Source organism: Primulina eburnea, chromosome 16, assembly GCF_022965805.1.
Source record: "Primulina eburnea isolate SZY01 chromosome 16, ASM2296580v1, whole genome shotgun sequence".
Lineage (NCBI taxonomy): Eukaryota > Viridiplantae > Streptophyta > Magnoliopsida > Lamiales > Gesneriaceae > Primulina > Primulina eburnea.
Window position 1 is genome coordinate 20,655,873 of NC_133116.1, and position 72,089 is coordinate 20,727,961.

Consider the following 72,089-nt stretch of genomic DNA (forward strand, 5'->3'; position numbering starts at 1 on the left):
TATTATTATGATAATAAAAAAGTTGCATAAATCCGGAAAACATACGATCAAACATGGCGAACTTTTAAATAAAATTAATGATGAGACCTTTGAAAATTGAAAACCCTCATTTTGAATAAGATTCAAAATTAATATCAAGCCCGAAAAGGAGAATTATAAATTTGTTTATAATTTCCATGTCTTCCATCGACAATGGGTGCATGATGAACGCTACCCGTACTCGGGCTCGGCTCATATTATTGGGGGGCCCTGGGTGCCGGAAAGATGTGACATCCATTGACATGGTGATGTGAACTACGTGGAACTCCCATGATTTTGGCTCATATTATTGTGGAACTCATGGCGAGCGTCCATTAAGGTTCAACATCGATGGGTAATGGTTGACACGTGAAGATGAACGACGTCATATTATTGGGTCCTAATCAAACGTGAGACAAAAGTTTACGTAGAGGGTTGCATTGTGATGCAATTGGAAATTACCTTTAGGAATTGTGATTGGCTGATATTATTCGGGATCATAATTCGCTAATTGGACCTTACGTACCTACTGAGGAAAGGAGTTTCCCGTTTTCACTAGAGGGTAGTGAAAGATGTCAAAACAGTGGGAGTAAACATTTATAAAGTTAAAGTCCATACTTTATATCTTACTAAATATTTTAAAATAGTCATTAACATTATCTGTTTACTTTTCAGTACTAATTGACAATGTCTTCAATTCGCAATCCACTTTCTGCCATACTCGAAAAACACGTATTAACCGGACCTAATTACCTCACTTGGCTAAGACATCTGAAAATCGTCTTGAACTCGAGTCGCCCCCTGATAAGGCTCCGACTGACTGCACTCCTGAGGAATTGCAGACCTACAAGGATTGGTGTGACCATGACTTGAAGGCCAAGTGTTATATGCAGGCTTCTATGAATGATGAGCTGCAGAGGCGTTTTGAGGGTGCAAAGACTGCTGCTGACATTCATTTGCACCTCAAGGAGCTCTTTGGTGAGCAGACTCGGCCTCGTAGGCATGCTACCGTCAAGGAGCTAATCACTTTGCGCATGCGAGATGGGGCCTCGGTCCATGAGCATGGCCTAAAGTTGATTGGGCTCGTGGACAAGCTGGTTGGCATGGATTTGATGTTGCCTTCGGAGTTGACCACCGACGTGTTGCTGTTATCGCTGCCTAGCTCATTTGATCCTTTTGTGGTGAACTTCAACATGAACAAGATGGAGCCGACCCTTGAGGAGTTGGTGAACATGCTTGTGACTTTTGAGTCCACCATCAAGAAAGAGAAGTCGGTTCTTTATGTGGGTTCTTCATCTGGTACGAAGACCGATCCACGTGGGAAGAGAAAGAAGCGTTCTTTCCAACGTCCCAAGAAGAACGTGCCCTTGAAGAGGCAGACTCCGGGTCCCATTGTGGCAGCCACACCAGTGAAGGCTGACAAGACTGTTGACATCTGTCATCACTGCAAGAAGCCTGGACATTGGAGGCGTAACTGCAGGGAATATCTTGCCCAGAAAAGTTCTGGAAACGGTATGTTCTACATTGAAGTAAACATTTCAATTAAATCTACTTCTTGGGTATTGGATACCAGCTGTGGCTCACATCTCTGTAATGATTTGCAGGTGATGGGAAGAAGTAGGAGGCTCAGGGAAGGTGAGACCTTCTTGAGGATGGGCAATGGAGCAAGGGTTGCTGCCAAGGCTGTAGGAGATGTTTACTTGCATTTGAACAATGATTTTAAGTTTGTTTTAAGAGATGTTTTGTTTGTACCAGACTTGGTGAAAAACATTATTTCCATTTCTATGCTTGATAAAGATGGATTTTCTTGTTTATTTAGCAAAGGTGTTTGCAACATTTACAAGAACAAATGTTTACAAGAATGAATGTTTGATTGGTAATGGAGAACTTGAAAACGATCTCTATAACTTAAAATTGAATGATATTCCACTAAACAATGTCCAAGCAATAACAACAACAAACAAGCGCAAACAAGATACTCTAAATTCGGCACAATTATGGCATGCTCGATTAGGACATATTTCCCTAAGAAGGATGAACAAGCTATTGGGAGTGGGCATGTTTGATATGTCTGATATTAATACTCTCACGACTTGTTAATCTTGTCTAAAAGGAAAGATGACCAAAATTCCCTTTAAGGGCCATGTGGAGCGAGCCAAAGGGTTATTGGATTTAATCCATACCGATGTGTGTGGTCCGCTTAGCATCACCACTAAGCATGGACATGCCTACTTCATCACCTTTACCGATGACTTTTCGAGGTATGGGTTTGTGTATTTGATGAAATACAAGTCTGAAGCCTTTGAAAGGTTCAAAGAATTCAGAAGTGAAGTAGAGAAGCAATTGGGACGAAGCATCAAGACACTTCGATCGGATCGAGGTGGTGAATACTTGAGTGCCGAGTTCCAAGATTATCTTAGGGAGAATGAGATTCTCTCGCAATGGACTCCACCCGCTACACCGCAGTTGAATGGTGTTTCGGAGCGTCGTAACCGGACTTTGATGGACATGGTTCGGTCTATGATGGGGTTCACGGAGTTGCCGCCATCCTTTTGGGGATATCCGCTTGAGACAGCGGCAATGTTGTTGAACAATGCCCATACAAAGACAGTTGACAAGACTCCATATGAGATTTGGATGGGTAAGCCACCCAAATATTCTTATCTTAGAATATGGGGGGGGCCCTGCTTATGTGAAGCAGGTAGTGGGAGATAAATTGGATAGTCGATCCATTTTATGTTACTTTGTGGGATATCCAAAGAATTCCGTTGGATATTACTTCTATCATCCCCAAGAAACAAAGGTGTTTGTTTCTAGGAATGCAACCTTTTGGAAAAGGAATTTCTATTGGATAGAAAAAGGGAGATGATAAAACTCGAAGAGGTTCGAGAGACACCCACAGTTATGAAACCCACACCCGAAGAGCCAAGAGAGGAGATACAAGCTCCTAGAAGATCCGAGAGAGTCTCGAGACCACCTATGAGGTATGGTCTGCTTCTTGAAGAGGGTCATGATGAGCCTAACATTGGATGTGATCCAAGGACCTTCAAGGAAGCGTTATCTGATGCTGATTCATCCAAATGGCTTGAAGCTATGGAATCTGAGATGAATTCCATGCATTCGAACCAAGTGTGGAATCTTGTGGATCCACTTGAGGGAATTGTTCCCATAGGGTGTAAATAGATTTACAAGAGGAAACTTGGGGCGGATGGAAAGGTATTGACCTTCAAAGCGCGATTGGAGGCAAAAGGATATACTCAAAGACAAGGAGTTGACTTTGAGGAAACTTTTTCTCCAGTTGCAATGTTCAAGTCTATAAGGATATGGTCAGCCATAGCTGCATGGTATGACTATGAGATATGGCAGATGGATGTCAAGACAACCTTTCTTAATGGGGATATTAAGGAAGAGATTTACATGTCTCAACCCGAAGGGTTTACATCTATCGGAAGTGAGCATATGGTATGCAAACTTCAAAGATCTATTTATGGTCTAAAGCAGGCATCTGGGAGTTGGAACCTTAGATTCGATAGTACAATCAAAGAGTTTGTTTTTACAAAGAATCCTGAGGAACCCTGTGTGTATAAGAAGGTCAGTGGGAGTGCTGTGACATTCCTGGTGCTGTATGTTGATGACATTCTACTCATTGGGAATGATGTAGGAATGTTGCAATCAACTAAGATATCGTTAGCGAGTAAGTTCTCGATGCAGGACTTGGGTGAAGCATCTTTTGTATTGGGAATACAGATCTATAGAGATAGATCAAAGAGATTGCTTGGTCTCACCCAGTCCACATACATTGATACCATCCTGAAGCGGTTCTCGATGGATGAGTCTAAGAGAGGACATCTACCAATGTGTCATGGTGTGTCCCTATCCAAGTCTATGTCTCCCAAGACTGATGCAGAGATAGCGGCGATGACACGCATTCCATATGCATCTACAATTGGTAGCATCATGTATGGGATGATATCTACACGTCCTGACGTGGCTTTCGCACTAAGTGTAGTGAGTAGATATCAATCGAACCCTGGTCTTCCAGATTGGAAAGCTGTGAAAGACATCCTCAAGTATTTGAGGAGAACCGATAAATTGTTCTTGGTCTATGGGGGTGGAGAACTAAAATTGGAAGGCTATACCGACTCTAGCTTCCAAAGCGATATTGATGACTCAAAGTCAACCTCTGGATTCATATTCATGCTCAATGGTGTTGCTGTCTCTTGGAAGAGTTCCAAGCAAGACAGTACAGCGGATTCCACCACTGAGCAGAATATATTGCTGCATCAGCTGCAGCAAAGGAGGCTGTTTGGATAAGGAATTTCGTCCAAGAGTTGGGCGTCATTCCTAATGGAGTTGCTCCTGTCCCGGTGTTTTGTGACAACACGGGAGCCATTGCTCAAGAAAAGGAGCCGAGGTCTCATCAGAAGTCCAAACACGTATTGAGAAAGTACCACATCCTCAGAGAGGTCGTGGAAAGAGGAGATGTCATGATTGACAAAGTCGACTCCGCAGATAATGTTGCTGATCCGCTAACTAAGCCTTTACCTAGACCATTGTTCGAGAAGCATCGCGAATCGATGGGTTTGAAGCATATGGGTAGTTGGCTCTAGTGCAAGTGGGAGATTGTTAGAGTAGGTGCCCGTCGAGCCAAGTGTTGGCCGAGTGTTCACAATGAAACTCTATGTATAAACGATCTTTATTTTAATAATATTTGAAATTATCATTTTGGCACTTCTTTATCTGTATACCTATGCTAGTTGCATAGATAAAGTCCTTGAATATACAAATAGTAGAAAGAATATGATATGCTCATATGATGAGTATCATGAAACTCATATTTGGAATACTGTATATTCTAAACAGTTCCTAGTCGATTCAGCCGCCGCTAAGAAGGATATAGGCCGCTCGAGTTAGAGACTAGTATCTGCGATGTGAGTATCATGTTTCATTGGTAAGGGACATTGTGATGTCCGAGCATGCAGATAGGTGCTCCTGGTAGAATGCATTTAACAATCCTCCATAAAGGAATTTCCAAGTGGTTCTCACTTATCGAGTGGAGAAGTCCTAGTTTATGGTTGTACACCATTAGTTCTTATAACCCGGGACAACATTGAGACTCTATGTGCTAGAATTACACTTTGACTTGTTTACCGACTCTCATGGGGTCACCAGGTGGCAAGGTTGGGTGTTCTGTCGAAACATATAGGAGTCGATGCATTGTAGTCGGGGATTCACCGCTTACCTTCGGGTATGGATATCCTATGTGTTCTCATGTATATGTAGGTTGAAATCTCTGATCAGAGTATGGTGGTAATTATGAAAGGGGTTTCATAGATTACACCATCGATGCAACTACAACATGACACATAGTATCGATTCATTGACAACTCTCGATAAACCAATGGTTGTCGAATCGGTCGGGATATGTGAGTTGAAGGGACCGTACTGTACGCTAACCATAATTGAATGGTTCTTGCAGGCACTATCATTTGATACCTAGGGAATCATGTAAGCGATGCTGCTAGGCGTTTAACGTGATTGGTTGGGTACTATCAGACTTGAGTTCTGACGTTCTTGTTATCAAAGAGTGATAATTAAGAATGGAGCAATTGGGGTATGCTCATATAAGGACATGTTTAGTCCGAATCACATGGAGATGTGAACCCACGGCTAGTTGTATCAATGAACCATTGAGGGCCACACAAGTACTAGCTTTCTAGATCCCGTTGAGAAGTAAAATTTTTCAATGTGTTGAAAGGCTTGTAAATGAGTTTATAAGCATAAATAAAATAGAAGTATGACTTCTATGAGAGAAATGTGACTTTTAATTTGTAAAAGTGTTCCTAGATTAAAAGTTGGCCAAATAAATAATGTATTTGAAAATTGTGATTTTCATAAACATTATTATGGACTAAATTAAATTAACTCAAGTGTTGATTTAATTAAACACTAGTGGGCCTAGTAGAGTCCAAATAATTAAATTAATTCAAGTGTTGAATTAATTAAATCATATTGAGTCTTGTAGAGCCCAATATTAAAATAATTATTCAACTAGTGACTTGAGTAAATTCAAGTAATGTTTAATTAGTCTCAAATATGTTTGAGATAATTAAAATAAGTCCATGGATTTTTAATTGTTAAAAATCAAATAAGACTTGCATGCATGAGAGGTGAAAAGTTGGGAGACAACTTTTACAACATCCAAGGCATGGCATGCCTTTGGAATTCACACATTTTCCCACAACCAAGACAAGTCTTCCCTCATCTTTTTTTGAATGATATGGCCGAAATATTGAGGGATATACTACCTCACTTTTCTCTCAATTTTTTCTTCACTTTTGGTAGAGAAAACAATACACTTCTCAAAGAAAAATGCTCTAATTTTTCTAGTGCAAAATTAGAGTGGTTCTAGCTTGTTGGTGGTGGGCTTAATATTTGAGCAAGGTTGGCTCAAAGAGAAGCTTGAAGATTGTCTTGCCTTTCAAGAGCCAAGTTGTTTACATCTTGGTTGGAGGATGTCACAGCTTTCCGGCACCCAGGGCCCCCCAATAATATGAGCCGAGCCCCGAGCACGGGTAGCGTTCATCATGCACCCATTGTCGTTGGAAGACATGGAAATTATAAACAAATTTATAATTCCCTTTTCGGGCTTGATATTAATTTTGAATCTTATTCAAAATGAGGGTTTTTAATTTTAAAAGGTTTCATCATTAATTTTATTTAAAAGCTCGCCATGTTTGATCGTATGTTTGCCGGATTCATGCAACTTTGTTATTATCATAATAATAACGCACATATTCATTATTTATAACATATCATGCATATATTACAGTAAACAAAACAAGGATGATCAATCGCCCCAAAACTAATGGCCCGTGTGAGCTAAGCATGGGCCTAGGTCCAATCCTAGGGAAATGCAAGGGATGCAAATGCAACTATTACATTAGCCTCCAATATTTACATGTATTCGATCTTCATAATCATCATGGCCACCATCTTCCAATCTTGATCATCCACTATACTAATATTTACAAATAAATATCCATGGCAAATAGGGATACATCTCATGGGGGTGGGAACGGGCCATAAACCAAGCCCACTTTATAAATTGACAATTATTACAATCATTCAACACAAAATATCCTAGCATACACCTAGCAAATTGGGCTTGGGCTTTTGATCATTCTTCATGCATAATATCACATATCATACACTATCAATTAATTATCACAATAATTAATTGATCCAATATTATATATCTTGATCCAATCACTAACCGCCACGATTATAAACTAAATTAACAAAGTATACAAACACCTTTGTCTACTTTCTAATTAATTTATTTATAACCGAATTTCTTGTAAATCACAATTTACTATAAATAATTAAAGTCCAACTTCAATTATTTATTTTATGAGAAAATATTTGCAACTTTTATAAATTTAAACTTAAAGGCCCAAAAAATCATTTTTCACCAAAAAATATTTTGGTCCATTTAAATTTCACAAATATGTTAGCCATCCAATGGCCCAACAACTCAAGGCCCATGACACTTGATATTTCAAAACATCTTTTGAAAACTGTGGGGACCCGGACGCTAATCATCTTCTTAATCATCTTTGGGATTTAACTATCAATTAAGATAAACAGGGTCTAAATTTTTTTCCTTTTTAAAATGCAAGTGTGGAACGTAATTGAATGTAACTAATATACTGAGCAATAATGTACAATAATTATTCTAATTAGTCTAAGGTTCAACTACTAAATGTCAAGTATTAAACCAAGTCTACAATAAGTCCGGAATCACCACTCTAAACTCGTCTTCTCTCCTCATCTTCTTGACCCCGATCTTGTCCCACCTGTTGTTATGCACACATACAAACAAGACAACAGCCGGATACTCCGGTGAGAATAAATCCCAGTATAAATAATGTGTACATGCAGTTAACTGAATTAACATAAAAGAAAGAATTATATCTTATCACATGTAGCATAATCAAACAACATGTATCAATACCAGTCTGTAATAAAACATGAATCGTAATCTACGAAACATAAATCAATACGGATCTGTAAATCAAATTTTAGTCTCAATATCTAAGACTCGACTCATCTCTCATTCTAATCTAGGGATCCTGGTGAATAAGAACGCGTCTCCCACCTACTACCACCAGTCGCAGTGGCGATACGTTCTTATTTCTGGACTTTGGTCTAGCTTTATCGAATAATCTACAATAAGAACAATATCTGTATCTTAAGCATATCGATACACCAAACGTCCAGTGTCTTGGCATATCTACCAAGACTAAGCCTATTCTGACAATGTGCAATGGGTTAGTGACTATACTGTCAAAATCTAACCCCTCTGTCAGTGACTCTCAATCAATAGCTCTCTGCTTTCTACTTCTAATTCAATATAATAAACATAATCATTAAAACACAAAGGTATAAAAAAACAATACCATACAAGTATGTGGTTTAGGGAAACTCGAGTAGAATCTAACTCAAGTCAATCTCCCAGATAACATTGATTTATACCTTTCTCTTCTCGGTCTGATGAAGACGAAGTCTTGTATCGCAATCTATTCATATCCAAATCTGATAATGACAATAGCATAGATACCGTATCAGTATATAATTCGATTCAAAACTTGTTCTGATCAATACTAAAATCAAACACAATCTGATTAATGTCAATGACATAACAATACAATCCCAATCAATACTGAATCTGATTAATATCAATCAACTGATGTTTCGACGGCATAACAAACAGTCTCGATAACCCCGTCAATCTCAATATCACAGATATAATACCAGAATTCATAATCAGTATCATTACAACTCATAATCTGAATAATACTACCAATCTGATATCGAATCTCAATCAAATTTACTCTGAAAGTCATAACAATTGCATAAACAACCTATTCGTCAATCTGACTTCAATTATACAATGTCTACTGTAGCAGAAACATCATATCTGCTTCGTATTCAATTCTGACAATATAATAAATTCGAATCATCTCGAAACGTAATAAAACTTACGTCCAGTTGTAGCCTACGTTGATAGAAACTCAGTACTGTAATCGGTTTCAAAATCAGACGGGCGGATTTCACGTAACTCACGATTCATCGTACGGAACTTGGAGCTTCCCTCGGCTCTTTCTCTCCTTCATTCTGATGGATTTGCATGTAGGTATATATTACACGTTCCTAGGGTAGGAGGCAAGTGACGTCGTGCATGTTCTGCACGTTGCGCGCATATGTGCGCACAAAGTCGCGCATATGCGCCGGTAGTTCGACCAGCATCCTTTGTTGGCTCGCGCATATGCGCCATCTACGTCGCGCATATGCGCCTATCATTCTGGACGTTCCGCGCATGTGCGCGCATTCAAGTCGCGCATGTGCGCTGATAAACATAAAAATTGTACATTAATTAAATGTTTTATAATATAAATATATAGTTTTTGTTTTATTAAATGTTTAAATATTATATGTTTTATAATAAATTGTATAAAATATAAGTTGTTGTGCAATTACAAGTTTTTACTATTTTTTACAGGTTCGATAAAACAAGAATAAACTTATAGTTTCAAATGGGATTAAGATGATTCTTGGACCTGTAGAAAGTTGATGTTAATATCTACAATATTGATGGCAAGCATGAGATAAAAATCTTCTCACAAGTGGGATCAAATTAAGCAACAAATAAAGTTACCAAAGGAGTGGCAGTTTTACCATGCTCTAGTATTTTGACCATATCTCTCAAATTACTTGGTCAAATGGTTTGAAAAAAATACCACAACTAGACAACTCAATTATCCACATGTTTCTTTTTATGTGAAGAAGCAAATTCGGAGAAGAAGATTTTCAAAAGTGATGTGTAATATAATATAATATCTTGGAACACCAATGAAGACTTTTGTGTAAAAAAATAATATTTTATTTGTGGTTGTCTTCCCAAATTTGGCTATAAATAGGGGTGTATTGTAATGTATTGAGATATCCCTCATTCTATGAACAAACCTTTGAGTTCATAATATTTATCTCTATATTTTTTCTTTATTTCTTCATTTAAATATAATTAGCATGTTAATTTCATATTCAAAGTTTAACACTTTGAATAATGAATAGCTAACTTCCTAAAGTTGACATGAAAAGGTGAAACTCTTGGCATGATAATAAGGTTACTAAAAGGTAAGAATCTATGTTTTATATTATTTAATCATTATTTATTGTTTATGTTATATTTATTTCTTTAAGCATTTTTATACCCTACTTATAAGTAGGAGTTTTGATTTATTGTTGCTATATGTTACACTAAATTCTTGGAACCATTTAAATGTTAGTTTGGTATTACCAACCATTTAAAGTGGATGCCTTGATTTATTATATATGAATATATTATAATATTAAATTCTTGGAACCATTTAAATGTTTGTTTGGTTTTACCAACCATTTAAAGTGGGAACCTTGATTTACTATATATAAATATATCATAATATTAATTTTTTGGTACCATTTAAATGTTAGTTTGGTTTGACCAACCATTTAAAGTGGGAACCTTGATTTAGTGTTTACAAATATATATAGCACAATAAATACTTGACCACATTTATAAGTTTTGGTATATATTATATACTTATAAGATAGTAATATATAACATAATATAAATATGATTATTTAATATATTGGAACCATTTTATTAAGTGGATTTCAATATTGTTCGTTAATGTTAACTTTATTAAAATACCAAGAGTGGATCATTTAATCCCAACTACTTAAATTAAAATTTGAACAATTAAAATTTACCCATTAAAGATTCAAACAATTAAAATTAAAAAGAAACAAAAACAAAACAAAACAAAAAGACATTGTAGTGGACTTGTAATTACCTTAGCTTCCCTGTGGATACGATATCGGACTCACCGAATTATACTACTTGTGGACAACCTGCTCTTGGGAGTGCAACAATCAGAGTCGCAACAAGTTTTTGGCGCCGTTGCCGGGGAAATATAATTTAATTTCAAGTCTATTTAATTTCCTTTATAGTTTATTTTTCTTTATTTGAATTTTTATTGCTTTTGTGTGTTTTTATTCTTTTGCATTTGCATTTGCATGAGCATTTGGTCACGTACACTTAGTGGTCGACTCATTCGAAATAACCCTTTATTTTTACAAAACATGGCGGAAGAACCCATCCAAGAAAATGAAGATGAAATTCAATCTCAACATGATCATGATAGACGAAGAACACTTAGAGATCACATGAATCCTACACGTACTAGTGCACCTTCATGTCTAGTTTTTCCCCCTGATGCATCTCATTTCAATTTTAAGCCTGGTATTATCCACCTTTTACCCAATTTTAATGGCTTAGATTCTGAAAATCCATACATGCATTTACGAGAGTTTGAAGAAGTGCAACACATATAATGATCTAAATTGTAGCATGAACACGTTCGACTTAAGCTTTTTCCTTTTTCTTTAAAAGATAAAGCTAAAACTTGGCTACAAAATCTTAGATCGTGATCCATTCGAACTTGGGATGAATTGCAACAACAATTTTTGAAAAAGTTTTTTCCATCGCATAAAACAAATTCTTTCAAAAGGCAAATCATCACTTTCACTCAAAAACAAGGAGAAACTTTTTATCAGTTTTGGGATAGATACAAAGAATTGCTTAATCTTTGTCCACATCATGGTTTTGAAATTTGGAGGGTTGTTTCTCAATTTTATGAAGGCTTAACACCTAAAGATATGCAAATGGTTGAATTTATGTGTAATGGAACATTTGAAGATAAAGATCCAAACGAGGCAATTGAGTATCTCGATTCATTATCTGAAAATGCTCAAAATTGGTACACCATAGGTACAATCGAATTATCAAACAAGATTCAATCTCCTACATCTGGTGGAGGTATGTACACTCTCAAAGATGAACATGATCTTCAAGCTAGATTTACCTCTTTGGCAAGAAAAGTTGAGGCACTTGAATTGAAAAAGAATGGTCAATTAAAATCTGTTCAAGAAATCGTGTGTCACATCTGTGATACAAGTGATCATTTTACAAAAGATTGTCCCACTTTGCCCTCTTTTAAAGAATGTCTCCATGAACAAGCCAATGTTTTGAACAATTTCAAAAGGCCAAATTTTGAACCATTTTTTCAAAATTACAATCCAGGTTGGCGAAATCATCCAAATTTTAGTTGGAGGAATGATAATGCTGCACAATTTCCGCAACCACATTTTCAAAATCAACAAAATTTTCAAAATTTTGCACCTTATGTTCCTCCACCTGAAAGGAATTTGGAAGATTTATTGAATTCTTTCATTGCAAAGCAAGAGTCTATCAATACTCAAACTGCTCAAACCATGACAGATTTGAAAGATACTCTTGCTAAATTTGCATCTGCACTTAATATTCATGAAAAAGGTAAATTTCCTTCGCAATCTCTGCCTAATCCCAAGGATCATCATTCACAAACTGGAATTTCTGGAACTCAACCGATGGATCAGGTAAAATCTGTTATTACCCTTCGAAGTGGTAAGGTTGTGGAAAAATCCATTCTTGAACCTTGTGAAGATGATGATAAATCAACTTCAAAGGGTAAAGAAGTGGAACCCATAACTTGCGAAGAGGAGGTTCAACAGACAGTGTCACCACCATTCCCTCATGCATTGAAAAATACAAAAAAATCAAATTTGAATTCTGATGTATATGATATTTTTAAACAAGTAAAAGTTAATATTCATTTATTAGATGCAATAAAACAGGTACCATCATATGCCAAATTTTTGAAAGACTTGTGCACTGTGAAAAGAAAATTGAATGTGAAAAAGAAAGCATTTTTAGCCGAACAAGTAAGTGCAATCATTCAAAATAATAATACTTTGAAATACAAAGACCCAGGTTGTCCTACTATTTCTTGTATTATTGGAGACCGAAAAATTAAAAAATCATTGCTTGACCTTGGAGCTAGTGTGAATTTACTTCCATATTCAGTTTATCAAGAACTCAATCTAGGCGAGTTAAAACCTACTTCGGTAACACTTTTACTTGCCGATAGATCTGTTAAGGTGCCAAGAGGTACGGTAGAAGACGTATTGATCCAAGTTGATAACTTTGTATATCCTGTCGATTTCATAGTTTTAGATACACAACCTATCGAAGCTTGTAATGCAATTTCTGTAATTCTGGGTCGTCTATTTTTAGCAACTTCTAATGCTCTTATAAATTGCAGGAATGGAATAATGAAGTTGTCATTTGGTAACATGACCTTGGAGCTTAATGTGTTTAATCTTTGTAAGCAACCACATGACAAAGGAGATGAAAGTGAAGATGAAAATCTTATTGAAACTCTTGTGGAAGAAACATTCAAGAAGGGAATAATCGTGACCAATTAGATATTTGTTCAATCGATACTGTTAAAGAAAATATTGAAATTGATCTTGACGATTTTATCAGGTATCACTCGTTACCAGGATCAGAGAAAGAATTTGATGCAAAATATGAAAACAAAGACGAACCACCCATATTGGAGTTAAAACCCTTGCCAGAAGAATTGAAGTATGCATTTCTTGGAGAAGATGAAACATATCCGGTGGTAATTTCTTCCAAACTATCAAGTAATCAAGAAGGTAAATTAGTTGATATGCTTAAAAGACATAAAAATGCAATTGGTTGGACACTAAAAGATCTCAAGGGCATTAATCCACTAATTTGCACTCACAAAATTCACTTAGAAGAAAATGCTAAAACATCTCAACAACCACAAAGGAGATTAAATCCACGCATGAAAGATGTTGTGAAAACTGAAGTTCTCAAACTACTCGATGTTGGGATTATCTACCCTATTTCTGATAGTAAGTGGGTAAGCCCAACACAAGTAGTTCCAAAAAAATCTGGCATCACAGTGATAAAAAATGAAAAAGGTGAATTGTTAACAAGTCGAGTCCCATCTAGTTGGCGGATGTGTATTGATTATAGAAAATAAATGACGCCACTAGAAAAGATCATTTTCCATTACCATTTTTTGGATCAAATTTTAGAAAGAGTAGCAGGTCATCCATACTACTGTTTTCTTGATGGATATTCAGGTTATTATCAAATTCCCATTGCACTCGAAGATCAAGATAAAACTACATTCACATGTCCTTTTGGAACATTTGCATTTAGAAGGATGCCATTTGGATTATGCAATGCCCCAGCAACATTTCAAAGATGTATGCTAAGCATTTTTTGCGACATGGTTGAAAATTGTTTGGAAATTTTCATGGATGATTTAACTGTCTTTGGGAATACATTTGATAATTGTCTTGAAAATTTGGAAAAAGTTTTAAAAAGATGCGAGAAAAAGGTCTTATTTTAAATTGGGAAAAATGTCATTACATGATTACTTCTGGAATTGTTTTGGGACATGTCGTGTCATCTCATGAAATTGAAGTTGATAAAGCAAAATTTGATTTCATTGCCAATTTACCCCCTCCAAAAACCATTAAAGAAATTCCCTCATTTTTGGGACATGCTGGATTTTATAGGAGGTTTATAAAGGACTTTAGTTTAATCTCTATACTCATTTGTAACCTCTTAACAAAAGACACTGCATTTGAGTGGACTCAAGAATGTCAAATGCTTTTATTAAAATCATTCGACATTTAACATCAGCTCCTATCATGCAACCTCCTGACTGGTCTTTACCATTTGAAATCATGTGCGATGCGAATGATTATGCAGTCGGTGCAGTACTGGGTCAAAGAAGAAACGGTAAGCCTTATGTGATATATTATGCAAGTAGAACTTTAAACAATGCTCAAACGAATTACTCCACAACTGAAAAAGAACTACTTGCTGTAATATTTGCATTAGATAAATTTCGTTCTTATTTGATTGGATCAACGACTATTGTGTTTACTGATCATTCTGCTATTAGATATTTGTTGACCAAACAGGATACAAAGCCACGACTGATACGATGGATTTTGTTGCTCCAAGAATTTGACATTGTGATCAAAGATAAAAAAAGGAACCGAGAATGTCGTAGTCGATCATTTATCGAAACTAGTAACATGATCATCTTGTGAAATGACACCAATTAACGATAATTTTCCTGATGAACATTTATTTTCAGTTACTACTACACCTTGGTTTGCTAACATAGTAATTTTCTTGTGACAGGAAAAATGCCACCGCAATGGAGTTCCCAAGATAAAAGAAAATTTTTGAATGAGGTAAAAAACTTTTATTGGGATGATCCGTATCTGTTCAAGTATTGTCCAGATCAAATTTTTCGACGTTGCATACCCGACAATGAGGTAAGTAGTGTCATTAAATTTTGTCATTCAGAAGCATGCGGAGGACATTTTTCTTCAAAGAAAACGGCTGCAAAAATCTTGCAGTGTGGATTTTATTGGCCCACTTTGTTTAAAGACACCCACGAAATCTGCAAGATCTGTGAAAATTGTCAAAAATTGGGTGCAATTTCAAAAAGAAACATGATGCCTTTGAATCCTATCATTGAAATTGAAATATTTGACTGTTGGGGAATTGATTTTATGGGACCTTTTCCACCGTCGTTTGAATACTTGTATATTTTAGTTGCAGTTGATTATATTTCCAAATGGATAGAGGAAATTCCATGTCGAACAAATGATCATAAAATCGTCATCAAATTTTTAAAAGAAAATATTTTTAGTAGATTTGGAATTCCTCGAGCCATGATAAGTGATGGGGGAACTCACTTTGTTAATAAACCATTTGCTTCATTAATGAAAAAATATGGTATTACTCATAAAGTAAATACTCCTTATCATCCTTAAACAAACGGACAAGTTGAATTAGCTAATAGGGAGATAAATCAAATTTTGGAAAAAACTGTTAACTCAAATAGAAAAGATTGGTCTCTGCGACTTAGTGATGCACTTTGGGCATATCGAACAGCTTTTAAAACATCATTGAATATGTCTCCCTATAGGTTGATTTATGGAAAATATTGTCATTTGCCTGTGGAAGTGGAACATAAAGCTTATTGGACGATCAAAACTTTAAATTCAAGCATGGATGATGCCAACAAATTGCGTAAATTGCAACTTAATGAACTTGATGAACTCAGAAATGACGCGTATGAGAATTCAAGGATTTATAAAGCAAAAATCAAGTCATTTCATGATAAAAAAAATTCTTAGAAAATCTTTTGAGATTGGTAAAAAAGTTTTGCTTTATAATTCTCGACTTCACATATTCCCAGGAAAATTACGATCAAGATGGACAGGCCCATATGTTGTAAAGCATGTATATCCTTATGGAGCTGTGGATATTGAAAATTCTAAAAATGGTGATGTTTTTAAAGTGAATGGACAAAGGCTTAAACCATTTTTGGAAAATGAAATCTTTCAAGAAGAGTTTATTTCCCTTTCTGATCCTTAAATTTTTATGTTGCATTTAATTTTGTTTGTTTTTATTTCAGGTTTTCTTAATCTTTTGATTTTCCCGGTTAAATGGAGGATAACGGTACTCCGTGACTCCGTGACTCTCATAGTCGGTTAAATCAGTTTCCCAAAATTGCTGATACAAAAATAAAAAAATAATAATTTCTTTTCTTTTCAAAATGGATGAAATTCTCTCAAAAATTTGTAAATATTATCCCTCTGTTTCTGAAAATGTTCTAAGAAAAATTTATGCAGGAAGGTGTGAAAGATTGAGATTGCTAATGCAAAAAGGAATTCCAGAAGATATTCGCCTTGTAATAGAAGCTAAGGTCCGATTAGGAGGAGAAGTTCCACAATCATTGCTCATTCGGTATTTGCCTGGATTAGAAAAAATCACTTATGCAAAAAAACGAAGGGCCAAAAGTTTAGGGGTTTGTCATAAGTGTCAAAGATGGACTTGTGACAAACGATGCAGATCTTTGGAATGTGTTTCCAATAACAGAGAAGATAAAATTGGTTTCATTAAGAATGGGCTGAGTAAGGAGTCTTTAGATAACATCTTATTGACTCTTGAGACGCATTCTAGTGGACATGTGCATATTGAACTACTCCGTTTATGGAAACAATTCCAAGATGAGCGTCATAGTCTAGGGAATCCGACTAAAAAAGACCCTGTTTGCCAATTTATAAGAAGATTGGATGGGAAGCATATCCTCGACTCATAGAAGGCGTTGAAGCCGTTTCTGGACGTAAAACCAGAGGAAAATTGTGAGCCACAATCACACTACTGTTTATATGCATGTGTGTCATTATTGTTTTTACTATTTATTTTGTTTACAGCTGTGACCCATAGTTTTGTTATGATAACATATTACCCCTATAAAATCTCTCATCTTTCTCTCTATTTTCGCAGACCAAAAAAGAAAGTAAAAACATGGCTGGATCCTCTGCACAAACATTGAAAAATATTTGTGTATTTTGTGGGTCGAGTCCTGGAAAAAATGAAGTGTTTGTAGAAGCAGCGAATAATCTTGGAAAGATATTGGCTGAGAGAAAAATTCACTTGGTATATGGGGGAGGTAATATTGGGTTAATGAGATCTGTTTCACATCTGCTCATCTTGGATGTAGTCAGGTTTTGGGTATTATTCCTACAGCTTTAGCTGAAGGAAATATTACAGGTGTTACGATTGGGGAGGAATTAAAAGTTTCTTCTATGTATGAAAGAATCACTCAAATGATTGAAAATTATGATGCTTTTATCGCACTACCAGGTGGTTTTGGTACATTAGAAGAAATATTTCACACTGTTTCTTGGGCACAACTTAATATCCATAATAAACCTGTGGGCTTGTTGAATATCAATAATTATTATGACAGTTTGTTGACATTTTTTGATAAAGCTGTGGAACAGAATTTCATTTCAGAAAATTCACGACGGATGCTCATCTGTGCTTCGACTGCCGACCAATTAATTAATGATTTAGAATCTTTTGTTCATAAGCCTGATCCGATTATAACAAAGATCAATTGGTCGCAATCAAGCAGTAATAAAAGAAAGTTAGATCATTGATTCAAAAGTCGTGGATTGGTTTGCGTTTGTTTCAGTTTGTTATCTTCAATAAAATTCTAGGTGATATCTCTTTCATTATGTACTTTTTATTAATAATTATTTTGACATTAGAGACAATGTCATATTCTGATTGGAGAGAGAACAAACTTATAAAAAAAAATTAAAAAAATTAAAAAATATATAAAAATATATATATATTATTTTATAATAAAATCATGTTTATTGCTTCTATCTTTGTAATTTTTGCAAAAATATCATACATTACATATTTGAAATATTTAAATTAGAAAATGTATTAATCTATCTAAGGATGTTTAATTTTTATTTGAAAAAAAAAAGTCAATTTTAATATTCTAATCAATATAAAAATATGATTTATGAAATCTTTTTGAGTGATTAACCATTGTGATAAAATCGGGTATTAAAGTATATGGCCCAAGATATACCTTATAAGAGTGCCTAAAATTTTAAACTCACACATATTTTGTGAGTGAGTGGAGAGGACTGAGAAAACAGCTTTCGGGCCTTTATTGATAATGAGAGAGACTATCTATTGTTTTAGATCTTGAGTTCTTATTTTGAAAAAAAAATGATATTTACTGAAAAAAAGAGGAGAAAAATGCAAAAAGAAAGATATTGAAGATCTATGTAATTTTTAAGTTATATGCTACGACCCATATATCTCTCATAAAAAAAAAAAAAAGAAAGAGAGAAATGTATTGTACCAATTAAATAAATATGTGGTCAAGAAGCATAAACTTAGTCTGATTCCATGATGTTATGAAAAAAAAGAAAAAAATATATAATAAGAACAACTAAATTTTGAATCAATGGATTTTCTATCTTTTGATTAGTTTGGCTCGTCTGTCTGTCTGCATTCTGTAAACCATTTTTCTGAGCATTTATCTGTATTCCAACTCCATGAGAGAAATCGTTGCCATAAATTGAAACATTTATTAACTTGTGAGGATATGGAGTTGAGACTCTTACTAGGAATTTCTGAAGGCCGTGTACATTTAACTACCTGAAATAAGCTTTGAATTGATCATCTCAAATTATTTCATGAATTATAATTATGATGATCTTGATATAACTTTGACAGTTTTCAAATTTAATTTAAACACTTAGATAGTTCTGATTATATTTCTATTTAAATTAATCAATATGTTTTGTATTGCTATTAACGCTTAAATTGCTAGGGAGTAGCAATAAGCTGGTTGGGAGGTGTGATAAATATAAAAATTGTACATTAATTAAATGTTTTATAATATAAATATATAGTTTTTGTTTTATTAAATGTTTAAATATTATATGTTTTATAATAAATTGTATAAAATATAAGTTGTTGTGTAATTACAAGTTTTTACTATTTTTTACAGGTTCGATAAAACAAGAATAAACTTGTAGTTTCAAATGGGATTAAGATGATTCTTGGACCTGTAGAAAGTTGATGTTAATATCTACAATATTGATGGCAAGCATGAAATAAAAATCTTCTCACAAGTGGGATCAAATTAAGCAACAAATAAAGTTACCAAAGGAGTGGCAGTTTTACCATGCTCTAGTATTTTGACCATATCTCTCAAATTACTTGGTCAAATGGTTTGAAAAAAAATATCACAACTAGACAACTCAATTATCCACATGTTTCTTTTTATGTGAAGAAGCAAATTCGGAGAAGAAGATTTTCAAAAGTGATGTGTAATATAATATCATATCTTGGAACACCAATGAAGACTTTTGTGTAAAAAAATAATATTTTATTTGTGGTTGTCTTCCCAAATTTGGCTGTAAATAGGGGTGCATTGTAATGTATTGAGATATCCCTCATTCTATGAACAAACCTTTGAGTTCATAATATTTATCTCTATATTTTTCCTTTATTTCTTCATTTAAATATAATTAGCATGTTAATTTCATATTCAAAGTTTAATACTTTGAATAATGAATAGCTAACTTTCTAAAGTTGAGATGAAAAGGTGAAACTCTTGGCATGATAATAAGGTTACTAAAAGGTAAGAATCTATGTTTTATATTATTTAATCATTATTTATTGTTTATGTTATATTTATTTCTTTAAACATTTTTATACCCTACTTACAAGTGGGAGTTTTGATTTATTGTTGCTACATGTTACACTAAATTCTTGGAACCATTTAAATGTTAGTTTGGTATTACCAACCATTTAAAGTGGATGCCTTGATTTATTATATATGAATATATTATAATATTAAATTCTTGGAACCATTTAAATGTTTGTTTGGTTTTACCAACCATTTAAAGTGGGAACCTTGATTTACTATATATAAATATATCATAGTATTAATTTCTTGGTACCATTTAAATATTAGTTTGGTTTGACCAACCATTTAAAGTGGGAACCTTGATTTAGTATTTACAAATATATATATAGCACAATAAATATTTGACCACATTTATAAGTTTTGGTATATATTATATACTTATAAGATAATAATATATAACATAATATATATGATTATTTAATATATTGGAACCATTTTATTAAGTGGATTTCAATATTATTCGTTAATGTTAACTTTATTAAAATACCAAAAGTGGATCATTTAATCTCAACTACTTAAATTAAAATTTGAACAATTAAAATTTACCCATTAAAGATAAAACAATTAAAATTAAAAAGAAACAAAAACAAAACAAAACAAAAAGACATTGTAGTGGACTTGTAATTACCTTAGCTTCCCTGTGGATACGATATCGGACTCACCGAATTATACTACTTGTGGACAACCTTCTCTTGGGAGTGCAACAATCAGAGTCGCAACATGCGCGCATGGTTCTGTCTTCCTCGCGCATGTGCGCCCAACACGTCGCGCATGTGCGCCAATCCTATTATTCACACATAATGTGATTTCTTCTTTCGGCTCTCCCGATCTGATCCATTCCGTTTATAGTCATCTCGATTAATGAATAAATCATTTCAGATTAATCTCATATTACAGTAATAAAATCTCGGGCGTTACAAAAACCCTAGTCGCATCGCCGTCGCCGGATTCCGGCCAACCTATCAAAAATATTTTTTTTAATGATCATAGGGCTGTTCGGGCAGCCCAAGGGGCTGCCCTTGCTGCCTGTTTCGGGCAGCCCAAGCTGCCCGAAATGGGCAGCAACATGCTGCCCAAAAATAGCCCCAAACCGGCCATTTGATTTTGTTGCAAAACTTCACCTCATGCGGTTAGAAATTGACCTCAATATAATATCATGTATATGTTACAAAAACTAGTACCCTTAGCTCTGATACCACTTGAAAGGGATCGATTTTATGGTGTTCAAATGCGCAACGGAAGTTCAAAAATTGTTTTTCATGAAGAAAAATTTCGGCCCCATATGTACTAGGTGTAGCATATACAAAAACACAACTATGACATTCATAGAGGATTCATACCTATCAACCTCTTGAGGTTGATGATGGCTCCAACCAAGTTGTAAACAACTTGGCTCTTGAATGACAAGAAAAATCTACAAGCTTCCTTCTTTTCCTTCAAGAATTAGGCCCCCCACCAAACTTAGAAGATCCACCTTACACTTGCACTAGAAAATGTAGGGCATTTTTCTTTGAGAAGTGATTTCTTTCCTCAACTCTTGAAGAAGAAAAATGAGAGAAAAATTGAGAGAATGGAATCTGTAATAGCCGAGCCCGGTGTACGGTACGGTTTAAGCTTTATTGTGTTAATTGGGTTTTGTGATTAGATGATTATAGTTGTGTTTTGGGCTATAGTATTATTGGTTATTATTTATTTGAGGTGTTAGTTGGTGTTGATTGTTCGTTTCAGCGTTTCGAATCGATTTTTAGTTGTTTTGTTACTGTTCATTGCCGTGAGTAGAGTGCACCCGCGCTCTTAGATGAGTGCCCCCGCGGTGTACTATTCATGATTTTGGATTTGGAGGGCCGTGGCATCACCGCACCCGCGGCAGTGCAAGGACCGCACCCGCGGTGAGACCGCACCCGCGATAATTGTAGCACCGCACCCGCGGTGTTCGTGCATGGGATTTATTTTGGTTGCCGTGAGCTTAGCGCACCCGCGGTGCTTGTGTGACCGCACCCGCGGTGTAAGTATGGGCGAGATATTTAGTACCTTTTTGATTGAGTTGACTTCATTCCATACCTTATCCTATCTTCTTTTCGAGATTTTCTCTCCTTTTGGCAAGGGTTTTCTCCATTTCTTTTGCTTCCTATCTTTGTTTCTTGGAGTTATTTGGATTTCCGACTTGAGATCAACGTTCTCCGTGGTATAAGGAAGCTTAGGTAAGTTTTTGGTGCGATTCTAATGAGGTTTCGAGTTAAGGGTTATTTTGGATTTGATGTTTTGATGGTTCTATGGATTATTTAGCATGGACTCTTGGATTTAGTCTTGATATTGGTGTTATTTATGGATTATTGTTGTAGGTGGTGTACCAAGAGTATAGTTGGAGGTGTTCTATTGGTTTGTAAGTGGAATTTCATCCTTTTTGCTCACATGATATTATATGTATTGTGTTTTAAAGGTTTCAAAGTGTTATTCCCTTCCATTGATCCATTGTTATGTATTGATTTCATTGATTATCTATTGGAGGCATTGATGTCTCACTATTGTTAAAAAGGGAATACAAGAGATATTATGAGATTGCGAAACGACGGCCTTAAATGCTATTGAGAATTCAAATGTTTTATTGGATTGATTAATCATAGCCATAGCATTGCATGCAATTAGATGATCATCGACCATAGGCTTTTATCCCCTCACAGTTATCGATTTATATCGATGGGATATTGGCAACCACAGTCACAGATACTATTGATATCAATCCAACCATAGAAAAGAGAAATACCATCGTTTTGCTATCTATTGCTATTGCTATTGCTACAGTTATTGCTACGTTATTCATGTTTCAGAGTCGATGGTATTTATGATTTAAAAGCCATGTTTTACAGAGTATACTATGTATCATTGTTATGTAAGAGTTCCACTTGCTGAGATTTATTCTCATTTCAGTTATTTTCTTGTGATGCAGATAAGAGCGACGGACCGGGACGTTGACTGTGGATGGGGGTCATATGCATACGAAGATTGGAAGGATGATTATTTTGTACCATTTTGTAACATGATCACACTAATGATATTTTGTATTTTGTTATGTCATTGGAATGATCATGTTGTTATTTTGTAAACACTTTTATAAAATGTATTTTGAAACTCCTTCCGTTTGAAAGAAAATTTTAAATTCCGCTGTATTTTAATTGTATCGGGTCAGGGTGTCACATTTAGTGGTATCAGAGCGGTGTTCTTCGGACCAATGCATATGACTTCGTCTACTTTCAACTGTCCGGGTATGTTTTCTTGCATCTATCCATTGTTATATATATTGATTGGTGTCTTGTGAGCAATTGTAGAGTATGCCTCCTAAGCGTAAGGCGACAGAGGGTGAGGATAGTTCTTCCTCGAGAGTTGTCGACGAGTTCGGCAAGTTGCTTAAGGAGCAGGCTAAGGTGCATAGCGATCAGATTCAACAGTTGCTCCGATTGCAAGGAGCAGGACAGGGTCGAGGCCAAGTGAGAGGTCCAGTTGCTCAGGCTGTTGGCACTGATGTCGTCTTTTCTTCTTTTAAGAGAATGGATCCACCGGAATTCGCAGGTAGCACCGATCCTCTAGTTGCTGTCGAGTGGGTCAAGGCGCTTGAAGCTATCTTCGATCATCTCCAGTATGAGGACAAAGACAGGATTAGTTGTGCCATTTTCATGTTGGTTAAAGCTGCACGTATCTGGTGGAATGCTACGAAAGTTGGAGTTGATGTTGCGACACTGAAGTGGTCAGAGTTCACTGACTTGTTCTACGACAAGTATTTCCCCGACGCACTTCGAGCGAGGAAGGTTACGGAGTTCTTGGAACTTCGACAGGGGAGCTTGGATGTTGGCCAGTATATTCTGAAGTTCGAGGAGGGTTGCCTATTTGCTCCGTATATTGCTTCGAACGACAAGGACAAGGGCGCTCATTTCATTCGAGGCCTTAGAGCGGAGATTCGTCGTGATATCAACATGTCTAAAGCTGTTACTTTCAAGGAGATTGTGTCCAAAGCATTGTTGGCCGAGCAAGACGAGAAGGACATCGCCAGGGAGAGGCAGGAGAGACACCAGGCCATTGCTCAGAGAGGCCAGGGTTCGAATCAGAGGGGCAGGGATCGTTTCAAGGGCAAGGGCAAGATGGAGCCGAGTTCTAGACCACCGCCAGTTCCATTTGATCCTGAGAAGCCACTGTGTCCAAAGTGTGGTAAGCATCATCGAGGAGAGTGCAGATTGGGCACTCATACTTGTTTTCGTTGTGGCGCGGCGGGCCACGTTGCCAGGAATTGCCCGAGGGGAGATAGCCAAGGGAAGGTGCAGGGTCGTATCTTTGCGATGACCAAGGAAGGTATTAATCGTGATTCTTCATTGATCTCTAGTACTATTTTGATTTCAGGCAGAGTAGCTACTACTTTGATTGATACTGGTGCTACTCATTCTTTTATGTCTGATTTGTTTTTGAGATCTTTGGGTATAGTTCCTTCTGTTCTTCCCCTTCAGCTTAATGTTGTTTTATCTTCGGGGGATGTCTTGTGCCCGACATCAACTGTCTTTGCGTGCCCTGTTCGTATTGAGGAGCGAGTTGTATTCGCTGATTTGATTGTTATCCCTATGGTTGCCTTCGATGTTATTCTTGGCATGGATTGGCTTTCGACTTACCGTGCAGTTATCGATTGTGTTGCTAAGAAGGTGACTTTTGCAGATGATGGCCAGGGAGGAGCGCTCGCCAGCACAGGTACTTCGCTGGTCCTTCCTTTTATTTCTTGCTTTGAGGCTGAGAGATTGTTGTGTAGAGGTTGCGATGGGTTTCTTGCTTCTATTGTGGATGTTGATAGATTGATTAAGTTGAATGTAGATGATATTGATGTGGTGAGGGAGTTTGCTGATGTGTTTGAGGATGATGTTCCGGGTTTGCCGCCGGATAGAGATGTTGAGTTTGTGATTGATTTAGCTCCAGGTACGGTTCCTATTTCTAAGGCTCCGTACCGGATGGCCCCTACCGAAATGAAGGAATTGAAGACTCAGTTGCAGGATCTTTTAGACAAGGGCTTTATTCGTCCGAGTTCTTCGCCTTGGGGAGCTCCGGTTCTATTTGTCAAGAAGAAGGATGGTTCTCTGCGACTGTGTATCGACTACAGGGAGCTTAACAAAGTAACTGTCAAGAACAAGTATCCGTTGCCTCGGATAGATGATTTGTTTGATCAACTCCATGGTGCTACTATGTTCTCGAAGATTGATCTTCGGTCTGGCTACTATCAGTTGAAGGTTAGGGAGTCTGATATCCCTAAGACAGCTTTCCGGACCAGGTACGGTCACTATGAGTTTCTTGTCATGTCTTTTGGGTTGACCAATGCCCCTTCAGTCTTCATGGATCTGATGAACCGTGTGTTCAAGCCTTATCTGGATAGCTTCGTTATTGTTTTCATCGACGATATCTTGATCTATTCCAAATCCAGAGAGCTTCATGCAGAGCATCTCAGAGTGGTGCTTCAGTTGTTGCGAGAGAAGAGGTTGTTTGCCAAGTTGAAGAAGTGTGAGTTTTGGCTAGATCAGATTTCTTTTCTAGGCCATGTGGTTTCGAGAGATGGCATTGCTGTTGATCCGTTGAAGATAGAGGCGATTCGGAGTTGGCCTATTCCTACCACTGTTTCTGAGGTACGCAGTTTCCTCGGTTTGGCGGGTTACTATCGTCGTTTCATTTCAGGTTTCTCCAAGATTGCCCTGCCATTGTCCAATCTGACGAGGAAGACTGTGAAGTTCGAGTGGTCTATCGATTGCCAGAGTGCATTTCAGGAGTTGAAGGACAGATTGACGACAGCTCCTGTTCTTTCTTTGCCCAGTGGTTCTGAGGATTTTGTGGTCTATACCGATGCGTCGAAGAGAGGCCTTGGTGCAGTGTTGATGCAGCGAGGTAAGGTCATTGCCTATGCGTCTCGCCAGTTGAAGGATTATGAGAAGAATTATCCGACGCACGATTTGGAGCTTGCAGCTGTGGTTTTCGCCCTGAAGATTTGGAGACATTATCTGTATGGCGAAAAGTGTGAGATCTTCACAGACCACAAGAGTTTGAAGTATCTGTTCTCGCAGAAAGAGCTCAATATGCGACAGAGGAGGTGGTTAGATCTTGTCAAGGATTACGATGTGACGATCAGTTATCACCCAGGGAAGGCGAATGTTGTGGCTGATGCTTTGAGCCGCAAGTCGAGTGCTTCATTGAGTTCTTTGATTCAGAGACCATTGTTGATGGATTTGCAGAGAGAGGAGATTGATCTGGTGATTCCAGGGACCATTGCTCGCTTTTCAGCGTTGGTCATTCGATCTACATTGACGGACAGGATCCGTAGAGAGCAGTCGACTGATGTTCAGTTGGCAGAGTTGAGAGCTAGAGCCGAGGCTAGAGGGAATTCAGAGTTTAGTCTGAATGGTGATGATTTGGTAACTTTCAGAGGCCGCATTTGTGTTCCTTCTGGCGACGATATTCGTAGAGACGTCTTGACAGAGGCTCATACCGCACCTTATTCGATTCATCCAGGCAGTACGAAGATGTATCAGGATCTTCGTCGACTCTACTGGTGGCCAGGTATGAAGAGAGATATTGCTTTGTTCATTTCTCAGTGCCTTACTTGTCAGCAGGTAAAGATTGAGCACCAGAGACCTGCTGGGACATTGCTTTCTTTGCCGATTCCTCAGTGGAAGTGTGAGCATATCACTATGGATTTCGTGATTGGTTTACCCAGGACGCAGAAGGGTTTCAATTCCATTTGGGTTATTGTTGATAGATTGACCAAGTCAGCGCACTTTCTCCCAGTCAAGACGACGTATTCGATGTCTCAGTATGCCGAGGATTACATTGCAGAGATTGTTAGACTTCATGGGGTTCCGGTGTCGATTGTGTCTGATCGTGACCCCAGGTTTACCTCAGAGTTCTGGAAGAGTTTGCACAGAGCTATGGGTTCTCGATTAGCTTTCAGTACAGCTTATCATCCTCAGAGTGACGGTCAGTCAGAGAGAGTCATTCAGATTCTGGAGGATATGCTCAGAGCATGTACTATTGACTATTCTGGTAGCTGGGATTCCAAGTTGCCTCTTGTGGAGTTCACGTACAACAATAGCTACCAGGCGACGATTGGCATGGCACCGTATGAGGCACTTTATGGCAGGAAGTGCAGATCTCCTTTGTTTTGGGATGAGGTTGGAGAGAGGAAGATGTTGGGTCCCGAGTTGGTCCAGTAGACTGCCGATGTTGTTGCAGTTATCAGAGAGAGGATGAAGACTGCTCAGTCCAGACAGAAGAGCTATGCAGACGTTCGTCGTAGACCTTTGCAGTTCGAGGTTGGCGATCATGTTTTTCTGAAGATAGCACCTCTCAAGGGTGTGATGCGATTAGGCAAGAAGGGCAAGTTGAGCCCTAGATTCATTGGTCCATTCGAGATATTGGACAGAGTGGGTGACCGAGCCTACAGATTAGCCCTACCGCCCGATCTTGACAGAGTCCATAATGTGTTTCACGTATCGATGCTCAGGAAGTATATTACAGATCCTTCCCATGTTCTTCGCCATGAGCCATTGGACTTGACGCCGAGTTTGACTTACCATGAGATTCCGATTCAGATTCTGGATCGCTCAGTTAGAGTTCTGAGGAACAAAGAGATCGGCATCGTTAAAGTCCTTTGGAGGAACCATTTGATTGAGGAGGCTACGTGGGAACCAGAGACTGAGATGAGAGAGAGGTATCCTGAGTTGTTCGTGCCGTGACGTCAATTTCGAGGACGAAATTCCTCTAAGGAGGGGAGATTGTAATAGCCGAGCCCGGTGTACGGTACGGTTTAAGCTTTATTGTGTTAATTGGGTTTTGTGATTAGATGATTATAGTTGTGTTTTGGGCTATAGTATTATTGGTTATTATTTATTTGAGGTGTTAGTTGGTGTTGATTGTTCGTTTCAGCGTTTCGAATCGATTTTTAGTTGTTTTGTTACTGTTCATTGCCGTGAGTAGAGTGCACCCGCGCTCTTAGATGAGTGCCCCCGCGGTGTACTATTCATGATTTTGGATTTGGAGGGCCGTGGCATCACCGCACCCGCGGCAGTGCAAGGACCGCACCCGCGGTGAGACCGCACCCGCGGTAATTGTAGCACCGCACCCGCGGTGTTCGTGCATGGGATTTATTTTGGTTGCCGCGAGCTTAGCGCACCCGCGGTGCTTGTGTGACCGCACCCGCGGTGTAAGTATGGGCGTAGATATTTAGTACCTTTTTGATTGAGTTGACTTCATTCCATACCTTATCCTATCTTCTTTTCGAGATTTTCTCTCCTTTTGGCAAGGGTTTTCTCCATTTCTTTTGCTTCCTATCTTTGTTTCTTGGAGTTATTTGGATTTCCGACTTGAGATCAACGTTCTCCGTGGTATAAGGAAGCTTAGGTAAGTTTTTGGTGCGATTCTAATGAGGTTTCGAGTTAAGGGTTATTTTGGATTTGATGTTTTGATGGTTCTATGGATTATTTAGCATGGACTCTTGGATTTAGTCTTGATATTGGTGTTATTTATGGATTATTGTTGTAGGTGGTGTACCAAGAGTATAGTTGGAGGTGTTCTATTGGTTTGTAAGTGGAATTTCATCCTTTTTGCTCACATGATATTATATGTATTGTGTTTTAAAGGTTTCAAAGTGTTATTCCCTTCCATTGATCCATTGTTATGTATTGATTTCATTGATTATCTATTGGAGGCATTGATGTCTCACTATTGTTAAAAAGGGAATACAAGAGATATTATGAGATTGCGAAACGACGGCCTTAAATGCTATTGAGAATTCAAATGTTTTATTGGATTGATTAATCATAGCCATAGCATTGCATGCAATTAGATGATCATCGACCATAGGCTTTTATCCCCTCACAGTTATCGATTTATATCGATGGGATATTGGCAACCACAGTCACAGATACTATTGATATCAATCCAACCATAGAAAAGAGAAATACCATCGTTTTGCTATCTATTGCTATTGCTATTGCTACAGTTATTGCTACGTTATTCATGTTTCAGAGTCGATGGTATTTATGATTTAAAAGCCATGTTTTACAGAGTATACTATGTATCATTGCTATGTAAGAGTTCCACTTGCTGAGATTTATTCTCATTTCAGTTATTTTCTTGTGATGCAGATAAGAGCGACGGACCGGGACGTTGACTGTGGATGGGGGTCATATGCATACGAAGATTGGAAGGATGATTATTTTGTACCATTTTGTAACATGATCACACTAATGATATTTTGTATTTTGTTATGTCATTGGAATGATCATGTTGTTATTTTGTAAACACTTTTATAAAATGTATTTTGAAACTCCTTCCGTTTGAAAGAAAATTTTAAATTCCGCTGTATTTTAATTGTATCGGGTCAGGGTGTCACAGAATCCCAAAATTCGGCCATTGCATTGTTTAGTGTAGGGAGAATGAGTTTTCTTGGTATTGCATAAAGCTAAAAGCAAAAAGTTGCATCCAAGCCTTGGAGATTGAAAAAGTAGTCTCCCAACTCTTCACCTCTCATGCATGCATTTCTTATTTGGTTTTTAACAATTAAAAACCCATGGACTTAATTTTAATTATCTCAAACATATTTGAAACTAATTAAACATTACTTGAATTTACTCAAGTCACTAGTTGAATAATTATTTTTATATTGGGCTCTACAAGACCCAATATAATTTAATTAATTCAACATTTGAATTAATTTAATTATTTGGACTCTACTAGGCCCACTAGTGTATAATTAATTCAACACTTGAATTAATTTAATTTAGTCCATAATAATGTTTATGAAAATCACAATTTTCAAATACATTATTTATTTGGCCAATTTTTAATTTAGGAACACATTCATAAATTAAAAATTACATTTTCCTCATAGAAGTCATACTTCTATTTTTCCTTACGCTTATAAACTCATTTATAAGTCGTTCAACACATTGAACAATTTTAACTTCTCAACGGGATCTAGAAAGCTAGTACTTGTGTGGCCCTCAATGGTTCATTGATACAACTAGCCGTAGGTTCACATCTCCATGTGATTCGGACTAAACATCTCCTTATACGAACATACCCCAATTGCTCCATTCTTACTTATCAACTCCTTGATAACAAGAACGTCAGAACTCAAGTCTGATAGTACCCAACCAATCATGTTAAACGCCTAGCAGCATCGCTTACATGATTCCCTAGGTATCAAATGATAGTGCCTGCAAGAACCATTCAATTATGGTTAGCGTACAGTACGGTCCCTTCAACTCATATATCCCGACCGATTCGACAACCATTGGTTTATCGAGAGTTGTCAATGAATCGATACTATGTGTCATGTTGTAGTTGCATCGATGGTGTAATCTATGAAACCCCTTTCATAATTACCACCATACTCTGATCGGAGATTTCAACCTACATACACATGATAACACATAGGATATCCATACCCGAAGGTAAGAGGTGAATCCCCGACTACAATGCATCGACTCCTATATGTTTCGACAGAACACCCAACCTTGCCACCTGATGACCCCATGAGAGTCGGTAAACAAGTCAAAGTGTAATTCTAGCACATAGAGTCTCAATGTTGTCCCGGGTCATAAGGACTAATGGTGTACAACCATAAACTAGGACTTTTCCACTCGATAAGTGAGAACCACTTGGAAAGTCCTTTTATGGAGGGTTGTTCAGTGCACTCTACAAGGAGCACCTATCTGCATGTTCGGACATTACAATGTCCCCTACCAATGAAACATGGTACTCACATCGCAGATACTAGTCTCGAACTCGAGCGGCCTATATCCTTCTTAGTGGCGGCTGAATCGACTAGGAACCGTTTAGAATATACAGTATTACAAATATGAGTTTCATGATACTCATCATATGAGCATCTCATATTTTTTCTACTATTTGTATATTCAAGGGCTTTATCTATGCAACTAGCATGGGTATACAGATAAAGAAGTGCCAAAATGATAAATTCAAATATTATTAAAATAAAGACTGTTTATACATAGAGTTTCATTATGAACACTCGGCCAACACTTGGCTCGACGTGCACCTACTCTAACACTCCAGAGAAGAATTCGATGATTGGAAAATCAGGATGCAGGCTCACTTAGCTGTACAAGACGATGATATGTGGTACGTCATCACTGACGGACCAATGAGGATTCTGAAAGCCAATACAGCAATCGCAATCACAGATGGGGCACCTCATAGAATTGAAAAGCCCAGAGACGAGTGGACTACTGAAGACAAACGGAAAGAAAATCTGGACAACGTAGCAAAAGACATACTATACAAAACACAGGACAAGGTAACGTTCAGTAAAGTCAAAATGTGCAAGACATCCAAAGAGATTTGGGAGAAGCTGATCCAGCTTTGCGAAGGGAACCAACAAACCAAAGAAAACAAAGTTTTTGTTGCTGTTCAGAAGTTTGACAATATCAAAATGAGAGCTGGTGAAACGATGCATGAATATGATGTAAGAACCAGCTGCATCATCAATGAATTAAATGCATTTGAAAAAGTGTACACAAACAAAGAAGTTGACTTGAAGGTAATCAGAGGTCTTCCCAAGGATTGGGACGTAAAGACCATGGCAATGAGAGAATCCAAGGATCTAAACAAAGTTGAGCTTCATGATCTATTTGCTGATCTGAAGGCATATGAGTTCGAGTTGCAAACTCGAGAAGGAGAACCCTCTACTCCAGCAGCCACAACTGCCTTAGCTGCTGTTAGAACAGAACCAATTGGTTCAGTAGAGAAAGTTGATGATCAACTAAGCAATGATGCCATGTCATTGTTCATCAAAAAGTTCGGAAGATTTATGAGGAAAAATCAGGGAAACTTCCAGAATAAATATCAGAGAGGCAATTCCAAGGAGGAATCAAACGCTTGCTGTAATTGTGGAAAACCTGGTCACTTCATTGCTGACTGTACCAAACCCAAGAAAGACAGTCAAAGCTCAACTGAAAGAAAGAAGAAATTATATGAGCACAAGAGGAGACCCAAAGAAGATAAGAAGTCCTTCCGAAAAAAGCATGAAGTGTCCTTAGCTGAAGAGATCAAATCAAAATGGGCTGAAACTGGTAGTGAAAAGTCAGAGCCAGAGACCTCATGAAGTTCTAGTGATAGTGAAGAGGAAGTGAAATGTCTGATGGCTGGTGATACAGAACTGGAGTCAAGCAGTCAACAGGTATTTGACTTTAGCTCAACTGATTTCACCAGAGAAGAACTTATTTCAACTCTGCATGTTATGGCTAGTGAGTATCATAAGCTTGCCTTATCATTTGAAAAGGCTAGAGTAAAGCAAAATGATCCTATAGACAATAAAACTACAACTGATGCATCAGTTGATGTGTTAAGTTTTAAAGGAGAAATTGCTGAGCTCAAAGCTGAAAGAAGCAGGAATCAATCAATGATTCAAAAGTTGATGCTTGAAAATTCAAAGCAAACTGAACTTATTCAGGCTTGGAACAAATCATCTGTTGCATTAACTGATATACAGAATCACAGAAATCAGTCACTAATAAAACTGGTTTAGGGTTCAGCAACCAAGATGAAATGGCTTCCAATGGTACTCAACCAAAATGAATATGGATAAAGGGAAATACATTCACTTTGTCAAATCAGTTATGGTACAAGAACAAACTGAGCAAAGTAAACTGGTTGAACAGCCTACTGAAAGTACAAACAGGGCTAGAAGATATGGTATTGTTATAGCCCAAAAGCTTTAGCTGACTCATGCAGTCAGTCATCAAAAAGGTTCAAACGAAATTATTCAAATGGCTACTCCAATTACTATAACAACAAGCCTGTTCAGAAAAGATATTGGTTGAACAATCAGTTGAACAAAGCAAAATCTCATGTTGTCTCATCTGCACACTACACACCGAGCACACACAGATCGAGAAAGACCATCTGGAATACGGCAACTGGACAGTTAGTTAGACTGATCCAAGTCTGGGTTCCTAAATGACTAATCAGTTTTGGACCCAAATAGAAAGGGTACCAGAATCATATTTTGTGTATGATTGCAGGTAACAGGTACATGCAAGGAATCAATCTGGTACTTGGATAGTGGTTGCTCACGACACATGACGGGAGATGCAAACTTATTATCTCAACTGATCAGATACACTGGACCCAATGTCAGTTTTGGAGATAATTACAAAGGTAAAACCGTGGGTAAGGGTAAGCTTATCCATGGTAGCTTTACAATTAAAGATGAGTTGCTAGTCGATAATTTGAAGTATAACTTTGTAAGGCCCGAGAATTTAATTATCATAATCAGATTTGTTTTGTTGATAATTAAGGTGATTGTAGACGCCTTGTATCGGACCGAAAGAGACGAGAAAGTAGATGTAAATTATAGATATGAGATGAACTCGGTGTATATGCGCCACTAAACCGGCGCACATGCGCGACAATTCCAGTAGCATCGGCGCACATGCGCGAGATAAGGCGCGCATATGCGCGACACCTCCAGAAAATTTGGCGCACATGCGCGAGTTCAGGCGTGCATATGCGCGGCTACTCCAGAACCTTTGGCACATATGCGCGAGATGAAGCGCGCATATGCGCGAGGTGTTGTATTGCCGAGACCCGTAGGTCTCGCGCATATGCGCGAGTGATGTCGCGCATATGCGCGAGACGTGTACTCCAAAGGATGAGCCATGTGTTCTTAGACATGCAAGATATATATATAGCATGTCTTCATTTCCTTTCCTAAGCACATCAGATAACCAAGAGAGAGAAAGAGAGGTTCAAGGAAAGGGAAAAGTTCTTTCACTTTGAGGCTAGCTTGTACAAGATTTACATATCCAAACTTTGATCCAAGTAGAAATTCTTACTCCCCTCACTCATGGCTACAAGGTGATGTAAGTTTCATTCAATTCCAGCATGTTTTGATATATATGTTTTGGGAGAATGATGAATTGAACTCTCTAATATGTTCTTAAGAGTATAGACATCGTAGTACCGTAAACGAATCGAAAAAATATTATCGTACGCAATTGTTCTGGAATTCCAGCATGTTTAGAGTTAAATATGCAAATTTTTAGTCCTATCATATGCTTATGAGCTGATGATGTATAGATTGTGATGAATATGAGTTGAGGTTATTGATTAGTGTTATATGAGTTGATCGGTATCGAGAATTCACGCCGATATGCCGTTGAATTGTACTGAGATTGATTGTTGAGTACAATGGGTTGATTGAGATTGGAGATTGATAGAATACGTATCAACATTTCCATTTCAGATTGATATTGATAGATTTGCCTTCGAGACTTCGACTACGACACAGATTGTGCTACGAAAGGTATAATTCATGTTTTGTTTGGGGAAGACACAACTCAAATGAGATTCAATTTGAGTTTCCCAACAAAATCACATACTAGATTTATTGTTTATCTCTTTGATATGAGTTGGATTTGTTTATAAATTTATATTCACATCTCTTGATATGATCATGCTTTGTCTATAGATTTATATTCAAGCATTGAGATAGGAGAGTCATTGACAGATTTGTCAAACTAGACGTTCGGTGTATCGACGCATAGGAGCAGACTTCCTCCGATTGTAGACATTCGATACAGACACGACCGAAGTCTAGGAGTAAGACGTACAGTTACCTCGATTGGGAGGGTAGGTAACAGACAGTGGCGTCTTATTCACCCCGGGATCCCTAGAGTAGAGTCGAATTGAGTCAAGACATGATTTGATTTGCATTGCATGCTAATATGGATTGGTTTCATAGACTATGGAACCCATTATTATTGGTTTTATGCATGATTCATGATTTTGTGTTAGCATGTATACATGTTTGATACTGGGATTTGTTCTCACCGGAGTTTCCGGCTGTTGTTATGTCTGTATGTGTGCATAACAACAGGTGGGGCAGGATCTGGGTCACGACAGAGATGAGATCGAGATAGCGTGGTGACTACGGGCGCAGAAGATGACTAGTGGCTCTTACTAGACTTGTATTATTGGTAGTTTATGGTTTGTATTAAACACTAGTTTGGATTGATGTATTAGAATAAGACATGTATTTATGTTGTGAAATAAAACATAGAACTCTCTTGTGCTTGATTTATAAACATTAGAATTAATGTTAAAAAGCGAAAATTTGACCCACATTTTCTCACAGATCCAATTAATCCCAGATCGAATTGATTTAGAGCCCGGGTCCCCACAACAGGTGGTATCAGAGCAGTAGGTTCTGTAGACTGAGATAGAATAGAATGAGCGGGGTAGATCGAGTCATCTTCCTTGCTTTTACTGTGCTAGCATGATTTATTGGTTTCCCTATTATGTGTTGTACTGTATCTGAGTTGATTTACAGCATATAATTGCCACGACTGAATCAGAACCGATTCTGGATCAGAGATATATGATCAGAGGAGGGTTGAGACAGATTGTATAGCCTGTATACTAATTTGTTTGATAACCAGATATGCCGCCTAGAAGGATACCGCAACCAGCTGCAGGACAAGTGCCAGAACAGGGGAGTACGTCAGGTACTCAGATGGACGTAACCGCTACCCCGATGGAGACTCTCTTGAAGCGGTTTCAGTCGTTCCGACCCCCGACTTTGAAAGGCACTGAGAATGCAGCGGATTGCGAAAACTGGCTGGATGATATAGAAATGTTATTTGAATCACTTGCCTATACAGATGAACGTAGAGTAAAGCTGATTGGGCATCAATTGCAAGAAGTGGCCAAGAGTTGGTGGCTAACGGCGAAACGTGCCCTAGAACATCGAGGTATTGATATTACTTGGAAAGTCTTTAAAGATGAATTTTATCAACGTTTCTTTCCAGTGTCATACCGAAAAGACAAAGGGGCGGAGTTCGCCAACTTGAGACAGGGGCAATGGAACATAGAGGAGTATGTTGCCAAATTCTCTTCCTTGCTTCGATTTGCACCTCATGTAGCAGGGAATGATGAGGCAGTTGCCGATCATTTCATAAATGGTATGAATCCGGATATCTTCACCTTAGTGAACACAGGGCGACCCAACACTTTTTCTGAGGCGCTGAACCGAGCAAAAGGAGCAGAGTCTGGCTTGATTAGGCAGCGAGGAGCTTCCTATAGTGTTCAGGGTCAGAGACCGACGCCACCGCCCGCCGTACAGTTTCCACTACCTCCTCCTCAATTTGATATTGGAAGCAGTAGTAGTGGCAAGAAGGATTCGTTGAAAGCTAAGGGTAAGCAGTTTAAGAGAGCAGGGAGCAGTTCGTCGAGCTCCAGTGGGTCAAGACAGAGAGGTCCTGGCCAGAGTTTAGATTATGCAGTTCTTGTGGAGGTAGGCATGCCACGGAGCAGTGTCAGGGATTCATGGGCCGTTGTAACTATTGCAGACAGCCGGGACACTTCGCCAGAGTTTGTCCCCAAAAAAGTGCCCAGAGATTTCAGAGTGCGGGGTCATTAGCTTCAGTAGCTCAGCCCGAGAGGCAAGCTTCGTCTGTCCATTCCTTCCAGCCCACACCTACACAGTCCCAGCCTAGAGCAGGAGGTGGCCAGATAGTGAGCCAACCTCCCAGACAACAGGCTCAGGTGTTTGCATTGACAGAGGAGCAGGCACAGGATGCGCCAGACGATGTGATTGCAGGTAACTATTTTCTTTGCGGTTATCCTGCATATGTGTTGATAGATACAGGTGCATCACATACATTTATATCAGAACGTTTTGCATTGTTGCATTCCTTGCCTGTCGAGTCAATGTCTATGTAGTGTCTATTTCTTCTCCGTTGGGAAGTGGTCTTATATCTGTTACTTCAGTTGGACACTGTATACTACAGTTTGAGGGACATGAAATTGATTTAGATTGTGTTGTACTTGGTCTATCTAATTTTGATTGTATTGTCGGGATTGACATGTTGACTAAGTACAGAGCTACCGTAGATTTTTTTCACAAGATTGTCAGATTCAGACCTGAAATGACAGAAGAATGGAAATTCTACGGTAAGGGTTCCAGATCTCGGATTCCCTTAGTATCTGCTTTGACTATGAGTAGATTGTTACAGAAAGGAACAGAGGGGTTCCTTATTTATTCTGTAGATCTACAGAAATCGAGCCCGGCATTGGCAGATTTGCCAGTAGTACGGGAGTTTGCAGATGTATTTCCTGACGAGATTCCAGGATTACCTCCAGCCCGAGAGGTAGATTTTATTATTGATCTTATTCCAGGTACCGTTCCTATTTCGAGAGCTCCGTATAGGATGGCACCAATAGAGCTGAAAGAACTGAAAGCACAGTTAGAAGATCTTCTAACCAAGGGATATATCAGACCTAGTGTATCTCCTTGGGGCGCACCAGTGCTATTTGTGCGAAAGAAAGACGGTTCTATGAGATTGTGTATAGATTACAGGCAACTGAACAAGGCAACGATAAAGAACAAATATCCTTTGCCTGGAATCGACGACTTATTTGATCAGTTGCAGGGATCTTCTATCTATTACAAGATTGATTTGCGATCGGGATATCACCAACTTAGAGTTTGAGATGTTGATATATCGAAGACAGCATTCCGGACCAGGTATGGACTCTATGAGTTTATTGTCATGCCTTTTGGTTTAACGAATGCTCCAGCGGTATTTATGAGTTTGATGAACTGCATCTTTCAGAGGTACTTGGATGAGTTTGTGATTGTTTTTATTGATGATATTTTGGTGTACTCTAAGAATCTGAATGAGCATGCCAATCATTTGAGAATTGTGTTGCAAACACTGAGAAATGAAAGATTATATGCCAAGCTGTCAAAATGTGAGTTTTGGCTGAGACAGGTTGTCTTCTTGGGTCATATCATATCTGGAGACGGTATTTCTGTGGATCCGAGTAAAGTTGAAGCTGTTATCAGTTGGCCGAGACCGACTTCTGTGCCAGAAATACGCAGTTTCATGGGTCTAGCAGGGTACTATCGACGATTCATCAAAGATTTCTCCAGTATTGCCAAGCCGATTACCCAGTTGACACAGAAGAACGCGCCGTTCGTGTGGACTGAAGATTGTGAGTCCAGTTTCCTAGAGTTGAAGAAGAGACTGACCAGTGCACCTGTCTTGATGATTCCTTCAGGTACTAGCGATTTCGTTGTATATTGTGATGCATCTCACAGAGGGTTGGGGTGTGTTCTTATGCAACGAGGTCATGTGATCGCATATGCCTCTAGACAGCTGAAACCACATGAGACCCAATACCCAATTCATGATCTTGAATTGGCGGCTATCGTATTTGCATTGAAGATTTGGCGTCACTATCTCTATGGCGAGAAGTTTGAGATTTACTCTGATCATAAAAGCCTGAAGTACTTATTTTCTCAGTCAGAATTGAACATGAGACAGCGCAGATGGCTCGATTTGTTGAAAGACTTTGATTGCGAAATCAAATACTATCCAGGGAAGTCAAATGCAGCAGCAGACGCCTTGAGTCGAAAGGTTTGTGCTTTATCCTTTTCGACGATAGGGGTTTCGAATTTAGTTGAAGATTGTTGTTTGTCTGGATTTGCATTTGATACAGGTAGTAGACCATTGCTACTTTCTTCTATTCAAGTTGAGCCAGATTTGATTATGCGAATTAAAGAAGCACAAAGAACGGATCAGAATGTTCAGAGATCAATTCTGTAGTGCCCAAATTCAGTACACGTATGACCCATGCATTTATTTAACTATTAAATAATTTAATTTATTTTAAATGAGTTTTATGCCATGCATAAATTATGAAATGCATTATTTTAAATAATTCATGTTTATTGTGATGCACGTTAAAATGTTTTTCGAGTTTCATGTTTCAGGCGACTATTCGAAGCGGGATCGAGGAAAAGACCGGTGACGATGTTGGTAATTTAAAATATGGTATTTTATTTTAAGTTGAGGATGGGGCATTTTTAATAAGTTATTAAGTTTTAATATGTTAAAGCATTATTATGTATTTAGTGATTTAAGAGTTTAAAATTTTTAAAATTGGTGTGTAATCATTTTAATTGTAGAGTTTGATTAAATTAGTGAGTGTTAACTTTTAATTAGTATTTTAATTAGTTAATTTAGCACTAGATTTCTCCTAATTAAATTACACACACGTTTTCTACACTCACACACACTAAACATGTTTTTACACACACTAAAACACACAACACACACCTACAAGTTTATTTTCAGATTTTAAAAAGAAAACCTAGGGTTCTTGTGTAAGAAACGGCCGCCCCCTCCTCTGAATTATTCCAGCATATTTTCGTGTGCTTTCTTCAAGGATTTTAGCGCCACGTTCGTCCCGGATCGAGCCTCGCACCGTCTCCGCTTCGGTATCGTCGTCACGGTATTTTTAATATCAAAAGGCACGTATATTCTGTTCTTGATGCATCGATCATGTCATATTATGCGTGCGTTGTTATTTATGCGTAAAACCATGTGTATGTTGTGTAGAAGTTTGAACAATCACGTTTAAATCGCTTTCGGAGTCCTTTTTAGATCTAAAAATCCCTTTTTTGTTGTTCTGGTCAAAACTGCGAACTTTCAGTCGAGATTTTGAGAAAACTTTCAACTAGAAAATCGTATAACTTTTCGATGCCTTCGATTTGATATAAAAATTCGAGATTTTTGGATGACAATTGAGTGGGTTATGATGTTTTTCGTGGGACTGCTCAAACTGCGACTTTTACGAAAAATTGTGTTCTTGAAGTTTATTTGTTGCAGGCTTCATTGGGGATCGACGGGTGATCGGTGCTGCGTCTAGGTATGATTAGTATGATGCTTGGGTTGGTGTTGGGTATGTCCTTTAGTGTCGATAGGCACTCGAGTACATTAGAAGTCGTAGGAAGCGTTCGGGGTCAATTGCCACGTTTCTTGAATTGTATGTATAGTAGGGGAACGTCGTTGTTTTGGGTGTTTGTACGAGTTTAGTTCAATGCTATGGTGTCTCAGGATGGTCTCAAGTTGTCTAATTTTGTTCCATTTGCTGTTTGATTGGGAGAATAGACATTGTGTAAGTTTTCCTCGCAGGTTCAGAAAATTCGAGGCCACACGGACCTATACACGGACCTTGACACGGGGTCCGTGCCTTTGTTTCCTTCGAACAGCCATTTTTGCGTAGACACCCGGACCATTACACAGACCCTAGCACGGGGTCCGTGTCCTCATTTCTTCTCGAGTTTCACTTTTGCGCACCTACACGGACCCCCACCCGGACCTCAGTACGGGGTCCGTGCCTTCCCTTTTCCTCATAAGGCAATTCTCCGCACCTACACGGACCTGGAGCCGGACCTGGGCACGGGGTCCGTGTACTTGAGTTTTAAGAATTATCATGCTATACTTTGAGGTTTGATGTCTTGATTTAGTGCAATGTTCAACAATGTCGAGTCATGGGAATTTTAGAATGTCCTAAGTAATGATTGAACTTGAGAGTAAGTGCAATTTCTACGTTAAGTTATGCAAGTTAAGTATGAAAATTCATGTTAGTATGTGCAGCAACGGCCCCAGTCGAAGTCCAACGAATCCCTCAACGCCAAGTAAGTATGTATGACGTGCAAGAAAATATTTTAAGTTTTGGAGGTATGCTAAATGTCTTGTGACCAAATTATGTTAGGATTGGAAAGCGTTAAATTATGAACGGGGACCAATCTGCCCGTTAAATTATGAACGGGTTAGATCGTGGTTGGAAAGCGTTAAATTATGAACGGGGACCAACCAGCCCATTAAATTATGAATGTGGATCTTATGTATGCGGCAGTGGATACGTCCCTGTCAGCCCAGTACTGTGGTATAGTCTGATCAGGCTCATTTATGTTACGGGTCACTTGCTTTGAAACATCCTCTACGCAAAATGATGAAGTTATGTATGTTCAAGTATGTTCAAGTATGCAGCATGTTTATGAAAAGTTTAAGTTATGGCACGTCGAAGTATGTATGTACGTATGTTCAAGTTTTAATACGCAAGTTCAAGTTTCAAGTTATGTATGTCCTATTTTAAAGTTGCATGTGATTTTATTATGTAGTACTCGTTATTCCAGTTTATACGTGTTGAGTCTTTAGACTCACTAGACTTGATCGATGCAGGTGAGTATGTTGACGAGGAGGCAGGAGGTGGTGACCAAGGGGCAGGCTTGGACTGAGCGGCAGGCTAAACCCGAGGACCGCCCACGTTATTTTACGATTCTTTTTATGCAAGTTTAAAATACTCTGATGTTATGTTTCGTTTCAAGACTTTTGGAACAGTGTTTCTTTTCAGCAAATTTTATTGGTGATGTCGATTTCAAATATTTTTATTGATGAAGGATGTAGTGACGACCGTATTTGATTTCATTTCCGCATTTCATTTAGTTTAAAAGAAAATTTTTAATTTTTCCGTAAATTTTAAGTAGTAAAGAATGCGGTTCGTTACAGTTGGTATCAGAGCGGTGTTCTTGTAAAGGGTTATGCCTACTGCCAGTCGCAAGAAGCTCACGAAGTCACACCTCAAGTCTGTAAGTTTAAAGTTTTGCATTATGTTATGTAGTAAGCATCAAGTTATGATTTCAGTATGTGCATGTTTTAAGTTTGATTTACGTGCATCATAAAATATTGATATATGTACATGTATGTTGGGTTTACGTGTTGGGTAATTTATTGGAACAGTATGCCTCCTAGACGTGTGATCGACCGTGAAACAAGGGATGAGAACAGAGAGCATCGAGATGAGGAGAGGGCCAATCCTCCACCACCAGATATGCAGGCTCAGATGCTTGCTGGTATGACGCAGTTCTTCGCACAGTTTGCGGGGAACCAGGCAGCAGCAGGCGCAGGGCGAGGCCCCAACCAGAGGCAGTATATGAGAGGTTTCGGAGGATGAGTCCGAAGGAGTTTTCGGGTACTACTGACCCGATGGTCGCTGAGGGATGGATCAAGTCCATCGAAGTAATTTTCGACTTTATGGAGCTGGCAGATGCTGATAGGATCCATTGTGCCATCTTCTTATTGACTGGAGACGCCAGGTTATGGTGGGAGAGCGCGTCCGTGGCGGTTAATCTGCAAGTACTGCTATGGAATGGTTTCAAGGAAGTCTTTACTCCAAGTACTTCACTGAGGAAGTACGAACCAAACTCACCAACGAGTTTATGACGCTGCGACAGGGAGACAGTAGCGTGTCCGAGTTTGTGAGGAAATTTGAGAGGGGGTGTCACTTCGTACCCCTCATTGCAAATGATTTAATAGTTAAATAAATGCATGGGTCATACGTGTACTGAATTTGGGCACTACCGGTTGCATTTAGGACACACGGGGAAGGCAACGGGCTTCTGAGGCGCCCTTTGCTGCTGAGCTGGACCCTTGCCCTTTGGTGGTCCATGATAAGGCTTCTTCGCTGGCGGCCCCTGGTACTGCTTCTTAAATTGGGTCCTCTGATGTTCCTGCTGTTGCGGGGGAGCCTGGTAGGGCCTCTTGCCCTGACTGTCGGCCTCAATATCTCGCTGGTCTTGTTCCGCCGCCAAAGCCCTAGATACGGCGACTGCATAAGAAGTAGGGCCAGCTACCCTCACATCACGGCGCAAGACGGGCCGCAAACCAATCAGAAAATGCCTCAGTTTTGCTTGGGCATCATTAGTGTGCTAGTACTATTTTTGAGTAACTTTAGATATTGGGCTCTTCTATGCTTAAGGCTTATGTTAGTAAATTTGGGGATATAAGTTCGTTTTGTGTTGTTCTAATGCATCTCAGGAAACATTTTTATTAAGAGACTATTCACAACCGCATTGATAGACTCAGGAGCCACTCACTCCTTTATATCGGAAACGTTTGCTAATCATTTGGATCTCAAGTCCATTGGCCTAGACGTGAATTTCTCAGTAACAGTCCCATCAGGGGAAGAGCTGTTAGCTACCAGTGTGGTCAGAGATATCGATCTAGAACTGCATGGCCACCTAGTGTATGCAGATTTAATCCTATTGCCAATGCCAGAATTCGACATCATATTGGGAATGGACTGGCTGACTAAGAACAGAGTTCTTATCGACTTTCAGAAGCGATCAGTACTAGTCAGACCATTGGGTTTTCTTTTTGAGCCAGATAGATGGAGAAGCTTCCCTCGCATGATTTCGTGCATGCAGGCGAGGAGACTGATTTCCAAGGGCTGCCAGGCCTTCTTGGCGAGTATTACTTCAGCACCGGATGTGACTATTCCATCTTTAGCAGAAGTGCCAGTAGTCAGTTAATTCCCAGACGTCTTCCCAGACGATGTTTCAGGTCTTCCACCAGAGAGAGAGGTGGAGTTTGCCATTGATCTCATGCCAGGCACAGTGCCAATCTCTAAGGCACCGTATCGATTAGCTCCAGCAGAAATGTTAGAACTCAAGCAACAGATTCAAGAGCTCTTAGACAAGGAGTTTATCCGCCCGAGTTTCTCACCGTGGGGCGCACCAGTACTTTTTGTGAAAAAGAAGGACGGAAGCATGAGACTGTGCATCGATTACCGTGAGCTGAACAAGGTAACGATCAAGAATAAGTACCTGTTGCCTAGAATCGAAGACCTGTTTGATCAGTTGCAGGGAGCCACAGTGTTCTCTAAGATAGATCTTCGATCAGGGTACCATCAGCTGAAAGTGAGGGATGCAGATGTCCACAAAACAGCCTTCAGGACTAGATACGGACATTACGAGTTTTTGGTGATGCCGTTTGGACTGACTAATGCTCCAGCAATTTTCATGGACCTCATGAACCGAGTGTTTCAGCCCTACCTTGATCAGTTCGTCATCGTCTTCATTGACGACATCCTTATATACTCGAAAAGCCATGAGGATCATGACCAACATTTGAGGACAGTTTTACAGGTTTTGCAAAGTCGCAAGTTATTTGCGAAATTCAGTAAGTGCGAATTTTGGTTGCAGAAAGTAGCATTCTTGGGGCATATAGTGTCTAGCAGCGGGATTGAAGTGGATCCAGCCAAGGTAGCAGCCAGTTAAGGAATGGGTAGAGCCAAAGAATGCATCAGAAATCCGCAGCTTTTTGGGTTTAGCTGGTTACTACCGCAAGTTTATTAAGGGATTTTCGTCCATAGCAGTGCCACTCACTTCACTAACCAAGAAAAATGCCAAATTTGTGTGGAGTGATGAATGTCAGAGGAGCTTCGACACGTTGAAGCAAGCTCTTATTTCTGCGCCGGTACTAGCCATGCCATCAGGGCAAGGAGACTTTGTGTTATATACCGATGCATCTAAGCTCGGGTTAGGCGCAGTATTGATGCAGCAGGGTCGGGTCATAGCATATGCGTCCAGGCAATTGAAAGTGAACGAGAAGAACTATCCAACTCACGACCTGGAGTTAGCCGCCGTTGTCTTCGCACTGAAAATTTGGAGACACTATCTATACGGCGAGAAATGTCAGATTTTCACCGACCACAAGAGTCTCAAATATTTCTTCACACAGAAGGAGTTGAACATGAGGCAGAGACGGTGGTTGGAACTAGTGAAAGATTATGATTGCGAGATTAGCTACCACCCGAGGAAAGCTAATGTCGTCGCATGCGCTTTAAGCAGAAAAGTGGCAGTCATCGCTCAATTGTCAGTGCAGAGACCGCTTCAATCTGAGATTCAGAAGTTTGGTCTAGAGATTTATCGTGAGGGCAGAGCTCCTAGGCTGTCTAATCTGACAGTCAAATCTGATTTGCTAGACCGTATTCGAGCAGGACAGTCTTCAGATGAGCAGTTACGGAAATGGAGACTGAAAGATGAGGCCAAGGGCAGTGTTCTTTATTCAGTGTCAGAAGGGATTGTGAGATACAGAGGTAGAATGTGGGTGCCTAGTGTTGGTTCGATCAGACAGGATATTTTGACAGAGGCACACGCATCCCCGTATTCTATCCATCCAGGAGGTACCAAGATGTATAAGGATCTCCAGTTATTGTATTGGTGGCCAGGGATGAAGCGAGATGTCCGCAGATTCGTGTCAGAATGCCTCACTTGCCAGCAAGTAAAAGCTGAGCATCAGAGGCCAGCAGGATTGGTTAAGCCACTCCCTATCCCTGAGTGGAAGTGGGAGAACATTACTATGGATTTTGTGGTTGGGTTGCCAAGGTCAGTCAGAGGATCGAATTCTATTTGGGTCATAGTGGACCGACTTACTAAATCAGCGCATTTTCTGCCAGTGAAGACGACCTTCTCCATGACGCAGTATGCGGAGCTTTATATTCGGGAGATAGTCCGGTTGCATGGGTTCCCAGTTTCAATTGTGTCCGACAGGGACCCGAGATTCACATCGTCCTTCTGGAAGAGCTTACACGCAACCATGGGGACGAAGTTGCTTTTCAGTACAGCTTTTCACCCGCAGACAGATGGCCAGTCTGAGCGAGTGATTCAAGTTTTAGAGGACTTGTTGCGAGCATGTATGATTGATTTCCAAGGAAATTGGGAGTCTAGACAACCTCTAGTAGAGTTCACATACAACAACAGCTTCCAAGCATCTATCGGAATGGCTCCCTACGAGGCATTGTATGGGAGGAAGTGCAGATCACCAGTTCATTGGGATGAAGTTGGTGAGAGGACAGAACTTGGTCCAGAGATAGTTCAACAGACTGCAGACGTAGTGGTCAAGATTCGTGAGAGGATGAAGACTGCCCAAAGCCGTCAAAAGAGTTATGCCGATAAGAGGAGGAGAGACCTCGAATTTGCCGTTGGTGATCACGTATTCGTCAAAATAGCACCTATGAAAGGTGTTATGAGGTTCGGAAAAAGAGGCAAATTGAGTCCGATGTTCATTGGGCCGTTTGAGATTCTTGACAGAGTTGGGACACTAGCCTATCGTGTAGCCCTTCCGCCGAATCTGGCCGGAGTACACAATGTGTTCCATGTCTCGATGCTAAGGAAATATTTGGCTAATCCTTGGCACATTCTGAGTTATGAGCCTTTGCAGCTTGCTCCAGATTTGTCTTATGAGGAAAGACCGACTCAAATCCTCGACCGACAGGAGCGCAGACTCCGGAACAAAGTGACTAAGCTAGTCAAAGTTCAGTGGCTGAATCAATCAGTAGAAGAAGCCACATGGGAGTCAGAAGCAGATATGAGACTTCGCTACCCGGAGTTGTTCGGTAAGATTTAATTTCGAGGACGAAATTTTTATAAGTGGGGGAGGAACTGTAGTGCCCAAATTCAGTACACGTATGACCCATTCATTTATTTAACTATTAAATCATTTAATTTATTTTAAATGAGTTTTAATGCCATGCATAAATTATGAAATGCATTATTTTAAATAATTCATGTTTATTGTGATGCACGTTAAAATGTTTTTCGAGTTTCATGTTTCAGGCGACTATTCGAAGCGGGATCGAGGAAAAGACCGGTGACGATGTTGGTAATTTAAAATATGGTATTTTATTTTAAGTTGAGGATGGGGCATTTTTAATAAGTTATTAAGTTTTAATATGTTAAAGCATTATTATGTATTTAGTGATTTAAGAGTTTAAAATTTTTAAAATTGGTGTGTAATCATTTTAATTGTAGAGTTTGATTAAATTAGTGAGTGTTAACTTTTAATTAGTATTTTAATTAGTTAATTTAGCACTAGATTTCTCCTAATTAAATCACACACACGTTTTCTACACTCACACACACTAAACACGTTTTTACACACACTAAAACACACAACACACACCTACAAGTTTATTTTCAGATTTTAAAAAGAAAACCTAGGGTTCTTGTGTAAGAAACGGCCGCCCCCTCCTCTGAATTATTCCAGCATATTTTCGTGTGCTTTCTTCAAGGATTTTAGCGCCACGTTCGTCCCGGATCGAGCCTCGCACCGTCTCCGCTTCGGTATCGTCGTCACGGTATTTTTAATATCAAAAGGCACGTATATTCTGTTCTTGATGCATCGATCATGTCATATTATGCGTGCGTTGTTATTTATGCGTAAAACCATGTGTATGTTGTGTAGAAGTTTGAACAATCACGTTTAAATCGCTTTCGGAGTCCTTTTTAGATCTAAAAATCCCGTTTTTGCTGTTCTGGTCAAAACTGCGAACTTTCAGTCGAGATTTTGAGAAAACTTTCAACTAGAAAATCGTATAACTTTTCGATGCCTTCGATTTGATATAAAAATTCGAGATTTTTGGATGACAATTGAGTGAGTTATGATGTTTTTCGTGGGACTGCTCAAACTGCGACTTTTACGAAAAATTGTGTTCTTGAAGTTTATTTGTTGCAGGCTTCATTGGGGATCGACGGGTGATCGGTGCTGCGTCTAGGTATGATTAGTATGATGCTTGGGTTGGTGTTGGGTATGTCCTTTAGTGTCGATAGGCACTCGAGTACATTAGAAGTCGTAGGAAGCGTTCGGGGTCAATTGCCACGTTTTTTGAATTGTATGTATAGTAGGGGAACGTCGTTGTTTTGGGTGTTTGTACGAGTTTAGTTCAATGCTATGGTGTCTCAGGATGGTCTCAAGTTGTCTAATTTTGTTCCATTTGCTGTTTGATTGGGAGAATAGACATTGTGTAAGTTTTCCTCGCAGGTTCAGAAAATTCGAGGCCACACGGACCTATACACGGACCTTGACATGGGGTCCGTGCCTTTGTTTCCTTCAAACAGCCATTTTTGCGTAGACACCCGGACCATTACACAGACCCTAGCACGGGGTCCGTGTCCTCATTTCTTCTCGAGTTTCACTTTTGCGCACCTACACGGACCCCCACCCGGACCTCAGTACGGGGTCCGTGCCTTCCCTTTTCTTCATAAGGCAATTCTCCGCACCTACACGGACCTGGAGCCGGACCTGGGCACGGGGTCCGTGTACTTGAGTTTTAAGAATTATCATGCTATACTTTGAGGTTTGATGTCTTGATTTAGTGCAATGTTCAACAATGTCGAGTCATGGGAATTTTCGAATGTCCTAAGTAATGATTGAACTTGAGAGTAAGTGCAATTTCTACGTTAAGTTATGCAAGTTAAGTATGAAAATTCATGTTAGTATGTGCAGCAATGGCCCCAGTCGAAGTCCAACGAATCCCTCAACGCCAAGTAAGTATGTATGACGTGCAAGAAAATATTTTAAGTTTTGGAGGTATGCTAAATGTCTTGTGACCAAATTATGTTAGGATTGGAAAGCGTTAAATTATGAACGGGGACCAATCCGCCCGTTAAATTATGAACGGGTTAGATCGTGGTTGGAAAGCGTTAAATTATGAACGGGGACCAACCAGCCCATTAAATTATGAACGGGGATCTTATGTATGCGGCAGTGGATACGTCCCTGTCAGCCCAGTACTGTGGTATAGTCTGATCAGGCTCATTTATGTTACGGGTCACTTGCTTTGAAACATCCTCTACGCAAAATGATGAAGTTATGTATGTTCAAGTATGTTCAAGTATGCAGCATGTTTATGAAAAGTTTAAGTTATGGCACGTCGAAGTATGTATGTACGTATGTTCAAGTTTTAATACGCAAGTTCAAGTTTCAAGTTATGTATGTCCTATTTTAAAGTTGCATATGATTTTATTATGTAGTACTCGTTATTCCAGTTTATACGTGTTGAGTCTTTAGACTCACTAGACTTGATCGATGCAGGTGAGTATGTTGACGAGGAGGCAGGAGGTGGTGACCAAGGGGCAGGCTTGGACTGAGCGGCAGGCTAAACCCGAGGACCGCCCACGTTATTTTACGATTCTTTTTATGCAAGTTTAAAATACTCTGATGTTATGTTTCGTTTCAAGACTTTTGGAACAGTGTTTATTTTCAGCAAATTTTATTGGTGATGTCGATTTCAAATATTTTTATTGATGAAGGATGTAGTGACGACCGTATTTGATTTCATTTCCGCATTTCATTTAGTTTAAAAGAAAATTTTTAATTTTTCCGCAAATTTTAAGTAGTAAAGAATACGGTTCGTTACAAATTCAGATGGTCATATCAGGGCATGTGTCAGAATATCAGGTACATAAACATGTGCTATACGTGAATAACCGTCTTGTAGTGCCAGATGTTTCAGATTTGAAACAACAGATCTTGTCAACAGCGCACTGTAGTCGGTTTAGCATTCATCCTGGAGGCCGAAAAATGTACAATGATCTCAAGACACAATTCTGGTGGAAAAAAATGAAGACAGATACCGCAGAATTTGTGTCGAAGTGTTAAAACTGCCAATAGGTGAAAGCTGAGAGAAAGAAGCCCGGAGGTTTACTTCAGAGTTTGTCTATTCTAGAATAGAAATGGGACCACATTTCTATGGATTTCGTGACGAAGTTACCTCGATCATCTCGTGGCTGTGATGCGATTTGGGTCATTATTGACAGATTAACCAAATCAGCGTGTTTTATTCCATACAGAATGACATATCGACACGATCAGATGGCTGAGATCTATGTCCGAGAGGTAATCAGATTACATGGTGTGCCGAAGTCTATCATATCAGATCGTGATCCACGATTCACTTCGCACTTTTGGCACAGTTTGCACCAGGCCTTAGGTACGACATTACACCTGAGTACTGCTTATCATCCCCAGACAGACGGACAGTCAGAGCGGGCTATCCAGACTTTAGAGGACATGTTGAGAGCTGTAGTGCTAGATTTTGGCACTAGTTGGCAAGATTCACTACCGTTGTGTGAATTCTCGTACAACAACAGCTATCAGACGAGTATCGAGATGGCACCGTTTGAAGCTTTGTATGGCAAGAAGTGCAGATCTCCGTTGTACTGGGATGATATATCTGAGGTACCAGAATTTGGACCTGATATGATCCGTGAAATGACTGAGAAGGTAAAAATCATTCAGAAAAGAATGAAGACGGCACATGATAGGCAAGCCAAATACGCCAATATCAGACGTAGGCCGTTGGTATTCGAGCAAGAGACAGAGTGTTTCTAAAGATTTCTCCTTTCAGAGGCGTTGTCAGATTTGGCAAGCGTGGAAGGTTGTCTCCTAGATACATCGGTCCTTACGAGATTCTTGAGAAGATTGGCGATCGAGCATATCGACTTTCTCTTCCTCCTTCTTTATCTGTGATACATGACGTTTTTCATGTATCGATGTTACGTAGATATATGCCAGATATTTCTCATGTCATTCACCCTGACGAAGCCGAGCTTGATCAGACATTGAGTTATGTTGAACAACCGATACAGATTCTTGATCGGAAAGAAAAGAAGCTCAGAACGAAGACTATTCCACTAGTGAAAGTCCAGTGGAGTCGTCATGGCATCGAAGAAACGACTTGGGAGACAGAAGCAGATATGAGACAGAGATATCCCGAGTTATTTCTATGATGTGAGTGTTCGTTTAAGGTTCGATTACATTATCTCTTTCACTTGATTTAATTGATTGTCTGCGATTTCGAGGACGAAATCATTTCTTAGAGGGGGAGAAATGTAAGGCCCGAGAATTTAATTATCATAACCAGATTTGTTTTGTTGATAATTAAGGTGATTGTAGACGCCTTGTATCGGACCGAAAGAGACGAGAAAGTAGATGTAAATTATAGATATGAGATGAACTCGGTGCATATGCGCCACTAAACCAGCGCACATGCGCGACAATTCCAGTAGCATCGGCGCACATGCACGAGATAAGGCGCGCATATGCGCGACACCTCCAGAAACTTTGGAGCACATGCGCGAGTTCAGGCGCGCATATGCGCGGCAACTCCAGAACCTTTGGCACATATGCGCGAGATGAAGCGCGCATATGCGCGAGGTGTTGTATTGCCGAGACCCGTAGATCTCGCGCATATGCGCGAGTGATGTCGCGCATATGCGCGAGACGTGTACTCCAAAGGATGAGCCATGTGTTCTTAGACATGCAAGATATATATATATATATAGCATGTCTTCATTTCCTTTCCTAAGCACATCAGATAACCGAGAGAGATAAAGAGAGGTTCAAGGAAAGGGAAAAGTTATTTCACTTTGAGGCTAGCTTGTACAATATTTACATATCCAAACTTTGATCCAAGTAGAAATTCTTACTCCCCTCACTCAAGGCTACAAGGTGATGTAAGTTTCATTCAATTCCAGCATGTTTTGATATATATATATATATATATATATATATATATATATATATATATATATATATATGTGTGTGTTGGGAGAATGATGAATTGAACTCTCTAATATGTTCTTAAGAGTATAGACATCGTAGTACCGTAAACGAATCGAAGAAATATTATCGTACGCAATTATTCTGGAATTCCAGCATGTTTAGAGTTAAATATGCAGATTTTTAGTCCAATCATATGCTTATGAGCTGATGATGTATATATTGTGATGAATATGAGTTGAGGTTATTGATTAGTGTTATATGAGTTGATCAGTATCGAGAATTCACGCCGATATGCCGTTGAATTGTACTGAGATTGATTGTTGAGTACAATGGGTTGATTGAGATTGGGGATTGATAGAATACGTATCAACATTTCCATTTCAGATTGATATTGATAGATTTGCCTTCGAGACTTCGACTACGACACAGATTGTGCTACGCAAGGTATAATTCATGTTTTGTTTGGGGAAGACACGACTCAAATGAGATTCAATTTGAGTTTCCCAACAAAATCACATACTCGATTTATTGTTTATCTCTTTGATATGAGTTGGATTTGTTTACAGATTTATATTCACATCTCTTGATATGATCATGCTTTGTCTATAGATTTATATTCAAGCATTGAGATAGGAAAGTCATTGACAGATTTTTCAAACTAGACGTTCGGTGTATCGACGCATAGGAGCAGACTTCCTCCGATTGTAGACATTCGATACAAACACGGCCGAAGTCTAGGAGTAAGACGTACATTTACCCCGATTGGGGATGGTAGGTAACAGACAGTGACGTCTTATTCACCCCGGGATCCCTAGAGTAGAGTCGAGTTGAGTCAAGACATGATTTGATTTGCATTGCATGCTAATATGGATTGGTTTCATAGACTATGGAACCCATTATTATTGGTTTTATGCATGATTCATGATTTTGTGTTAGCATGTATACATGTTTGATACTGGGATTTGTTCTCACCGGAGTTTCCGGCTGTTGTTATGTCTGTATGTGTGCATAACAACAGGTGGGGCAGGATCTGGGTCACGACAGAGATGAGATCGAGATAGCGTGGTGACTACGGGCGCAAAAGATGACTAGTGGCTCTTACTAGACTTGTATTATTGGTAGTTTATGGTTTGTATTAAACACTAGTTTGGATTGATGTATTAGAATAAGACATGTATTTATGTTGTGAAATAAAACATAGAACTCTCTTGTGCTTGATTTATAAACATTAGAATTAATGTTAAAAAGCGAAAATTTGACCCACATTTTCTCACAGATCCAATTAATCCCAGATCGAATCGATTTAGAGCCCGGGTCCCCACAAAATTGATAAGCATCAGTCAGTTATGCGACAACAATTTCTCAGTTCAGTTTGACAAACATACTTATTTAGTTAGAAACTCAACTGATGAAATCATTCTAACTGGCAAACGTTGTGGAAATATTTACAAAGTAAGTTGGACTGAACAACCTTATGCACCAGTTTGTCTTATTAATTCCAAATCTTCTGAAAACTGGTTATGGCATAGGAGACTGAACCATCTGAACTTTAAATCCATTGCTTATCTGAGTCATCATGAACTTGTAACTGGTCTACCCAAAATAAATTTTTCAAAAGACAAAATTTGCTCAGCATGTCAGTTTGGAAAACAAGTAAAATCTTCTTTTAAAAACAAGGGCCGTAAATCTTCTTCCCGATGCTTAGAGCTGTTACATATGGATCTATTTGGTTCAATACCAGTCATGAGCTTAGGGGGAATGAAATACACCTTGGTGGTTGTGGACGATTTTTCAAGATTTATTTGGGTTATTTTTCTCAAATCCAAGGACCAAACTGCTGACCAACTGATTAAACTTTTCAAAAGATTATTAAATGAAAAATAAGTTTGAATTGATAGAATCATATCCGATCGAGGAACTGAATTCATCAATCAAATTCTTTCAATTTTTTTAGAAAATGCTGGAATTAAGCATGAGCTCTTAGCAGCTAGAACTTCTCAGCAAAATGGTGTAGCTGAGAGGAGAAATCGGACCCTTAAAGAAGCTGCTAGAACAATGCTTGCTGATTCTGGTATTTCTCAAAGGTTTTGGGCAGAGGCAGTAAACATTGCGTGTTATAATCAGAACAGATCTATGGTTAATAAGAATCATATGAAAATACCTTATGAGATCTGGAATGGAAGAAAAAGTTTAGTTTCTTATTTCAAAATATTCGGCTGCAGATGTTTTATGCTTGATAATGGTAAAAATCATTTAAAAACCTTTTATGCAAAATCTGCAGAGGGAATATTTCTTGGATACTCTTCAGTTAGCAAAGCATATAGAGTTTTTAATAAAAATTATTTTAATGTGGAAGAATCTATCCATGTTATTTTTGAAGAAAGTGTACTAACTAGAAAGCCAACTGATCCAGTTGAGCTAGCTGACAGATTTACAGATATCAGTTTAGAGGATAATGATGAAGAGGATAATCATATCATTTGGAACAACCTCCAAACACCAGAACCAGAAATCATAGATCAACCAGCTGATCATGAAACTATTCCAGAAAATCAGTTGAGAGAGACCATTGAGAATATTCAACTATCAACTGATGCAGCAGCAACTGAAACAGAAGCAGTTGCTGATGCAGCTCCAGCTGATACAGAAGCAGTTGCTAACATGGATACAACAAATGCTGAATTTAGATGGAAGAAATCACATCCTCCGAAATTGGTGATAGGTAATCTATCTGATCCGGTAAGAACAAAAAGTCAGATGCTAAATCTAATTATTCATTTAGCTTTTGTATCACAATTGGAACCGAAGAAAACTGATGAAGCTCTTGCTGATCCAAACTAGGTAAATGCAATGCAAGAGGATCTGAATCTGTTTACTCATAACAATGTCTGGAACCTAGTTCCAAGACCAATTTCAAAAACTGTTATAGGTACAAAATGGGTGTACAGGAACAAGCTGAACGAATACGGTTCAATTGTGTGCAACAAGGCAAGATTGGTAGCACAAGGTTACAGGCAAGAAGAATGAATTGACTATGATGAAACATATGCACCAGTTGCAAGACTGGAAGCTATCAGAATATTCCTTGTCTATGCCTCATTCAAAAATTTCAAAGTCTACCAGATGGATGTAAAGAGAGCATTCCTCAATGGCCAGCTGTAAGAAGAGGTCTATGTTGAACAACCCCCAGGTTTCATCAATCATTTATTTCTTGATCATGTCTACCATTTGAACAAAGCCTTATATGGTCTTAAACAAGCTCCAAGAGCTTGGTATGAAACTCTCTAAAAATTTCTAACTGATCATGATTTTTTTGTTGGATCAGTTGATAAGACCTTTTTCAAATTTTCAAAGAATGATCATATTCTACTCGTTCAAATTTATGTTGATGACATTATATTTGGGTCAACTAACCCCAAATTTTGCGAGAAATTTGCTAAGTTGATGCAGGATAAGTTTGAAACGAGCATGATGGGTGAACTGACATTTTTCCTTGGGCTACAAGTGAAGCAATTGAAGACTGGGATTTTTATCAGTTAGACAAAATACACGAAGGAGTTGCTGAAGAAATTTGGCATGGAATCGTGTTCAGCTGCAAGCACTTCCATGAGCTCATCAGTTAAACTGGATACTGATCAAGGGGGAATATCAGTTGAGGCGGTACTCTACAGAGGTTTAATAGGTTCATTATTGTACCTAACTGCTAGTCGCCCTGATATCGTTTTTGCTGTCTGTATGTGTGCCAGATTTCAAGCAAATCCTAAGCAATCACATTTTTCAGCTGCTAAACGTATTTTGAAATATCTTAAGGCACTCAAAATGTTGGGTTATGGTATTCTAGGGACTCATCTTTCAATCTAGTTGGATATTCAGATGCAGATTATACAGGATGTAAGCTGGATCATAAAAGTACAAGTGGATCATGTCAGATTCTAGGAGACAAACTGATCTCTTGGTTCAGCAAGAAACAAACATCCATAGCAACTTCCAAAACTTAAGCAGAATACATTGGTGCTGGAAGCTGTTGTGCTCAACTGCTCTGTGTTCAGCAACAATTGAGAGATTATGGAGTTGATGCTAAAGAATCGCCCATATTCTGTGATAATACAAGCACGATTGCTATCACCTACAATCCAGTTCTTCACTCGAGGACCAAGCATATAGATGTCAGACATCACTTCATCAGAGATCATGCCTTGAAAAAGGACATCAGACTGGAATACGTCTCAACCGAGCAGCAAGCAGCTGATATATTCACCAAACCACTGCCAGAGACTAAGTTTTCTCACTTTCAAAATTTGCTTGGTTTAATTGATTTATCTTAATCAGTTTTATTGCTTATATTTCTGCTGTTAACTAATTTATGTCATCCATCAGTTTTTTTTATTCAGTTAGTCATTTGTATTTCAACTGATGAGATTAATTGTTGCAGGAAAATAAAAGGCAAAGATAAACTGAAATATCTTTATATTCACTTAAAAAAACTAGTGCGAATTACATCGTACAATTCTTCCTGAACAAAAGCTCTCCACTTATTCATCCACTGTCTTATGTCTCCAGTGGAGTCTTGTGGAAGCTATCAGACTCAGCTATGAGTTCTAGGATCCTCCTTTCCTTGTAGAGCATCAGCTGGTAGATATTGTCTTGCTCGAAAATGTTTACCGTATGAGCTACGTGCAACTGCTCTCGGTATTTTTCCATTTTTTCCACCAGAATGTGGGTGGTAGCTATCTCATTCTCCCAAAGAAACTGGAGTTCCTGCAGCTCCTCCCAATAGAGAAGGATCTTATGGAAGACTTGATCTTCGATATCAGCCTTTCGTTGTTCCAAAGCTGCCTTCATGAATTCTTCAGCCATATCTGGAGTCCTTGAGCTACTCGTACCTGCCATTTTTAAGCTGCTGAATATTATTAACTGATATGTTTGAAACTAACTAAGCTACTCCTATTTATAGCGCAGGGTCAAGGAAGATGAAAGGACAAAGTCATTACAAGCAGATGATTAATCTTCTAAGCTTAAGATTTAATTTGATTAAATTCTCATAATATGCATATATTTAGGGGGAATATTGGTTTTAAGAGGTTAACTGAGAAGACAGTGGTTAGTAAATCTTCAACTGAAATGACACAGTTTCACAACTGATCGTTCAGTTGGTTATGTTACTAATCTTCTTCCGTAAGTTAACTAATTAACCACATTTTATTCCAAATCAAGTGAAGTGAGTGATTTCTATCTCATGATGGATAGCACTGATTTCTATCTCATGATGGATAGCAGTTTCAAAAAACGTGGACACATTTAAACCGCTTAAATTGTACACACGCTTACAGCACACGTACACACGTTTTCATCCGAAATTTTCAGGGACTGACACGTGTCCCGAATTTGAACAGTCACGTACATATGTACCATTTCCTGCTTCAATTCAGTTTTTCCTTACGCGCATAACAATTTTACAAATTCATATACTCAGAGCTTGTTTCTTGCAAAAATTTCAAGTTTTCGTATTATCAGCAATGGCAAACAAGATTCCTGTTCACGTATTGAACACCATGGCTATCAATTTTGGATCGGTTCTATCAATCGGAGAAGCCGATGTCAAGAATGTCTTTCTGAAGCTCGAATCAGCTGGGCTGAGGACATTCTTGGGACATTCAAAATTTTCAATGCCAAAAACATTTTGCCACCAAAGACTAAACTAGTCTTGTCTCCGGATCAATTCGTGAAGATCAAAAAGGTGATTGGGACGCAGCAGGCCGCTCCCAAATCTGTCAAGAAAGCCAAGACTTTGAAGACTACCAAGCGGAAATTGATTGTGAGTGAATCTGATATAGAGAAGACTCTGTCTCCTCAAATCATCAAGAAACCACGGATATTGAAGACCAAACCTGCTGCTACAATTAATGTCATACCAACTGATAGTATGATGGAATCAACAGCTCAACAGCCAATCCAGGCTGTTCCGTTAAAGGCAGTCCCAACTGCATCCTCAGTAGAGGATCAGTTACCCTTGTCCACCAATCTATCGCAGATGACAATCACTGAACCTAGTGATCATACCAGACTGGCTGGATTCAAAGCTCCATTAATCACTGTTTCTCGTTACATTCCTCTACCATTTGCTAGACCTATAGGGGTGGTGCTCAGAGAGGGAGTTGATGCAACTACTTCTAGATTAAACATTCCTCATATTCTGACTGACCCCAAGGGCAAGAGTAAAATACAAGAAGAGCCCAGACCTACTAATGCCATTCAAACTCATATTGATCTTATTTGGCAACAGGTCAATGAATTTTCAGCAGAGAAACTAAAAATCTATGACGAATGGGTAAGATTCCGAGCTCATGTTTTCGCTAAGGATCTCCAGAAGAAATCTAAGCTGAAAAGATTTATTGAGCTGGAGAAAGTGGTGTTGAAAATGGTCAAAGCTTCCTCGATCTCTCAAGCTTTGGAGAGGAAGGAATATTTCTTTGATCTTACAAGAGAGAAGAATCTGCAGAAGATTGTTGCTGAGCTGTGACAAAATTTCAATCCCTCAAGTCCAACTGCATTCAATGATAAAGCGGTATATACTCAAATGGAAGCAGATTTGATTGACTACAGACAGAAATTAAACATTGGGAAATGGATCAAGAACTAATCATTCCAGCAGTGTCTCAAGAGTTTGTGACTGAAGAGCTAGCTGAGCAGTCAGCTGGGGAACTATCTAAGGACTCTGCTGCTACTTTTTCGCAGAAAGCAGATGTTCCTTCATCTTTAGTTGCTCCATCTTCATCTTTGTCAGCGCCTCCTTCCAATGATCCAAATCTTTATTCAGAAGCTGACTTGTCACTAGCTCATATTGATGAAATTATTCAGTCAGTGGTTCAAGAAGCTACAACAGATGAATCAATTTCAGTTGATCACTCTGCTGATCAAGCAGATCAAGAGGTTCTCATTTCAACTGAAGAGCCAGTTCCGCCTCTTGTCACTGATGAACCAGATAATCAAAATGTTGTGCCTGCTCAATCACCAGATCATCAAATTGCTGCAAATATGGAGGCTCAGTTGTTCATTTCTGAAAATATTCCAACTGACGAGCCAGCATAAATTTCAGCTGACTGTCAAGCAGAAGCACCAGTTCATGACCCTTCATCTGTCAATCCCGAAGATTCTCATCTTCAGCAAGAAAGTTCAACTGCTGCTCTGAATCAGTCTTCAACTCATCCAACTCAAATAGAAGTAACTAAACTAGATGTTCCCGAACAGACTGTCACTGAAACGATATTATCTGACAGGACTTTGGTGGTTTTTGATCAAGTCTATCAGGAACCTAGAACATCTAGACAATCACCTACTCATTCATCTACAGATATTGAAATAGTTCTTGAAGAAATTCAGGAGATTCAGAACAACTTGAATAAAATGATCACTGACATGTACAAGATTGAGCACACTCAATTAGAGAACACTCTGAAGCTGGAACATTCTGAAGAATTCAACTCAGCGAAACTGAAGGCAATTCAAGAAGATGTAACCTCTCTATCTCATACAGTAGAAGAAATTCAAAAGAACAAAGGTTTGGCTAAGAGTCTCTCCGTAACTCAAGACTCTATCAGCAAATGAGTTGACAGTTTAGAGACGCTCGTATCCAGAAAAATGGACTCGCTGCAAACCACAATGACTTCTGTTGTCTCCAACATTTCCACTACTGTCAGCGTCCTATCAACTGATGTTTGGAGATTATCTGTTAAGATGGAACTGTTTGACAAAAAGGGGGAAGAGATTAAAGAGATTCTAGAACAACAAAAGAAAAGCAGTTAGTTTCGAGTTGTTATTTTCGAGTTGCTACTTTTGGAGAAAATATCAGTTGATCAAATTCTTATATTATCTACATGAGTTCAGTTCTTCAGCTATTATTTGCTTAGTTTTGTCAAACACCATAAAGGGGGAAATTGTTGAAAACTAAGTTTCGGCGTTTGACAAAAGTGCGAACCTTCTGTTTATGTAAATAACTGAACACGAGAAAACTGAACTACGCGACTGAGTCTAGCTGAACTGTACTCAACTGATTGATCAGTTGGTTTATTCAGTTGAGAACATAACAAGCGTTTTGCCCAACAGCAGATCATTCAGCTGAAACACGTCAACCGACAAATAGTACAACAGACTGCAACTAGTAGTGGAACGCCGCATTTCAGAGTCTGCAGTGTACGAGTGTCACAAGAATATTGACGTGGCAAATCAATGGATATAAAATTCAAATACCATTTAATTGTTACCATTGAAAGGGAAGCATATAAATAAGTGAAGATGCCAGCTAAAAAAGAGAACACACGAACTATCATTCAAGCTTACTGCCACTCTGCTGAAATCACTACGCTCACACTTACTCGTTTATGAGTAGCATTCAAGGCTACATTCTTGAGCTTGTTAGCACGATTGTAATATTTGCTTTATTCGTTAAGTTGTGCTTCATTTAGTTGAGAACTATAAAAGCCGTTTGTAACTAAGAGTTTCAGTGTTGGCAGTGATAAGTCCAAACTGAAGTGGGTCGGTACAACTGTTGTATTTGATCAAATTTTTTTAGTGGAAATCCTATCCTCGTGATAGAAGGGATGACGTAGGAGTTATTCTATTCTCCGAACATCAGATCTTTTCAAAGTATTTCTCAAATACTAGCTTTTATTCAGTCTCAGAGGGGGAGTTTTTCTTTTAACTGAGAATTTGTCTTAAAAATACAGTCACTCTCTCAGTCAACTGAAAAAAAACTGTATTAAGTTTTTTTTGGTTATCAATTCAGTTTTAAAGCGGGAGTTTTTCATTTGCCTTCAAAATTTCTTTAATTCATTTTTTTTAGGGGGAGCTTTCGACAGTTTGAATGTAATAACTCTTAAACTGAATATATTGCGTTTAACTGCTCATGTTTTGTAATCATCAAAAAAGGGGAGATTGTTGGAACTTTTCAAGTTCGCAATCTTGATTTTGATGATAAAAAAAACTTGTTAATTGTGTTACTAATGATCTACCTTAGTGTGCAGCATCTAGGATCACTCACGAGATGTTTACATCACAAAACTAAAGACCCAACTGATTGCACAAAATGAATCAATCTAACTGGTTACGTCAGTTGATCAGTCCAGCTGATTGTCCAGTTGATAGGTGATTCAGCAGGAAAACCTCAGAAGCGTGGCCAGCCGAAAGAGGTTTCAACTGATGAAGAAACCCAGCTGATCAGTCCAACTGAACGAAGTGTGAAATCAGTTCAACTGACGAGTCAACTGATTTCAACAGCCTAACTGAAAGATCAGTTCAACTGACCAGTTCGAAGCATCAGTTAGAATCTTTCTGTTATGGATGAAGACAAACTCTTTCAAGTGGAATACAGCTATGCGAGAAGATACAAAGCCATTATCCAGTCAAAGGACAATAATGGACATTACATCAGAGCATTAAAGACAAAACGCTTCAGAAGAGCAGTCAAAAAGACGAGACACAAAGTCCAAGAAGCCTATTCAAATGCAACGGATACATTAAATGAGTCTCACTGTACGATCAGTTTTCTCGCCTATATAAAGAGAAGATCAGTGAAGACTCAAACATATATACAACTCAAGAGAGAAAAGGAAAGGGCAAGCTTCAAAGTCATATTAGCTTAAGAGAAGCATTCAGCCCAGTCGAGAGAACTCTTTACAGATACATCAGCTTAGATTAGAAGCGTATTTCCCTCAGTGTGTGAGAACATCCTTGTTCAGTTCTCACACACACAAACACTCTCAACCACTCAAATACAATCATGCACAAAGACGTTAAACTTGTGTATGTAGTCTTTCTCACATAGACACTAAAGAAGTGTTGACTGGAAGGTGCTACCTTCAGTCTAAGTCTAGGAGTTCACTTTAGGCAGTGGGTAAGTCCTAGCTGAGTGGGTTTGTACAAGTAGTTGTATAAATCAAAGTCTTCTAATAGATCCTACCCGAGGCGGTAGAAGGGGTGACGTAAGAGCAGTTGAAGTCTCCGAACATCCCTAAACATATCTTGTGTATTTAACTGATTAACCATTGCTTTCTAAATATTTTGATCAGTTGGAGTATTCATCAATTAGTTGACACTATAACTGAACTGGAGAATGCAAAAACTAATATGTCTTCTCTCTGTTATTCAGTTTACATAAGATAAAATGTTTTCTAAGTTAACAATCTTCTTTACGAAGGATTACTTCGAGTTTCTTCCGCTTGGTTTTTAACCAAAATCGATTTAATGTATCGGTGTTAATATTCTTACAACACGAGCTATTGCAGTTCATTGGAGAATATGTTGTTGAAGCATCCAAAGATGTTCAGCAAATGATCCTTCAGAATCAGAGACAAAAAGACTGGAAAACCATCAAAGTTTCCTAGTCTACCAGCCCCTGAAAAACTACAACAGTTTGGAAACGTCCACTACTTATATATATATATATATATATATATATATATATATATATATATATATATATATATATATATCATAAAATCAAAAATTACTGATTAAAATAACTTAACATGTTCATAAATCATAATAATTTAATTTTTAAAATCTCAAGTGCCTAGAAAATACTTAAATCATCAACTAACAAAAACCATACGTCGACCTTTAAAAAGATCAATTAACATAAAAAATAAAGCATGAAAATATCTCTAATAAAATCATTAACATAAATCTTTTGAATCTTTTATCTATCAAGCAAATGAGGAAAATAAATGTCCCTCGGGAGTGTACTGCCGCACTCGAACCACTCAAGCGTCGGCACCCCCTCATACAATCAAATCCTGCAACATTCAAACCTAGTGAGTCTAATGACTTAGCACGTTCTAAACATGAGTAGCAAGTAATACATATACAATCACAAGTGTTAAAAATCATAATTTTAAGCATAAATAAATCGTAAATCGTTTAATCGTAAAACTTTCAATCTTTTATCATTTTGGGTGAAGTTTGATCCTCGAAAGTGACTAGCATTTTATCCTCCGGTCGACTGATAAGTCTTCAACTCCACATGGCCCATGGGGACAAGCACTAGGCACCGCCATAAAAATACGATCGTCGGTCTCTTTCTGGGGCCTTTTCTTGTAAACGGGCTCCCTCTAGAGCCTTCTCCCTCACGACATTCCCATAAATTTGTAAGTTTACAGTTCCCTCTTAAAAAGAATCTGCCACATATCCTCTATCTTTTGTCACAGTCAATTCACATCCCTCAAAATATTTTTCTTTTTCCTTTTAAAAATATAAAATATCATAACTTTACAAATATAACATTTTAACAGTAAAAATTGAACAGCTTTACCATAAATCATAAAATATCATATTTTAATAAAAAATCATTACAATAAATCATTTAACATGTGTTATGTAAAAATTGCACAGCTTTACCATAAATCATAAAATATCATATTTTAATCAAAATCATCACAATAAATAATTTAACATGTGTTATGACCATTCAGGACACTTTCATTATGTATTTCTCAATTATAAAATGATTGTTTTGTCCTTAGACGTAAAATTTCTCGATTTTTTACTTTTCCTTACTTATATTGACATGGGCCTATCCCAAATAATTATTTAAGCTTAATATAATTTTTAATAACTTTATTTAGCTTAAATTCATGGGTTTCGATTTAATATCCTATTTACTAATTCGTGCGGCGTTTAATTCTCGAATTAATTCCAACTTTAATATTTTCTTCCCATATTTTAAACATAGACTTTTTATTACCTAAACTACCCTTGTGAGACATGAGCCACCCATGAGGACCCATGGTTCGAACCTTTCTCTATCAAACTTGATTTTCGAACCCAAGCCGAAACCCACCGAGCCAACTCTCATTTTTATCGAACCATGCCCAAGCCACCTCAAGCCAAACCCTGCCCAGGCCTCTCATGGACCCTACTGACCCTCTTTTACCTATGCATGAGCCCCCAACCCGCACACACAGCTCCTGTGCACAAGAACAAGATGTCACGCGAGTTCCCTCATGTACAGTCGAGCCAACTCTCATGTCTTGGACCATGGTCGAGCCACCTCTAGCCATCACCTGTCCAGATCTCTTTTGGACCCTCCTGACCAGCCTGACCCCTTGAACTAGAGCTTAAGCCAAGCTAGAGCTCCCTGCACAAACCATGAACATAACTGTGACTATCCTCTACGCCCTAGGACTCCTACTCGACTAGGACTCTCCTACTCGAGCCACCACCGAGCTCCAACCCTCCTGACCCTCACTGGACCATGCTCCAACCCCTGCGCACTAGCCCCAGCCAGCGCCGAGCCCATTGCAATCGCGCAAGCCACCTGTGCGCATAAGAGAAGAGTCCTAGCCCATTTTACTCTTCCTCAGTTGTTATCCAAGAGTCCTAACCCTGACCCACGTCCAGCACAGGCACCTACCCAAGCCCTTGCCAAGCCGCGATCCACCATGCACAAGCTGCCCCCTTGAATCAAATGTGATCATGTCCCTTCTAGAAAACCCTATGTGCATTGATCCCTTTCCATGCTTGATTCCAGCATGTATTATAGTCCTTAGTGACTCTTTTCTTGTTCCCAAATCATCTCCTAATGACAGCGTGTCCTTAGGAATCATAGCGTTTTTCATACAAGCGTAAAATCTTCATATATTTGAAAATAATTGTTCTATCGTAAAAATAATCGAACACATATATTTTTCACGCATAAACGATTAAAACATGCATATTATGATTTGGATGCTTCAAAAGAGTTTAATAACGTGCCTTTGCATTTAAAACGCTCGAATATGTGATCTTCGGCGAGGAAGGACGAACGGGCAACGAAGAACCCTATCTTTCTTCCTTGATAAATTTCAAAATTTGGGTGTGTGCTAATATGTGAATTTTGGCTGGTACATGTTGCTTAAAAGCCTAGGTAACTAATTTATAGATTTTTAATTTGCATGTTAATGAGCTTGGTTTTGGGCCTCAAGGTATGAGAGCAATTGGGCCTACTCAATTTAGTTAAATTGGGCCCAATAGCTCTTATTTAATTGATAAATAAAAGTTTATTGATTCCAAAAATAATATTTTTGATCCTTAAAAAACTCTCCGTTTGCTCAAAACCGGCTTCTCGGATAAAATCGAGCTCGACTCGTAAAATAATTCGAACTCTACTATTTTTAGAAAACTTAAATAATTTTTATTCATATAAAGAAGCCTTGAAAATAATTGTGAGGAAAATTGAGGGTCGTATTTTGCATGATTTCTTGAAATTGCAAATGAAAGGAAAATGGCGATACACAGTTTCACACTGACGGGGAGTTGTATAAATAGAGCTCCCTCCCCTCATTCTGAAATCATTCCTTCATCGAGTTTTTTCTCCCATCTTATAGAATTTGAGAGCTTAGTTCTATAATATTTGTAAGATATTTGTTTTCTTGTATTAAGAGAGAGTGTGTTCTATTTGGAAAAAACAGTGAGTGATTGTATATCCACCAATCACCAGTGTTTCAAAACTACACTACATTGGGATTTCATACTATGCACTTGTTGAAATCACTCTCATAACATATAATATTGTCGATCTGATGAATTTTAAGTTGAATCAGACAATAAAGTTCCAAAAATTTCATTAGAACAAGTTTACGAAGATAAAAACTTTGATAAAATATTTGATATTCAAGAACAACAACGAGCAAATGCAAATGTACGGAATGTGGAGTAACGTTAATCATATTGATAATAACGAACCTTAGATTTTTTTCGTAAAGACTGCTTAAAACTTATCAAATTTCATACTTTTATTGATTAATTATTTATGCATGTTGAATAGACGGAGGATTGAAATTTTAATTTTGTTAAATTGAATTGTGATTTTCTTATATAGTAAATTTAAGTAAATTTACATTAAAAAAATTATTTCATAGTGAAGATGTTATTTATGTCAAATAATTAATAGTCAAAAGAATATATATATATATATATATATATATATATATATATATATAACTTCTATCTATCTATCTATCTATCTATCTGTAGATAGATATAACTTCTATATAGTATTAATATATCTGTAGATATATATAACTTCTATATAGTATTAATATATCTGTAGATAGTATTAATATATCTGTAGATATATATAACTTCTATCTATCTATCTATCTATCTATTCCTTATAAATATACCAGCTTTAATTGTGTTTTTACTTCACTGCCCTTCTTCTCTTTCATCCTTATAAATATACCAGCTTTAATTGTGTTTTTACTTCACCGCCCTTCTTCTCTTTCAACCCTTTAAGTATTATTAATTATTAATTATTAATATTAATTATTAATTGTGTTTTCCAATACTTTAAGTATTATTAATACTAAACTAGTACAACGACGCACGCGTTGCGTGCTTTACGATATGTTTTTATAATTTATTTGATTTATATTTAAATGAGGATCAAAATATATTTATAAGAAATAATGAGTGGCTACATTATAATTTTGATATATTAACTAAAAAATAAATTAAAAAAGAATAAAAAAGACCCAAGCAAAAATTGAACCTACAACCTCATGATTAAGAAACATAAGCTTTATCCACTAAACTACATATGACTTGCTTTTATTTTTTAACACTTTATTAATATATATAATTAGTAATGTAGAGAGTGAGGGTGAAAGGTATTTTAGGTATTTTAAAAAACAGACCAAGGAAGTTACTTTAACCTACTCAGCCTTAATAAATAGTAAGAGATAATAATTATTATTTAATTATCGGACTTGTTGGCTGCCGTTGACTACAAGAGCCTTCTTTCAGTTTTATTATTTAATATTAATAATCATATTAATTATTATTTAATCATCATTATCATTAATTAATAATTAATATTTGTGTTTAAGTGTTGGCTCTCTTATTCTCGTCTACTTTGGTCTCCAAGTGTTGTTCTCGTGTAATTAATCATCATTATCATTAATTAATAATGAATATTTGTGTTTAAGTGTTGGCTCCCTTATTCTCGTCTACTTTCGTCTCCAGGTATTGTTCTCGTGTACTTTGTTTCATTCATTTTCACGGCTTCCGATTATTCGGTTTTCGATTTTTAAATCCAGCGGTTTGTGTGTTGCTTGCTCCCATCTTCCTTATTGTTGTACTGGTTTTCCTTCTGTAGTTCCTCCTTACTCATTCCCTCGTGTTTCTGCAGCGAAATGCTGGACAGTTCATCGAGTTGCGATAACACACTCTCTACTCCAACTGGTTAGTTTCTGTAATTTTAGTTTTTAAAATTCGAAATTGATTTATGGGTTTTCCACATTTGTTTAATAAATAATTCACCCAATTAAAATATATTAACAAATAAATTCATTGATGAACAATCAAAGAGAAAATTTCAGATAAAAAATGACTACAAATCTTTCAGTAATTTTGGCATAAAAAAATAAATACATATCCTGATAAGTCTTTTCCTCTACTCTGAACATACATGTATTTGCATTTACGCCAATATAAACAATTCAATACAATAGCGTCTTTGTTATTTTATCTACGTTATATGAATATACATAATTTATACATGGTACATTGAATAGAAAAAGTAAATACACATAAGCTTTTAATCACACAATCTGTTACGGAAAATGTGAAAAGTGACAACTTTTGGAGTGGTTCTAACAAGTTATAAATTATACACATTCCACACCTCACGATACCAAAAGTTTTCATACCATCTGCAGGTGGCTTCAATATATCACCTACAGATTATGATTTGCTTATCTAAACTACAACAATAACATGGAAAAAGTTAAACTCACGCCACTCAAAGAACTCAAGCTAAACAATAGTGCAATTGCCGTTAAGGTTCTTATTCTTCGACAAGGATCCGAAATCACAACCAAACAAGGAAAGACGATCTGAAAAATGATTCTCGTCGATGAAGAGGTTCATACTTTGATTATTTCTACCGTTGCTTTACAATTTCACATTTTTACTTGTGATCTACAGTGTTTTTTCCTCATTGTGCTATGTTAAGACTAATTCTGAATTATCTCATTATACTCTAAAAGTAATCTGCATAATATTTAGTTACTTCACTCTACGGTCTTTTTTTGTAGGGGACATTTATTCATGGGCTGATATTCTCGAATGTTATAAAGCAATTTCAAGGAATAATGGAGACAGATAAATCTTATATCATCTATAATCCGTTTGTTAAGGTCATCAACTCGAATTACAAAAATGTTCACTCGAGTTTTGAACTCTTATTCCAACAAGGTACCGTCGTTACAGAGCTACCAGAAAAACTAGCAATACAGCAACTGCACTTGGCTTTTAGGCGATTTACTGAAATAACACCTCAACTGAGCAATAAAGAAAATCAACGCAAGTAATTATACGTATATTATTTTTATTTTTTTATAGCTTTAAAAATAATTTGCCCTTGTGAAATCACATTTTGCCTACAGATGTAATAGGTGTGCTGAAAAAGGTCAATCAACTAATTGTTTTTACTAAACCAGAAGGTATCATGTGATACGAAAGAGACATTGTTTTATCGGATACGATGTAAGCGCAATTATATTATTTGTGTATGTAAAAACCTTTTGAGATCAAGTAAGTATGTTTTCAATGCGATGCTGACATCCATTAATATTAATCTATGGAACGACCTTGCTTTGAATGAGGCACAAATGATGAAGCATATGGAATCGAAGAACCTAATTATCATTTTTACCAACATGAGGATGCAAGAATACAATAGTAAAATTCATTAAGTTCATTGTTTATTTGTTTGTTATGAACCAAAAACCATCAATTTTTTCTTCAAATATAAAACATGAGTATATCAGTCGAAAGCAACGCAAACTACATCTATTTTTTTCAACCCACCGTGCTCTCAGACAGATGCTACAAACTCATGATAAATTATGACTTCTCTATATCAACTGTCATGGGTCTAATAACTCATCAAAAAACAATAGATTTCTTCTCATTTTAACAGTTTCTTTGTGTTTCAATCTCAACATTAACATTTATATATGTGTCAAAAGATATTACTCATCATTTTTAGGGGAATTTAGGTAGATAACACTCAACAACAACAAATTTAAAAAACTAACACTCACTTTTAAAATGTCAATTTTACCCTTATTTTAAATATTTTTTTAAATCTTTTTTTTTAATCTAAACTAACGTTTTCTTCTTCTTCTTTTGGGCTGCTCATTTGTTCTTCTTTTAAGTTATATGGTAAAAAAAATGAACAAATTCGTGTTTTATATCCTATTTACTATATTTTCATTGATAAGAAATTACGAAATTAAACATAGGGTGTAATAAGCAAAAATGACTAAGGCGACCGAATGGCGACTGGGAGCGACCGAATGGAAATTGAGTTATATAGTAAAAAATAGTGAGTAAGTTCATATTTTATATGCTACTTAATATATTATGATATATTTTTATGGATAAGAGATTATAAGATGAAAAATAGCGTGAAATAAAGTAAAAAGCGATTGAGGGCGACCGAATGACGATTGAGTGATATGGTAAAAATAAAGTGAGCAAATTCGTATTTTATATCACATTTATTATATCATGGTACGTTTTCATGGATAAGAAATTACGAAATTAAACATAGTGTGAAATAAAGCAAAAATGACTGAGGACGACCGAATGGCGACTGAGAGCGACTGAATGCTGAGTTATATAGTAAAAAATATTGAACAAGTTCGTGTTATATATCTACTTAATATATTATAATATATTTTTATGGATAAGAGATTAATAAATGAAAAATAATGTGAAATAAGCTAAAAAGCGATTGAGGGCGACCGAATGACGATTGAGTGATATGGTAAATACAAAATGAGTAAATTCATGTTTTATATCCTATTTATTATATTATGGTATTTTTTCATGTATAAGAAATTATGAAATTAAACATAGTATGAAATAAGACAAAAATGACCGAGGGCGACTGAAAGGCGACTGAGTTTATATAGTAAAAAATATTGAGCAAGTTTATATTTTATATGCTACTTAATATATTATGATATATTTTTATGGATGAGAGATTTTAAGAAGAAAAATAGTGTGAAATAAGCTAAAAAGTGATTGAGGGCGATCGAATGATGATTGAGTGATATGATAAAAACAAAGTGAGCAAATTCGTGTTTTATATCACATTTACTATATTATGGTAAGTTTTCATTGATAAGAAATTACGAAATTAAACATAGTGTGAAATAAGGCAAAAACGACTTAGGGACAACGAATGGTGGCTGAGTTATATAGTAAAAAATAGTGAGCAAGTTCATGTTTTATATCCTACTTAATATATTATGACATATTTTTATAGATAAGAGATTATAAAATGAAAATTAGTGTGAAATAAGCTAAAAAGCGATTGAGGGCGACCGAATGACGATTGAGTGATATGGTAAAAACAAAGTGAGCAAATTCGTGTTTTATATCTTATTTACTATATTATGGTATGTTTTCATGTATAAGAAATTACGAAATTAAACATATTGTGAAATAAGGCAAAAATGACTGAGGGCGACTGAATGACGACTGAGAGCGACCGAATGACAAATGAGTTATATATGAAAAAATAGTGACCAAGTTCATGTTTTATATGCTACTTAATATATTATGATATATTTTTATGGATAAGAGATTATAAAATGAAAATTAGTATGAAATAAGGTAAAACCAATATTTTCTAGTACATCAAATGGTTCTATTATATCACTCATAATCACTCAGTCACTCTTTGTATTATGACATTATTTTTATTTTTTACAATATTATTCCATTATACTATACTAAAATATAGTAAATAGACCTCAAACGTGAAGTTGCTCGTATTTTCTATTATAAGAATCATATATCACTCAGTCGCTCTCACTCGCTCTTTGAATTATTTTACGCCACTTTTATATTTTACACTCACACGATTATAATATATTATAATATAGTAAATAATCCACAAAATATTAATTTGATCACCTTTTATACATTGAATAGTACAAACTATCTTCGATTCATTCATATTAAATCATTAATGTTCAATTACATTAAAAAAATAAATCCAACCATCCACTTTCAAAAAACAATATTTTTTAGTAAAAGTACAAAATAAACAATAAAAATGTCATAAAAATTAAATGATTTAACATATAATCGGATGACATAACATATCAAAGTGGGCGACTGAAAACAGAATTGAGCGACTGAAAACAGAATTAGGCGACTGAACCCATAATGTTTGGGCGACCGAACAATTAAGAATGAAATATATGAAAAATTATATTTACAATATATACATTGTAAAATAAATCGGTAAATCGATAAAAAAAATTGAGATGACATTAGAACTTACACCTGATTTAAAATCTTTGACAATGTTGAGAAAAATTGAAACTTTTTTTAGGAAAACAAATGACTACAATATTCTCTTGCTTAATGTAGAGGAAGAAAAAAAATTGAAGAGAAGACCAATGAGTGAAGGATGAAGAAAAGAAGAATGAAGAGAACAAGAACTCATTTCCTTTCTCCCCTTTTTTGTTTTGTATTGTATTTTGTTTTTTAATTAATTAATTATTTTTTTAAGTGAATGTTATTTATCAAATTTTGAATTCTAAAAGGCTAATATTTAAAATTAAAATTTACTTAGAGTTAGATTTTAAAGTGGCCCTTTTTATCTACCACCAATAATTATGAATTTAATTTCCTCATATCTTGAGACTACTCCATCTCTTTTTCTAAAATATTACTCGTTTTCAAATAAATATTAATAAACAGGTTGGATGCAGAAGAGATGCGCGAAAAACTAATTACTATTTGGATGAAGAAAATGTTGTTGACTCTAAGTGTGTAACAGTTGACGAAGTGATTGAAAATGCGACAACTTTAACGGAAGTTTGAGTATTTATTTCTATAAATGTCTTATTGAATTTATTCTGCTTATTCCAGTTGTAGAGAACTCATATTTATTAATTGGTTTTAATGATCATCATTGAATAAAACAAAAAACATAACAAATACAAATTATCATTAATGATCGAACTTTTTTTGGATATAGAATGCATATTACTATTTGAAAGGAACTGTATCAAGGAGATTGAGAATGATTCTTTACCATACTACGAAGCTTGTGATCATCGTCTCAAAGCGAGTACAAAAATGTCATATGGCCTTGCTTGTCTAAATTGCTTAAAATTGCAAGTCGAGATAGTTTCCAGGTAATACTATTTATTCAAATTTTTATACATGCCATATATTTATATATCTAACATTGATGTTGAACACTGCAAATTCAATCTTTCATGTATAGATTATCATTTTTGTTGGATAATGTTACAAATATTGCTAGGATTACAATCTTTGAAGAAGTTGACGATGCATTAATTGGATATCCTATTGAAGACTACATGAAGATTCATAATCAAGTAAAAACTAAATATTACAATATATTTCATATAGCTAATAATTCTTATCATCACAATAAATCTAAACATTTTTGTTTCACTTCATAGACAAATGTGGCACCATATGTTCTTAGAAATTAAAGGTGTTGACAAAATCGATGACAATTTGAACAGAGAAAGGAAGATGGAAACGGAAATTGACGAAGAAAAATAAGGCATAATCTCAATCTATCGTCATAGAAGAAAAGAAGGGAACAACTGCATCATCAATAAAACTCGGGTTAATTCCATCCTACATGTTGGGGCACGACCCCATGATAGAATCAAGGGCCCAAATTTAGCTACAAATACATGAGGTCCACTAATTTTTTTAAAATCACATATGTGTATGAATCTTGTCAATCCAAACCATATGAGGCAATGCCCCCACATGTAACATCGAAGCAACCACTCGACAAAAACATCAAAAGAAATAAAAAGCAAATAGAGATCGACAACGATGAAACATTGAGAGATTATACAAAAAAGATAAGATCGCAACCTACGTCAAAATCAAAGAATTTGCTAGGAAAATTTCA